Below are 71,685 nucleotides of genomic sequence, written 5' to 3'. Positions count from 1 at the left end.
ACTTTGTGAAATTTGTAGAGACAGAAAGTAGAATGGTGATTGCTACGGGGAGGGGTAGGGAGAGGAATAGGAAGTTGGTGTTCAATGAGTACAGAGTTTTAGTTGGAGAAGACAAGTTTTGGAGGTCTATGGTGGTGACTGTTGCACAACAGTGCAAATATACTTAATGCCACAAAACCGTGCACTTAAAGTGATTAAAAACGTAAATCTTTTGTTCTGTATATCTTTCCAGAATTATAAACCTGTAATCACAGTATAGAAATAGAACATGTTATATAGCTTTAGGTGATGATATTTTACACATTTGCACATATAAAATGCTAAATAAATTAAACATGGAATGAAGATTTGTCCTTAAATATAATTTACAAGAAGACTTTGATATTTGTTTTTCACAAGTGAAGCATTCTTATAAACTGTCATGACCTTTTGGGGGAACCTCTGGAAAAAATGGAGAAACTCTGAAGCTACATTCTCCCTAACCTCTCTTTACAGGGAGCTCCTGCAGCTCCTACATAAATGAGTGGCTGAGATTCTTGATTGCATAGCAGAACTTCTCATCCAAACCCTTTCCCTTTTTAGTGTCTGTGTATCAGTATAAAAGTTCTGTAAACTGTAGTTCCTTATTTTAATCCCAAAGCACAGTAACAATATATTTCATCCTAGCATTGGCAGTTTCTGTGAGTGTTTTGTTTAATTCTTAAAACTCTATCTTTGGAATTCCAAAGAGCCTAAAAAGTAAAATATTTTAAAAAGGGGAAAGAGACAAAGAGAAAGAAACTAAAATCAATAGCCCATTCTGTCACTGTTATTAAACACCAGAATACCTTTCTGTTAATCTAATTAAAATTAGTGACATCATTTAGCATTTATGTCTTGAACAAAAGTTTGGAATCCTGAAAAAGAAATTTAATTTGCTAATAAATATATTTGAGTGGAATTGAAATCCTTATATATTACTTCAAATAAGAACACAAGATGAATTATGATATAGAAAATTCTATCTCTCATTGTCCAAAATCTAATAGTTAAATTGAACTTATCGAATAACATTATTTGCCAGGCATGTGGCTTACATCTAGAATCCCAATACTTTAGGAGGCAAAGGCAGGTGGATTGTTTGAGCTGAGGAGTTGCAGACCAGGTTTGGCAGTACAGTGAAACCCAATCTTGAAAAAAAAAAATAAAGCCAGGTGTGGTGGCTTGCCTGTAGTCCCAGATACTCAGGAGGATGAGGTGGGAGGATCACGTGAGCCTGGGGAAGCTGGGACTGCAGTGCACCATGACTGTGTCACTGCACTCCAGCTTGGGCAACAGACTGAGACCCTATCTCAAAGAAAGAAAGAGAAAGAGAACAAAAGAACAAGAGAAAGAAAGCAAGAAAGCAGGAAGGAAGGAGGGAAGGAAAGAAGGAAGGAAGGAAGGAAGGAAGGAAGGAAGGAGAAAGAAAGGAAGGAAGGAAGGAAAAATAATGTTTTTGGTGCCAATAATCTTTGTGAAATTATACATGGAATTTTGCTTTAATAAAATAGATTTAACTAAGTTGTGACATGATTTAAGTGTACTGACCCTAGCAATCAGAGACCTCCGAATCTGCACAATGACTTGACAGTTACATTTGACAAGAATTGATTCTCCTGTCATACATACAGCATAGTCACAATTTCAGAACTCCAACTTTCCCTGTGCTATTTGTGCACATTGCTTAACATCTCTAAGACTCGATATTTTTACTCTTAAAATACTGCTAATAATAGTACCTAGTTTTTATAACGTGTATCAAAAGCATTATACTTTAAGGCAAATAGTAATTTCTCAGTAAATATTTGCTAATGTGTGTTTTAGTACAAACAGGAAAATTGGATTGTGATATTTATGACACTGTTGATTCTCCTTCTAGAAACATTTAATTGTTTCTAAAACTTGTTTTCAAGTAGAGCAGTATTTTGTGTTCAAATTGAAAATACTATGTGTTCATACATTTTTTTTTAAGTATTCCTTGAATATTTTCATAAAAAAAGTTCCTAAATGAGCTTGAGCAAGGAAGACAGGAGAGATCAGTAAAATAAGGCTTTGTGGCATAGGAGACACTTGGTGGAGAGCTTTCAGCTCAAATAAGATTTGGAAAAAAAAAAAAGAGAGAATTTTTATAACAAACGTAAAGGCAGGATTTATCCTGATGAGCTTGTGAAGAAAATACAGAGTATAACGAAATCCAAAAGAGACTAATCAGTCAAAGTAGTTTTGAAGGAAATATCTCGAAGAGAGAGAACCTAAAATGAAGATCAGGTATGTCATTATTTTAATAATCTACCCATGAGATAGAAAGCACTGGGTTTTTTAATTGATCACAAAGGGAAAATAGTTTCAAGAACCATTCTTTGTTCAGCTTAAAGCAGATTTTACATTTTGAAACAATGACATATTGTGCTAAGTAGATAATATCCACATTCGTGTGTATATGAACAATTCTGTTCTCAATAAAAACACTTTATTCACACAGTGATGATTATCTGCATTTGATTTAGTGCTGAAAGGCCAAAGGGGGACTAATAAAATTTTAGAAATGCAAGCGGCTTAACTGGAAAATCATGATCATATTCAACTCATCATGACTGAAATAAGAAAACAAAGCAAAAAATAAATAAGAAAACAATTGACTACATGAACATTTGCTTCTCTCCTAAGAATCAAAACGCTTAATTTGCTGTGGCTTAAAAGCATCTAGGTCCACAAGCCATGCAAAAGTCTACTGTTTCTGGGAGATAAGAAGAAGCAAAACACATCAGCTTTCAGAGAAGGTTAAGAAACCTCTCACACCCTACTCCACCCCACCTGAGACCAGGCAAAGGATCACTGCTTCTGGGTCACGGATGGAGGAAAAATACTTCTCCATCAGGAGAGGAACAAGGATTGTTTTGGGGCCCAGGATTTTGCACTAATGCAGAGTCGTGCTACTGTGGTAAAGGGTTGGAAAATCTCCATCCAGTGACCACAGACAAAGGTGCATTGTTCCTATGGAAGGAGAAAGAAAAGAGTTAGCCCTTATGGTGGGTTTGAAAACTTTCAATGATATAAATCAAAGGTTTTCTACCACTGAGGTGGGAGGAGGCAAGATATTATTTCTTCCTCAAAAACCAACACAGATAAGGGACAGTTTGACTCCCACTGGAATAAGAGTCGCGAAGTGCTAAAAATATCCCTTCTCTGAGACTCTGATGATGAAACTGGCTCCAAAATAACATGAATCATCCCTCTGCTCCCAACCTCAATTTTCTGCATAGTCACACACACACAAGAAATGATGTTCTACAGTTAGAGAGGAACAAGAAAGTGGAGAGAGACCCTCTCTGTGACATAGGTGGTAAGGACTACCGGAAGGTAACTGTGGAACAGGAGCATTGGCATATGCCCTCCAGAGCCTAAGGCCCCACACAAGGCACATGGTATGGCAGCCTACTGCTGGAGAAATTGAAGTTACATGGTTCACTGAATGTTTCAGACACCACAGCAAAAACCAGCCTTTGTTCCTGCCCACACTAATAGCATGACACAAACCAAAATGAAACAGAAACATAAAACAATCTTGACATAAGTAATTATCTCATGAGCTACTGTTTTTGTACATCTGATGATTTGCATTTTTTAGAAACTGGGAGACACATAAAAGCAAGTTAGAAATTTGAGTTATGAGTTATAATATTTTCAAAAGATAAAAAGTCGACAGAATCAAATTCAGAGATAATTCAGATGTTGGAACTAAATGCAAGTAATTTAAAATAATAATGATCAAAATGTTAAAGGATCTAGTTAAAAAAAAAGACATGCATGGAAAAATGAGGAATTTCAGCAGAGATGGGAACAGTAAAAGGCAAAAGCTAGAAATAAGTGAAAGCTTGAGAACAGAGATGAAGAATTACATCAGCAAGCTGATTAGCAGACTGGTCATCAGAGTTAAGAAAGAAGCAGCTAATTTTATATTAGGCCAACACAAATTATTTGAATGGCAGCACAAAGGGAAGAAAGAGGAAAACAAAATAAACCAATGAACCAAGCAAATAAAATACTCCGGTGAGTCCAAGAATTCTCTGCCAATACGAAATTAACTAAAATACAATTAATTGGAATTCCAGAAGGAGATTAAAAACAGAGTGTGAGAGAAGAAAAATTGGAAAAAGATGACTGAGGACCCCAAGCAACCTCAAAAAGCTCCAAGAAAGATTAATAAAAAATTTAAAGAATGCTAGAATAATCACACTAGTCTAACTGATGAAAACCAACGATTAGCATAAATCTTGAATTCAGTCACAGAAAAATAGGAACATTGTGTACAGAGATAAACAAAAACAAACATTACAGTGAACTGCTTGTCAGCAACTCTACAAGTCACAAACCAATGATACAAAATTTTTAAATAACTAAAAAAAAATCAGTCCCCAATCTTATATCCATTAACTATATAACTAAAATAACAATTAAATGAAGACATTTTCAGATTAACACTGGAAGAGTCCCTTGCTAACAGGTCTGCACTAAAATAAACGTCAAAACGATTTCTTGAGGCAAAAGGAATATGGAAGCAGATGAATGTTGAAACTACTCAAAGAAATAAAGAGTGCCAGGGAAGATATAAAGATATGTAGCCCAATTATTTTACATTGCTCTAAAGATCATGGATTGTCTAAATTTTTTTTAAAAAAAGAGTAACTTCACATCATGGAATTCATAATATTTGAGACTATAGTGCATGACATAAATAGTGTAAAGGAGGGAGGAAACAGAAATATACAATTTAAGGTTTTTATGCCATAGTTGATGTAATATAAACTGTAGGTTACTGTAATAAGCTAGAATAGGTATTGAACTCTCTAGAGAAACAATGAACATTTTTTTTTTTTTGAGACGGAGTCTCGCTGTGTTGCCCAGGCTGGAGTACAGTGGCCGGATCTCAGCTCACCGCAAGCCCCACCTCCCGGGTTTACGCCATTCTCCTGCCTCAGCCTCCCGAGTAGCTGGGACTACAGGCGCCCGCCACCTCGCCCGGCTAGTTTTTTGTATTTTTTAGTAGAGACGGGGTTTCACCGTGTTAGCCAGGATGGTCTCGATCTCCTGACCTCGTGATCCGCCCGTCTCGGCCTCCCAAAGTCCTGTGATTACAGGCTTGAGCCACCGCGCCCGGCAACAATGAACATTTTTAAAAGATTATATGTGCATTAATGTTTTCATAGAACTTCTAGCTTTTATTATTTGTTTTTATTTTATTTATTTATTTATTTATTTATTTATTTATTTATTTATTTATTTTTGAGACGCAGTCTCGACCTGGAGTGCAATGGCGTGATCTCAGCTCACTACAACCTCCGCCTCCCGGATTCCAATGATTCTCCTGCCTCAGCCCCCCGAGTAGCTGGGATTACAGGTGCATAGTGTGTGGATATTTTCTTCCATTCTGTAGGCTGTCTGTTCAATCCCATGATAGTTTCTCATGCTGTGCAGAAGAAGCTATTTAGTTTAAATAAATCCCACTTGTCAGTTTTCATTTTTCTGGCAATTGCTTTTGAGTACTTACCCACAAATTCATTGCGAAGTGCAATGTCCAGAAGAATATTTCCTAGTTTTTCTTCCAGGATTTTTGTAGTCAGAGGATGTAATCTTATGCCAATGGGTCTTATTAATCAAATGACTCCACAGTGAGAATCATTACTCTGAAAAATCAATTTTGTTATAATGATGGAAATTTAAATACTTGAAAGTAAAAACAGATGCCACTTTATTGCTAGAATTCTACAAGGCAAATTGCTATTAGAGAGGCAGAGGAAATATATATATATCTCCAAAATATAATTTGCAGTGAAATAAATAGAAGCACATTATAAATAAACTTACCTGATTTTACAAACTAACCTGTAAAGGGATTTCTACTCATTTTTCTATTGCCTGCATTGAGCTTTCTTCTAGATCCAATTTATAATTTTGTACATCACCAATTTGTCTTCACCAGTGTGTTCTTTCCATAAGCATCTTAAGATTTAATATTTCTTCTTCCAACATATTTTTATCCTCCTGAAATTTTTTACATTCCTGTTGTACTTTTTTCATAGATAGTAACTCCCATTGAATAACTTGATTTTATTTAGTCAAATAGACATATTTTGAAGATACAGCTCCCAGCTGTGTTGTAATATCATCAAACTACATTAATAAAATAATACAGCTTGATAATGAAGGAAGCTTAGAATAATCTCATACAAAACCAGTAACAAAATTTGAAATATATTTACTTGCAATAAAATGTTATCTATAACATACATTCTTTAAATGTTAACCCTTAAATTACTCAGAAATTCAAGAACAAAGTAAAAGCCACCATGAGTCACAATCATATACTCTTTACTATCATCTTTGCCACAGAACTTCTGCACTTGATCTTTCTTTTATTTTTCTGATAATTTGTGTTTGTTCCTCCTTAAATGGCTCCAAGTTAACTCTTATTAGAAAGTTTTGAACCCCCTTCTCTCATCATCATGCCCCAAAATTTGTCAAAAAAAAGTTTCTGAGATATTATATTGAGTTATTGAGGCCAAAGTCAATAAATGGATCTTAGAATAAGACTTTGAAAATAATGTACTACTCTATGCTAGGCATGGTGGCTCATGCCTGTAATTCCAGCACTTTAGGAGGCTGTGGCAGAAAGATCACATTAGGCTGGGAATTTGAGACCAGCCAGAGCAACATAATGATACCATACTCTCAACAACAACAAAACCACATTTAAAAAACTAGCCAGGCATGGTGCCTTATGCTTGCAGCTCCAACTAATTGGGAGACCAAGGCAAAAGGATGGATTGGACTCAGAGTTCATGGCGGTGGTGAATTATGACAAAATTACTTCACTTCTGCCTGGATGAGAGACAAAGACCATATCTCAAAAAAAAACACAAAATAATCATATAAATAAGGATTCTAATGCCATAAGCCTTTTCCTAGGCTGTAAATGTTTTATGCTCATTTGAATTGCATTTTAAAACATAAAGTCCTCCTCAAGATGGCTTGTGGAGGTAACCAAGAAGCCCGCAGTGCCATACAAGCCCTGAGGCATGGACTGGAGCCCTAAAGCAAGTACACACCCTGCCACTGAGCCTGCTGCTCATTTCCTCTGTCTGGCTCCATTTGCAGCACAATTGTTGCACTGAGGCTTGTGCATACCTGGCAAGGCCAAGCTGGATCAAAGAGCAATGAGCCAAATCTGCAAGGGTGTGCCAGGAGCCGGTGGACCAGCACACCAATCTCACTCACTGCCGTTCAGGATACATCATTTCTTCTATCCTAGAGGTAGGGCTTCAGTGCCATCTGCTTTCCTCAGGCCTCTGCTCCAGCAGCCATCAGGTGGCAGGCACTCAGGCTGTGGGAACCTGACCATCCCTGCTTCCTTCAGTGTGTGAGGTTGGTGACTGGTCCAACTGCTACACGCACACCCTTGCCAAGGTGGCAGGCTGTTCTTTGAACCAGCTTGGCCTTGCCTGTCATACACAGGCCCCAGCTACCCACGTACCGCTCTGAGTGAGTTGTCCTGCCTGAGGCCAAATTCTAAGTCTGGAAAGGGCCACAGAAAGCCTAGACCCCTGGATTGCAATCCTGGCTGCTTTCTTCACTTGAATAGAAAGTTCTCCTTCAGATGGCCTGTGGTCTGCTTCTTGACAACAAAGAAGCCCGCAGTGCCATCTGAGCCCTGGGGAATTGACTGGAGCCCTAAAGGCAGCGCACACCCTGCTCCTGAGCCTCCTGCTCCTTTCCTCTATATGGCCCCATTTGTAATACAATTGTTGCACTGAGGTATGTGCATGCCAGGCAAGACCGAGCTGGCTCAAAGAGCAACCAGCCAACTCTGCAAGGGTGTGCCAGGAGCCCATGGACCAGCCACCAACCTCACTCGCTGCTGGTCAAGGTACATAATTTCTTCTACCCTAGTGGCAAGGCCTCAGTGTCATCTGCTTTTCCTCGGGCCTCTGCTCCATCAGCCATCAGGTGGCAGCCACTCAGTCTGTTGGAATCTGGCCATCCCTGCTTCCTTCAGTAGGTGAGGTTGCTGGCTGGTCCACCGGTTCCAGGTGCACCATTGCAGTGGTGGCTGGTTGTTCTTTGAGCCAGCTTGGCCTCACCTGGCATGCAGAGGCCCCAGCTACTGAAATGCTCCTCTGAGTGAGCTTGTCCTGCCTTGGGCCAAATTCTAAGTCTGGTCAAGGCCACTGAAGGCCGAGTCCCCTGGGTGGTAATCCTGGCTGCTTTCTGTTTTGGAACATGAAGTCCTTCTCAAGAAGGCCTGTGGTCTGCCTCTTTAAAACCAGAAGCCCGCAGTGCCATACGAGCCCTGAGGCATGGACTGGAGCCCCAAAGGCACTGCACACCCTGCTCCTAAGCCTGCTGCTCATTTCCTCTATATGGCTCCATTTGTAGCACAGTTATTGCACTGAGGCTTGTGCATGCGGGGCAAGGCCAAGCTGACTCTAAGAGAAACCAGTCACTTCTCCAAGGGTGTGCCAGGAGCTGGTGAACCAGCCACCAACCCCACTGACTGCCGGTCGGGTACATCAGTTCCTCTACCCTAGAGGTAGGGCCCCAGTGTCTTCCGATTTTCCTCAGGCCTCAGCTCCATCAGCCATCAGGTGGCAGACAGTCCAGCTGTTGGAACCTGGCCATCCTTACTTCCTTGAGTGGGTGAGGTAGGTGGCTACTGCAACTGATCCAGGTGCACCCTTGCAGAAGTGACTGGTTGCTCTTTGAGCCAGCTTGGTTTTCCCTGGAATGCACAGACCCCAGGCACCAACATGCTGCTCTGAGTGAGCTGGTCCTGCCTGGGGCCAAATTCTAAGTCTTGCCAGGGCCACAGAAGACCTAGGCCCCTGGGTGGAAATCCTGGCTGCTTTCTGCACTTGAACATAAAGTCTTCCTCAAGATGGCCTGTCATCTGAGCCTTGGCAGGAAAGAAGCCCAGAATGCCATCTGAGCCCTGAGGAATTGAGTGGAGCCCTAAAGGCAGGGCACACCGTGCTCCTGAGCCTGCTGCTCATTTCCTCTATATGGCTCCATTTATAAGACAATTGTCACAATGAGGCTTGTGCATGCAGGACAAGGTCAAGCTGGCTCACGGAGCAACCAACCACCTCTGCAAGGGTGTGCCAGGAGCCCATGGACCAGCCACCAATCTCACTGCCAGTCAGGGTGCATCATTTCTTCTACCCCAGGGGTAAGGCCTCAGTGCCATCTGCTTTTCCTCAGGTCTCTGCTCCATCAGCCATCAGGTGGCAGTCACTCAGGCTGTTGGAATCCGGCCATCCCTGCTTCCTTGAGTGGGTGAGGTTGATGGCTGCTCCACCTGTTCCGGGTGCACCCTTGCAGAGATGGCTGGTGGCCCTTTGAGCCAGCTTGGCCTTGCCTGGCATGCACAGACTGCAGGTACCAAAGTGCTGCTCTGAGAGAGCTTGTCCTGCCTGGGGCCAAATTCTAAGTCTGGCCAGGGCCACAGAAGGCCGAGTTCCTTGGGTGGAAATCCTGGCTGCTTTCTGCACTTGAACATAAAGTCCTCCTCAAGACGTCATGTGGTCTCCCTATTTGCAACCAAGAAGCCCGCAGTGCCATCTGAGCCCTGAGGAATTGACTGGAGCCCTAAAAGCAGTGCACACCCTGCTCCTGAGCCTGCTACTCCTCTCCACTATACGGCTCCATTTGTAAGACAATTGTTGCACTGAGGCTTGTGCATGCCACACAAGGCCAAGCTGGCTCAAAGAGCAACCAGCCACCTCTGCAAGTGTGTGCCAGGAGCCAGTGGACCAGCCACAAACCTCACTCACTGCCGCTCATGGTACATCAGTTCTACCATAGAGGTAGGGCCCCAGTGCCATCTGCTTTTCCTCAGGCTTCTGCTCCATCAGCCATCAGGTGGCAGCCACTCAGGCTGTTGGAAACTGGCCATCCCTGCTTCCTTGAGTGGGTGAGGTTGGCAGCTGCTCCACCTGCTCCAGGTGAGCTTGTCCTGCCTGAGGCCAAACTCTAAGTCTGGTCAGGGCCACAGAAGACCTAGGCCCCTGGGTGGAAATTCTTTCTGATTTCTGCACTTGAATATAATAAAGTCCTCCTCAAGATGGCCTGTGGTCTGCCTCTTGGCAAAGAAGAAGCCCGCAGTGCCATCTGAGCACTGAGGCATTGACTGGAGCCCTAAAGGCAGCTCATACCCTGCTCCTGAGCCTGCTGCTCTTTTCCTCAATATGGCTCCATTTGTAAGACAATTGTTGCACTGAGGCTTGTGCATGCCAGGCAAGGCCAAGCTGGCTCAAAGAGCAACCAGCCACCTCTGCAAGGGTGTGCCAGGAGCAGGTGGACCAGCCACCAACCTCACCCACTGCTGCTCGTGTACCTCATTTCTTCTACCCTAGAGGTAAGGCCTCAGTGCCATCTGCTTTTCCTCAGGCCTTTACTCCGACAGCCATCAAGTGGCAGCCAGTCTGGCTTTTGGGACCTGGCCATCCCTACTTCCTTGAGTGGGTGGGGTTGGCGGCTGGTGCAACTGCTCCTGGCACACCCTTGCAGAGGTGGCTGGTTGCTCTTTGAGCCAGGATGGCCTTGCCTTTCATGCACATGCCCCAGCTGCTCCGAGTGATCTTGTGCTGCCTGGGGCCAACTTTTAAATCTGCCCAGGGCCACAGAAGGCAGAGACCTCAGGCCTCTACTCCATCAGCACCTGCTCCAGGCGCACCCTTGCAGAGTTGGCTGGTTGCTTTTTGAGCCAGCTTGGCCTTGCCTGGCATGCACAGACCACAGACACCGATGTGCTGCTCTGAGTCAGCTTGTCTTGCCTGGGGTCAAATTCTAAGTCTGGCCAGGGCCACGGAATGCCTAGTCCCCTGGATTGCAATCCTGGCTGCTTTCTGCACTTGAACATAAAGTCCTCCTGAAGATGCCCTGTGGTCTGACTCTTGGCAACGAAGAAGCCCGCAGTGCCATCTGAGCCCTGAGGAATTGACTGGAGTCTTAAATACAGCGCACACCCTGCTCCAGAGCTTGCTGCTCCTTTCCTCTATATGGCTCCCTTTGTAAGACAATTGTTGCACTGAGGCTTGTGCATGCCAGGCAAGGCCAAGCTGACTCAAAGAGCAACCAACCACCTCTGCAAGAGTGTGCCAGGAGAAGGTGGACCAGCCACCATCCTCACTCGCTGCCAGACATGGTAAATCCTTTCTTCTATCCTAAACGTAGGGCGACAGTGCCAACTGCTTTTCCTGAGCGCTCTGCTCCATCAGCCATCAGGCGGCAGTCACTCAGGCTGTCGGAACCTGGCCATCCCTGCTTTCTTGAGAGGGCGAAGTTGGTGGCTGAACCACCTGCTCCAGGCGCACCCTTGCAGAAGTGACTGGTTGCTCTTTGCGCCAGCCTGGACTTGCCTGGCATGCACAGGCCCCAGAAACTGACACTGCTCTGTGTAAGCTTGTCCTGCCTGTGGCTAAATTCTAAGTCTGGCCAGGGCCACAGAAGGCCTAGGCCCCTGGGTGGAAATCCTGGCTGCTTTCTGCACTTGAATATAAAGTCCTCCTCAAGACGGCCTGTGGTCTACCTCTTCACAATGAAGAAGCCCGCAGTGCCATCTGAGCCCTGAGGAACTGACTGGAGCCCTAAAGGCAGCACACACCCTGCTCCTGAGCCTGCTGCTCATTTCCTCTATAGGACTCCAGTTGTAAGACAGTTGTTGCACTGAGGCTTGTGCATGCCAGGCAAGGCCAAGCTGGCTTGCAACCAGCCAACTCTGCAAGGGTGTGCCAGGAGCCGGTGGACCAGCCACCAACCTCACTCACTGATGGTCAGTGTACCTCATTTCTTCTACCCTAGAGGTAAGGCCTCAGTGCCACCTACTTTTCCTCAAGCCTCTGCTCTGTCAGCCATCAGGTGGCAGCCAGTCCGACTGTTGGGACCTGGCTATCCCTACTTCCTTGAGTGGGTGAGGTTGGTGGCTGATGCAACTGCTCCAGGTGCAACCTTGCAGAGGTGGCTGGTTGGTCTTTGAGCCAGGATGGCCTTGCCTTGCATGCACGGGTCCCAGCTGCTCCAAGTGATCTTGTCCTTCCTAGGCCCAAATTCTAACTCTGACCAGGGCCACAGAAGGCTGAGTCCCTTGGGTTTAAATCCAAGCGCTTTCTGCGCTTGAACATAAAGTCCTCCTCAAGATGGCCTGTGGTCTCCTCATTTGCAACAAGAAGCCCGCAGTGCCATCTGAGCCCTGAGGAATTGACTGGAGCCTTAAAGGGAGTACACACCCTGCTCCTGAGCCTGCTACTCCTTTCCTCTATATGGCTCCATGTGTAAGACAATTGTTGCACTGAGGCTTGTGTATGCCAGGCAAGGCCAAGCTGGCTCAAAGAGCAACCAGCCAACTGTACAAGGGTGTGCCAGGAGCCGGTGGAGCAGCCACCAACTTCACTCGCTGCCCCTCATGGTACATCAGTTCTACCCTAGAGATAGAGCCCCAGTGCCATCTGCTTTTCCTCAGGCCTCTGCTCCTTCAGCCATCAGGTGGCAGTCACTCAGTCTGTTGGAATCTGGCCATCCCTGCTTCCTTGAGTGGGTGAGGTTGGTGGCTGTTCCTGCTGCTCTGGGCGCACCCTTGCAGAGGTGGCTGGCTGCTCTTTGAGCCAGCTTGGCCTTGCCTGGTATGCAGAGAACGCAGGTACCAAAGTGCTGCTCTCAGTGAGCTTGTCCTGCCTGAGGCCAAATCCTAAGTCTGCCCAGGGCCACAGAAGGCCTAGGCCCCTGGGTGGAAATCCTTTCTGCTTTCTGCACTTGAACATAAAGTCCTCCTCAGGATGGCCTCTGGTCTGCCTCTTGGCAATGAAGAAGCCCGCAGTGCCATCTGAGCCCTGAGGAATTGACTGGAGCCCAAAAGCAGCCCACATGCGGCTCCTGAGCCTGCTGCTCTTTTCCTCAATATGGCTCCATTTGTAAGACAATTGTTGCACTGAGGCTTGTTCATGCCAGGCAAGGCCAACCTGGCTCAAAGAGCAACCAGCCACCTCTTCAAATGTGTGCCAGGAGCCAGTGGACCAGCCACCAACCTCACTTACTGCCGCTCATGGTACATCAGTTCTACCCTAGAGGTAGGGCCCCAGTGCCATCTACTTTTCCTCAGGCCTCTGCTCCACCAGTCATCAGGTGGCAGTCACTCAGTCTGTTGGAATCTGGCCATCTCTGCTTCCTTGAGTGGGTGAGGTTGGTGGCTGCTCCACCTGCTCTGGGCACACCCTTGCAGAGGTGGCTGGTTGCTCTTTGAGGCAGCGTGGCCATGCCTGGCATGCACAGACTCCAGGTATGGACATTCTGCTCTGAGTGAACTTGTCCTGCCTGGGTCCAAATTTTATGCCTGGCCAGGGCAATAGAAATCCTAGGAACTTGGGTGAAAATCCTGGCTGCTTTCTGCACTTGAACATAAAGTCCTCCTCAAGACGGCCTGTGATCTGCCTCTTGGCAATGAAGAAGCCTGCAGTGCCATCTGAGCCCTGAGGAATTGACTGGAGCCCTAAAGGCAGCCCACACCCTACTCCTGAGCCTCCTGCTCCTTTTCTCTGTGTGGCTCCATTTGTAAGACAATTGTTTCACTGAGGCTTGTGCATGCCAGGCAAGGCCAAGCTGGCTCAAAGAGCAACCAGCCAACTCTGCAAGGGTGTGCCAGGAGCCGGTGGATCAGCCACCAACCTCACTTGCTGCCGGTCAAGGTACTTAATTTCTTCTACCCTAGTGGCAAGGCCTCAGTGTCATCTGCTTTTCCTCGGGCCTCTGTTCCATCTGACATCAGGTGGCAGCCACTCAGTCTGTTGGAATCTGGCCATCCCTGCTTCCTTGAGTGGGTGAGGTTGGTGGCTGCTCCACCTGCTCCAGGGGCACCCTTGCAGAGGTGGCTAGTTGCTCTTTGAGACAGCTTGGCCTTGCCTGGCATGCATAGAATGTAGGTACCAAAGTGCTGCTCTGAGTGAACTTGTCCTTCCTGAGGCCAAATTCTAAGTCTGGCCAGGGCCACAGAAGGCCTAGGCCCCTGGGTGGAAATCCTGGCTGCTTTCTGCACTTGAATCTAAAGTCCTCCTCAAGACGGCCTGTGGTCTACCTCTTCACAATGAAGAAGCCTGCAGTGCCATCTGAGCCCTGAGGAACTGACTGGAGCCCTAAAGACAGCGCACACCCTGCTCCTGAGCCTGCTGCTCATTTCCTCTGTATGACTCCATTTGTAAGACAGTTGTTGCACTGAGGCTTGTGCATGCGGGGCAAGGCCAAACTGGCTTGCAACCAGCCAACTCTGCAAGGGTGTGCCAGGAGCCAGTGGACCTGCCTCCAACCTTACTCACTGTCGCTCGTGTACCTCATTTCTTCTACACTAGAGGTAAGGCCTCAGTGCCGTCTGCTTTTCCACAGGCCTCTGCTCCATCAGCAATCAGGTGGCAGCCAGTCCGGCTTTTGGGACCTGGCCATCCCTACTTCCCTGAGTGGGTGAAGTTGTACGCTGGTGCAACTGCTCCAGGTGCACCGTTGCAGAGGTGGCTGGTTGCTCTTTGAGCCACCATGGCCTTGCCTTGCATGAACATGCCCCAGCTGCTCCGAGTGATCTTGTCCTGCCTGGGGCCAAATTTTAAATCTACCCAGGACCACAGAAGGCAGGGTCCTCAGGCCTCTGCTCCATCAGCACCTGCTCCAGGCGCACCCTTGCAGAGGTGGCTGGTTGCTCTTTGAGCCAACTTGGCCTTGCCTGGCATGCACAGACCCCAGGTACCGATGTGCTGCTCTGAGTGAGCTTGTCCTGCCTGTGGCCACATTCAAAGTCTGGCCAGGGCCACAGAATGCCTAGTCCCTGGATTGCAATCCTGGCTGCTTTCTGCACTTGAATATAAAGTCCTCCTCAAGACAGCCCGTGGTCTGCCTCTTGGCAATGAAGAAGCCCGCAGTACCATCTGAGCCCTGAGGAATTGACTGGTGTTTTAAAGGCAGCACACACCCTGCTCCTGAGATTGCTGCTCATTTCCTCTATATGTCTCCATTTGTAAGACAATTATTGCACTGAGGTTTGTGCACGCCGGGCAAGGCCAAGCTGGCTCAAAGAGCAACCAGACACCTCTGCAAGAATGTGCCAGGAGCCGGTGGACCAGCGACCAATCACACTCGCTGCTGGACAGGATATATCATTTCCTCTACCATAGAGTTAGGGCCTCAGTGTCATCTGCTTTTCCTTAGGCCTCTGCCACATCAGCCATCAGGAGACAGCCACTCAGGCTGGGGGAACATGGCCATCCCTGCTTCCTTCAGTGGGTGACATTGAAGGCTGGTCCAACTGCTACAGACGCACCATTGCAGAGATGGCTCGTTCCCCTTTGAACCAGGTTGGCTTTACCTGGCATGCACACACACCAGCTACGGACATGCTGCTCTGAGTGACCTTGTCCTGCCTGGGGCCAAATTTTAAGTCTGGCCAGGGCCACAGAAGGCCAAGTCCCTTGGGTTTCAATCCTGGCTACTTTCTTCACTTGAACATAAAGCACAGGCCACCAACTTCACTCACTACCGCTCATGGTACAGCAGTTCTACCCTAGAGGTAGGGCCCCAGTGCCATCTGCTCAGACCTCTGCTCCTTCAGCCATCAGGGGGCAGCCACTCAGGCTGTTGGAATCTGGCCATCCCTGCTTCCTTGAGCGGGTGAGGTTGGTGGCTGCTCCACCTGCTCCAGGGGCACCCTTGCAGAGGTGGCTGTTTGCTCTTTCAGCCAACTTGGCCTTGCCTGGCATGCACAGACCTCAGGTACCAAAGTGCTGCTCTGAGTGAGCTTGTCCTGCCTGAGGCCAAATTCTAACTCTGGTCAGGGCCACAGAAGGCCTAGGCCCCTGGGTGGAAATCCTTTCTGCTTTGTGCACTTGGATACAAAGTCCTCCACAAGATGGCCTGTGGTCTGCCTCTTGGCAATGAAGAAGCCCACAGTGCCATCTGAGCACTGAGGAATTGACTGGAGCCTAAAGTCAGCGCATACCCTGCTCCTGAGCCTGTTCCTCTTTTTCTCAATATGGCTCCATTTGTAAGACAATTGTAGCACTGAGGCTTGTGCATGCCAGGCAAGGCCAAGCTGGCTCAAAGAGCAACCAGCCACCTCTGCAAGAGTGTGCCAGGAGCAGGTAGACCAGCCACCAACCTCACTCACTGCCACTCCTGTACCTCATTTCTTCTACCCTAGAGGTAAAGCCTCAGTGCCATCTGTTTTTCCTCAAGCCTCTGCTAAATCAGTCATCAGGTGGCAGTCACTCAGGCTGTTGGGATCCGGCCATCCCTACTTCCTTGAGTGGGTGAGGTTGGTGGCTGGTGCAACTACTCCAGGCGCACCCTTGCAGAGGTGGCTGGTTGCTCTTTGAGCCAGCATGGCCTTGCATTGCATGCACATGCCCCAGCTGCTCCAAGTGATCTTGTCCTGCCTGGGGCCAAATTTTAAATCTGCCCAGGGCCACAGAAGGCAGAGTCCTCAAGCCTCTGCTCCATCAGCACCTGCTCTGGGCGCACCGTTGCAGAGGTGGGTGGATGCTCTTCGAGCCAGCTTGGCCTTGCCTGGCATGCACAGACCGCAGGTACCAACGTGCTGCTCTGAGTCAGCTTGTCCTGCCTGTGGCCATATTCACAGTCTGGTCAAGGCCACAGAATTCCTAGTCCCCTGGATTGCTATCCTGGCTGCTTTCTGCACTTGAACATAAAGTCCTCATCAAAATGGCCTGTGGACTGCCTCTTGGCAACAAAGAAGCCCACAGTGCCATCTGAGCCCTGAGGAATTCACTGGAGTCTTAAAGGCAGCACACACCCCACTCTACAGCTTGCTGCTCATTTCCTCTAAATGGCTCCATTTGTAAGACAGTTGTTGCACTGACGCTTGTCTATGTCTGGCAAGGACAATCTGGCTCAAAAGCAACCAGCCAACTCTACAAGGGTGTGCCAGGAGCCTCAGGCCTCTGCTCCATCAGCCATCAGGTGGCAGCCACTCAGTCTGTTGAAATCTGGCCTTCCCTGCTTTCTTGAGTGGGTGCGGTTGGTGGCTGCTCCACCTGCTCCAGGCGCTCCCTTGCAGAGGTGGCTGGTTGCTCTTTGAGCCAGCTTGGACTTCCCTGGCAGGCACAGGCACAAGAATCCAACACTGATCCATGTGAGCTTGTCCTGCATGGGGCCAAATTCTAAGTCTGGCCATCCCTGCTTCCTTCAGTGGGTGAGGTTGAAGGCTGGTCCAACTGCTACAGGAGCTCCATTGCAGAGGTGGCAGGTTGCCCTTTGAGCCAGCTTGGCCTTGCCTGGCATGCACAGAATCGAGGTACCGACATGTTGCTCCGAGTGAGGTTGACCTGCCTTGGGCCAAATTCTAAGTCTGGCCAGGGCCACAGAAGGCCGAGTCTCTTGGGTATAAATCCTGGCTGCTTTCTGCACTTGAACATAAAGTCCTCCTTAAGACGGCCTGTAGTCTGCCTCTTGGCAACAAAGAAGTGCCATCTCAGCCCTGAGGAATTGACTGGAACCCTAAAGGCAGTGCAAACCCCGCTCCTGAGCCTGCTGCTCATTTCCTCTATGTGGCTCCATGTGTAAGACAGTTGTTGCACTGAGGCTTGTGCATGCCAGGCAAGGCCAAGCTGGCTCAAAGGGCAACCACCCACCTCTGCAAGTGTGTGCCAGGAGCCGGTGGACGAGCCACCAATCTCACTCACTGCTGGTCAGGGTACATATATCTTCTACACTAGAGATAAGGCCTCAGTGCCATCCGCTTTTCCTCAGGCCTATGCTACATCAGCCATCAGGAGGCAGCCATTCAGGCTGCAGGAACCTGGCCATCCCTGTTTCCTTCAGTGGATGACGTTGTCGGCTGGTCCAACTGCTACAGGCGCACCATTGCAGTGGTGGTTGTTTGCCCTTTGAGCCAGCTTGGCCTTGCCTGGCATGCACAGACCCCAGCTACTGACATTCTGCTCTGAGTGAGCTAGTCCTGCATGGGGCCAAATTGTAAGTCTGGCCAGGGCCACAGAAAGCCGAGTCCCCTGGGGGGAAATCCTGGCAGCTTTCTTCACTTCAACATAAAGTCCTCCTCAAGAGGGCCTGCGGTCTCCCTATTTGCAATCAAGAAGCTTGCAGTGCCATCTGAGCCCTGAGGAATTGACTGGAGCCCTAAAGGCAGCCCACATCCTGCTCCTGAGCTTGCTACTCGTTTGCTCTATATGGCTCCATTTGTAAGCCAATTGTTGCACTGAGGTTTGTGCATACCAGGCAAGGCCAAGCTGGGTCAAAGAGTAACCAGCCACCTCTGCAAGGCTGTGCCAGGAGACAGTGGATGAGCAACCAACCTCATTCACTGCTGCTCATGATACATCAGTTCTACCCTAGAGGTAGGGCCCCAGTGCCATCTGCTTTTCCTCAGGCCTCTGCTCCATCAGCCATCAGGTGGCAGCCATACAGTCTGTTGGAATCTGGCCATCCCTGCTTCCTTGAGTGAGTGAGGTTGGTGGCTGCTCCACCTGCTCCAGGGGCACCCTTGCAGAGGTGGCTGGTTGCTCTTTGAGCCAACTTGGCCTTGCCTGGCATGCACAGACCTCAGGTACCAAAGTGCTGCTCTGAGTGAGTTTGTCCTGCCTGAGGCCAAATTCTGAGCCTGGCCAGGGCCACAGAAGGCCTAGGGCCCTGGGCGCAAATCCTGGCTGCTTTCTGCACTTGAACATAAAGTCCTCCTCAAGACGGCCTCTGGTCTGCCTCTTGGCAATGAAGAAACCCGCAGTGCCATCTGAGCCCTGAGGAATTGACTGGAGCCTAAAGGCAGCCTACACGTGGCTCCTGAGCCTGCTGCTCTTTTCCTCAATATGACGCCATTTGTAAGACAATTGTAGCACTGAGGCTTGTGCATGCCAGGCAAGGCCAAGCTGGCTCAAAGAGCAACCAGCCACCTCTGCAAGAGTGCCTCTGGAGCAGTTGGAGCAGCCACCAACTTCACTCGCTATCGCTCATGGTACATCAGTTCTACCCTAGAGGTAGGGCCCCAGTGCCATCTACGTTTGCTCAGGCCTCTGCTCCATCAGCCATCAGGTGGCAGCCACTCAGTATGTTGGAATCTGGCCATCCGTGCTTCCTTGAGTGGGTGAGATTGGTGGCTGCTCCACCTGCTCTGAGCGCACCCTTGCAGAGGTGGCTGGCTGCTCTTTGAGCCAGCTTGGCTTTGCCTGGCATGCACAAGCCCCAGAAACAGACACTGCTGCATGTGAGCTTGTCCTGCGTGGGGCCAATTTCTAAGTCTGGCCATCCCTCCTTCCTTAAATGGGTGACGTTGAAGGCTGGTCCAACTGCTACAGGCGCACCCTTGCAGAGGTGGCTGGTTGCTCTTTGAGTCAGCTTGGCCTCGCTTGGCAATGCACAGACCCCAGCTATGGACATTCTGCTCCGAGTGAGCTTGTCCTGCCTTGGGCCAAATTCTAAGTCTGGCTAGGGCCACAGAAGACCGAGTGCCTTGGGTTCAAATCCTGGCTGCTTTCTGCACTTGAACATAAAGTCCTCCTCGAGATGGCCTGTGGTCTCCCTCTTTGCAACCAAGAATCCTGCAGTGCCATCTGAGCCCTGAGGAATGGACTGGAGCCCTCAAGGCAGTGCACACCCCGCTCCTGAGCCTGCTGCTCATTTCCTCTATATGGCTCCATTTGTAAGACAATAATTATACTGAGGCTTGTTCAGGGCAGGCAAGGCCAAGCTGGCTCTAAGAGCAACCAACCACTTCTGCAAGGCTGTGCCAGGAGCCAGTAGACCAGCCACCAACCTCACTCGATGCTGCTCAGGGTACACCATTTCTTCTACCCTAGAGGTAGGGCCCCACTGCCATCTGCTTTTCCTCAGGACTCTGCTCCATCAGCCACCGGGCAGCAGCCACTCAGGCTGTTAGAATCTGGCCATCTCTGCTTCCTTAAGTGGGTGAGGTTGTCAGCTGGTCCAACTGCTACAGGTGCGCCCTTGCAGAGATGGCTGGCTGCTCTTTGAGTCAGCTTGGCCTTGCCTGGCATGCACAGACCCCAGCTACCAACATTCTGCTCCGAGTGAGCTTGTCCTGCCTTGGGCCAAATTCTAAGTCTGGCTAGGGCCACAGAAGACCAAGTGCCTTGGGTTCAAATCCTGGCTGCTTTCTGCACTTGAACATAAAGTGTTCCTCAAGATGGCCTGTGGTCTCCCTATTTGCAACCAAGAAGCCCGCAGTGACATCTGTGCCATGAGGAATTGACTGGAACCCTAAAGGCAGCGCACACCCTGCTCCTGAGCCTCCTGCTCATTTCCTCTATAAGGCTCCATTTGTAAGACAATTGTTGCACTGAGGCTTGTGCATGCCAGGCAAGGCCAAGCTGGCTCAAAGGGCAACCAGCCACCTCTGCAAGGGTGCGCCAGGAGCCGGTGGACCAGCCACCAATCTCACTCGCTGCCGGTCAGGGTACATAACTTCTTCTACCTGAGAAGTAAGGCCTCAGTGCCATCTGCTTTTCCTCGGGCCTCTGCTCCATCAGCCATCAGGCGGCAGCCACTCAGGCTGTTGGAATCTGGCCATCCCTCCTTCCTTCAGTAGGTGAGGTTGGTGGCTGGTCCACTGGTTCCAGGTGCACCCTTGCAGAGGTGGTTGGTTGCCCTTTGAGCCAGCTTGGCCTTGCCTGGCATGCACAGACCCCAGCTACTGACATTCTGCTCTGAGTGAGCTAGTCCTGCATGGGGCCAAATTGTTAAGTCTGGCCAGGGCCACAGAAAGCCGAGTCCCCTGGGGGGAAATCCTGGCAGCTTTCTTCACTTCAACATAAAGTCCTCCTCAAGAGGGCCTGCGGTCTCCCTATTTGCAATCAAGAAGCCTGCAGCGCCATCTGAGCCCTGAGGAATTGACTGGAGCCCTAAAGGCAGCCCACATCCTGCTCCTGAGCTTGCTACTCGTTTGCTCTATATGGCTCCATTTGTAAGCCAATTGTTGCCTGAGGTTTGTGCATACCAGGCAAGGCCAAGCTGGGTCAAAGAGTAACCAGCCACCTCTGCAAGGCTGTGCCAGGAGACAGTGGATGAGCAACCAACCTCATTCACTGCTGCTCATGATACATCAGTTCTACCCTAGAGGTAGGGCCCCAGTGCCATCTGCTTTTCCTCAGGCCTCTGCTCCATCAGCCATCAGGTGGCAGCCACACAGTCTGTTGGAATCTGGCCATCCCTGCTTCCTTGAGTGAGTGAGGTTGGTGGCTGCTCCACCTGCTCCAGGGGCACCCTTGCAGAGGTGGCTGGTTGCTCTTTGAGCCAACTTGGCCTTGCCTGGCATGCACAGACCTCAGGTACCAAAGTGCTGCTCTGAGTGAGTTTGTCCTGCCTGAGGCCAAATTCTGAGCCTGGCCAGGGCCACAGAAGGCCTAGGCCCCTGGGCGCAAATCCTGGCTGCTTTCTGCACTTGAACATAAAGTCCTCCTCAAGACGGCCTCTGGTCTGCCTCTTGGCAATGAAGAAACCCGCAGTGCCATCTGAGCCCTGAGGAATTGACTGGAGCCTAAAGGCAGCCTACACGTGGCTCCTGAGCCTGCTGCTCTTTTCCTCAATATGACGCCATTTGTAAGACAATTGTAGCACTGAGGCTTGTGCATGCCAGGCAAGGCCAAGCTGGCTCAAAGAGCAACCAGCCACCTCTGCAAGAGTGCCTCTGGAGCAGTTGGAGCAGCCACCAACTTCACTCGCTATCGCTCATGGTACATCAGTTCTACCCTAGAGGTAGGGCCCCAGTGCCATCTACGTTTGCTCAGGCCTCTGCTCCATCAGCCATCAGGTGGCAGCCACTCAGTATGTTGGAATCTGGCCATCCGTGCTTCCTTGAGTGGGTGAGATTGGTGGCTGCTCCACCTGCTCTGAGCGCACCCTTGCAGAGGTGGCTGGCTGCTCTTTGAGCCAGCTTGGCTTTGCCTGGCATGCACAAGCCCCAGAAACAGACACTGCTGCATGTGAGCTTGTCCTGCGTGGGGCCAATTTCTAAGTCTGGCCATCCCTCCTTCCTTAAATGGGTGACGTTGAAGGCTGGTCCAACTGCTACAGGCGCACCCTTGCAGAGGTGGCTGGTTGCTCTTTGAGTCAGCTTGGCCTCGCTTGGCAATGCACAGACCCCAGCTATGGACATTCTGCTCCGAGTGAGCTTGTCCTGCCTTGGGCCAAATTCTAAGTCTGGCTAGGGCCACAGAAGACCGAGTGCCTTGGGTTCAAATCCTGGCTGCTTTCTGCACTTGAACATAAAGTCCTCCTCGAGATGGCCTGTGGTCTCCCTCTTTGCAACCAAGAATCCTGCAGTGCCATCTGAGCCCTGAGGAATGGACTGGAGCCCTCAAGGCAGTGCACACCCCGCTCCTGAGCCTGCTGCTCATTTCCTCTATATGGCTCCATTTGTAAGACAATAATTATACTGAGGCTTGTTCAGGGCAGGCAAGGCCAAGCTGGCTCTAAGAGCAACCAACCACTTCTGCAAGGCTGTGCCAGGAGCCAGTAGACCAGCCACCAACCTCACTCGATGCTGCTCAGGGTACACCATTTCTTCTACCCTAGAGGTAGGGCCCCACTGCCATCTGCTTTTCCTCAGGACTCTGCTCCATCAGCCACCGGGCAGCAGCCACTCAGGCTGTTAGAATCTGGCCATCTCTGCTTCCTTAAGTGGGTGAGGTTGTCAGCTGGTCCAACTGCTACAGGTGCGCCCTTGCAGAGATGGCTGGCTGCTCTTTGAGTCAGCTTGGCCTTGCCTGGCATGCACAGACCCCAGCTACCAACATTCTGCTCCGAGTGAGCTTGTCCTGCCTTGGGCCAAATTCTAAGTCTGGCTAGGGCCACAGAAGACCAAGTGCCTTGGGTTCAAATCCTGGCTGCTTTCTGCACTTGAACATAAAGTGTTCCTCAAGATGGCCTGTGGTCTCCCTATTTGCAACCAAGAAGCCCGCAGTGACATCTGTGCCATGAGGAATTGACTGGAACCCTAAAGGCAGCGCACACCCTGCTCCTGAGCCTCCTGCTCATTTCCTCTATAAGGCTCCATTTGTAAGACAATTGTTGCACTGAGGCTTGTGCATGCCAGGCAAGGCCAAGCTGGCTCAAAGGGCAACCAGCCACCTCTGCAAGGGTGCGCCAGGAGCCGGTGGACCAGCCACCAATCTCACTCGCTGCCGGTCAGGGTACATAACTTCTTCTACCTGAGAAGTAAGGCCTCAGTGCCATCTGCTTTTCCTCGGGCCTCTGCTCCATCAGCCATCAGGCGGCAGCCACTCAGGCTGTTGGAATCTGGCCATCCCTCCTTCCTTCAGTAGGTGAGGTTGGTGGCTGGTCCACTGGTTCCAGGTGCACCCTTGCAGAGGTGGTTGGTTGCCCTTTGAGCCAGCTTGGCCTTGCCTGGCATGCACAGACCCCAGCTACTGACATTCTGCTCTGAGTGAGCTAGTCCTGCATGGGGCCAAATTGTTAAGTCTGGCCAGGGCCACAGAAAGCCGAGTCCCCTGGGGGGAAATCCTGGCAGCTTTCTTCACTTCAACATAAAGTCCTCCTCAAGAGGGCCTGCGGTCTCCCTATTTGCAATCAAGAAGCCTGCAGCGCCATCTGAGCCCTGAGGAATTGACTGGAGCCCTAAAGGCAGCCCACATCCTGCTCCTGAGCTTGCTACTCGTTTGCTCTATATGGCTCCATTTGTAAGCCAATTGTTGCACTGAGGTTTGTGCATACCAGGCAAGGCCAAGCTGGGTCAAAGAGTAACCAGCCACCTCTGCAAGGCTGTGCCAGGAGACAGTGGATGAGCAACCAACCTCATTCACTGCTGCTCATGATACATCAGTTCTACCCTAGAGGTAGGGCCCCAGTGCCATCTGCTTTTCCTCAGGCCTCTGCTCCATCAGCCATCAGGTGGCAGCCACACAGTCTGTTGGAATCTGGCCATCCCTGCTTCCTTGAGTGAGTGAGGTTGGTGGCTGCTCCACCTGCTCCAGGGGCACCCTTGCAGAGGTGGCTGGTTGCTCTTTGAGCCAACTTGGCCTTGCCTGGCATGCACAGACCTCAGGTACCAAAGTGCTGCTCTGAGTGAGTTTGTCCTGCCTGAGGCCAAATTCTGAGCCTGGCCAGGGCCACAGAAGGCCTAGGCCCCTGGGCGCAAATCCTGGCTGCTTTCTGCACTTGAACATAAAGTCCTCCTCAAGACGGCCTCTGGTCTGCCTCTTGGCAATGAAGAAACCCGCAGTGCCATCTGAGCCCTGAGGAATTGACTGGAGCCTAAAGGCAGCCTACACGTGGCTCCTGAGCCTGCTGCTCTTTTCCTCAATATGACGCCATTTGTAAGACAATTGTAGCACTGAGGCTTGTGCATGCCAGGCAAGGCCAAGCTGGCTCAAAGAGCAACCAGCCACCTCTGCAAGAGTGCCTCTGGAGCAGTTGGAGCAGCCACCAACTTCACTCGCTATCGCTCATGGTACATCAGTTCTACCCTAGAGGTAGGGCCCCAGTGCCATCTACGTTTGCTCAGGCCTCTGCTCCATCAGCCATCAGGTGGCAGCCACTCAGTATGTTGGAATCTGGCCATCCGTGCTTCCTTGAGTGGGTGAGATTGGTGGCTGCTCCACCTGCTCTGAGCGCACCCTTGCAGAGGTGGCTGGCTGCTCTTTGAGCCAGCTTGGCTTTGCCTGGCATGCACAAGCCCCAGAAACAGACACTGCTGCATGTGAGCTTGTCCTGCGTGGGGCCAATTTCTAAGTCTGGCCATCCCTCCTTCCTTAAATGGGTGACGTTGAAGGCTGGTCCAACTGCTACAGGCGCACCCTTGCAGAGGTGGCTGGTTGCTCTTTGAGTCAGCTTGGCCTCGCTTGGCAATGCACAGACCCCAGCTATGGACATTCTGCTCCGAGTGAGCTTGTCCTGCCTTGGGCCAAATTCTAAGTCTGGCTAGGGCCACAGAAGACCGAGTGCCTTGGGTTCAAATCCTGGCTGCTTTCTGCACTTGAACATAAAGTCCTCCTCGAGATGGCCTGTGGTCTCCCTCTTTGCAACCAAGAATCCTGCAGTGCCATCTGAGCCCTGAGGAATGGACTGGAGCCCTCAAGGCAGTGCACACCCCGCTCCTGAGCCTGCTGCTCATTTCCTCTATATGGCTCCATTTGTAAGACAATAATTATACTGAGGCTTGTTCAGGGCAGGCAAGGCCAAGCTGGCTCTAAGAGCAACCAACCACTTCTGCAAGGCTGTGCCAGGAGCCAGTAGACCAGCCACCAACCTCACTCGATGCTGCTCAGGGTACACCATTTCTTCTACCCTAGAGGTAGGGCCCCACTGCCATCTGCTTTTCCTCAGGACTCTGCTCCATCAGCCACCGGGCAGCAGCCACTCAGGCTGTTAGAATCTGGCCATCTCTGCTTCCTTAAGTGGGTGAGGTTGTCAGCTGGTCCAACTGCTACAGGTGCGCCCTTGCAGAGATGGCTGGCTGCTCTTTGAGTCAGCTTGGCCTTGCCTGGCATGCACAGACCCCAGCTACCAACATTCTGCTCCGAGTGAGCTTGTCCTGCCTTGGGCCAAATTCTAAGTCTGGCTAGGGCCACAGAAGACCAAGTGCCTTGGGTTCAAATCCTGGCTGCTTTCTGCACTTGAACATAAAGTGTTCCTCAAGATGGCCTGTGGTCTCCCTATTTGCAACCAAGAAGCCCGCAGTGACATCTGTGCCATGAGGAATTGACTGGAACCCTAAAGGCAGCGCACACCCTGCTCCTGAGCCTCCTGCTCATTTCCTCTATAAGGCTCCATTTGTAAGACAATTGTTGCACTGAGGCTTGTGCATGCCAGGCAAGGCCAAGCTGGCTCAAAGGGCAACCAGCCACCTCTGCAAGGGTGCGCCAGGAGCCGGTGGACCAGCCACCAATCTCACTCGCTGCCGGTCAGGGTACATAACTTCTTCTACCTGAGAAGTAAGGCCTCAGTGCCATCTGCTTTTCCTCGGGCCTCTGCTCCATCAGCCATCAGGCGGCAGCCACTCAGGCTGTTGGAATCTGGCCATCCCTCCTTCCTTCAGTAGGTGAGGTTGGTGGCTGGTCCACTGGTTCCAGGTGCACCCTTGCAGAGGTGGTTGGTTGCCCTTTGAGCCAGCTTGGCCTTGCCTGGCATGCACAGACCCCAGCTACTGACATTCTGCTCTGAGTGAGCTAGTCCTGCATGGGGCCAAATTGTTAAGTCTGGCCAGGGCCACAGAAAGCCGAGTCCCCTGGGGGGAAATCCTGGCAGCTTTCTTCACTTCAACATAAAGTCCTCCTCAAGAGGGCCTGCGGTCTCCCTATTTGCAATCAAGAAGCCTGCAGCGCCATCTGAGCCCTGAGGAATTGACTGGAGCCCTAAAGGCAGCCCACATCCTGCTCCTGAGCTTGCTACTCGTTTGCTCTATATGGCTCCATTTGTAAGCCAATTGTTGCACTGAGGTTTGTGCATACCAGGCAAGGCCAAGCTGGGTCAAAGAGTAACCAGCCACCTCTGCAAGGCTGTGCCAGGAGACAGTGGATGAGCAACCAACCTCATTCACTGCTGCTCATGATACATCAGTTCTACCCTAGAGGTAGGGCCCCAGTGCCATCTGCTTTTCCTCAGGCCTCTGCTCCATCAGCCATCAGGTGGCAGCCATACAGTCTGTTGGAATCTGGCCATCCCTGCTTCCTTGAGTGAGTGAGGTTGGTGGCTGCTCCACCTGCTCCAGGGGCACCCTTGCAGAGGTGGCTGGTTGCTCTTTGAGCCAACTTGGCCTTGCCTGGCATGCACAGACCTCAGGTACCAAAGTGCTGCTCTGAGTGAGTTTGTCCTGCCTGAGGCCAAATTCTGAGCCTGGCCAGGGCCACAGAAGGCCTAGGCCCCTGGGCGCAAATCCTGGCTGCTTTCTGCACTTGAACATAAAGTCCTCCTCAAGACGGCCTCTGGTCTGCCTCTTGGCAATGAAGAAACCCGCAGTGCCATCTGAGCCCTGAGGAATTGACTGGAGCCTAAAGGCAGCCTACACGTGGCTCCTGAGCCTGCTGCTCTTTTCCTCAATATGACGCCATTTGTAAGACAATTGTAGCACTGAGGCTTGTGCATGCCAGGCAAGGCCAAGCTGGCTCAAAGAGCAACCAGCCACCTCTGCAAGAGTGCCTCTGGAGCAGTTGGAGCAGCCACCAACTTCACTCGCTATCGCTCATGGTACATCAGTTCTACCCTAGAGGTAGGGCCCCAGTGCCATCTACGTTTGCTCAGGCCTCTGCTCCATCAGCCATCAGGTGGCAGCCACTCAGTATGTTGGAATCTGGCCATCCGTGCTTCCTTGAGTGGGTGAGATTGGTGGCTGCTCCACCTGCTCTGAGCGCACCCTTGCAGAGGTGGCTGGCTGCTCTTTGAGTCAGCTTGGCCTTGCCTGGCATGCACAAGCCCCAGAAACAGACACTGCTGCATGTGAGCTTGTCCTGCGTGGGGCCAATTTCTAAGTCTGGCCATCCCTCCTTCCTTAAATGGGTGACGTTGAAGGCTGGTCCAACTGCTACAGGCGCACCATTGCAGAGGTGGTTGGTTGCTCTTTGAGTCAGCTTGGCCTCGCTTGGCAATGCACAGACCCCAGCTATGGACATTCTGTTCCAAGTGAGCTTGTCCTGCCTTGGGCCAAATTCTAAGTCTGGCTAGGGCCACAGAAGACCGAGTGCCTTGGGTTCAAATCCTGGCTGCTTTCTGCACTTGAACATAAAGTCCTCCTCAAGATGGCCTGTGGTCTCCCTATTTGCAACCAAGAAGCCCGCAGTGACATCTGTGCCATGAGGAATTGACTGGAACCCTAAAGGCAGCGCACACCCTGCTCCTGAGCCTCCTGCTCATTTCCTGTATATGGCTCCATGTGTAAGACAATTGTTGCACTGAGGCTTGTGCATGCCAGGCAAGGCCAAACTTGCTGAAAGAGCAACCAGCCACCACTGCAAGGGTGTGCCAGGAGCCGGTGGACCAGCCACCAACCTTACTCGATGCCGCTCATGGTACATCAGTTCTACCCTAGAGGTAGGGCCCCAGTGCCATCTGCTTTTCCTCATGCCTCTGTTCCACCAGACATCAGGTGGCAGTCACTCAGTCTGTTGGAAACTGGCCATCCCTGCTTCCTTGAGTGGGTGAGGTTGGTGGCTGCTACACCTGCTCCAGGGGCACCCTTGCAGAGGTGGCTGGTTGCTCTTTGAGCCAGCTTGGCCTTGTCTTGCATGCACAGACCACAGGTACCAAAGTACTGCTCCTAGTGAGCTTGTCCTGCTTAGCCGCAAATTCTACGTCTGGCCAGGGTAACAGAAGGCCTAGGCCCCTGGGTGGAAATCCTGGCTGCTTTCTGAACTTGAGAAGAAAGTCCTCCTCAAGACAGCCTGTGGTCTCTCTCTTGGCAACAGAGAAGCCCACAGTGCCATATTAGCCCTGAGGAATTGACTGGATCCCAAAAGGCAGTGCACACCCTGCTCCTGAGCCTGCTGCTCCTTTCCTCTATGTGGCTCCATGTGTAAGACAGTTGTTGCACTGAGGCTTGTGCATGCCAGGCAAGGCCAAGCTGGCTCAAAAAGCAACCAACCACCTCTGCAAGGGTGTGCCAGGAGCTGGTGGACCAGCCACCAACCTCACTCTCTGCCACTCATGGTACATCAGTTCTACCCTAGAGGTAGGGCCCCAGTGCCATCTGCTTCTCCTCAGGCCTCAGCTCCATCAGCCATCAGGTGGCAGCCAGTCTGGCTGTTGAAACCATCTCTGCTTCCTTGAGTGGGTGAGGTCAGTGGCTGTTCCACCTGTTCCAGCCACACCTTTGCAGATGTGGCTGCTTGCTCCTGGAGCTAGCTTGTCCTTGCCTGGCATGCATAGACCCCAGCTACCACCATGCTACTCTGAGTGAGCTTGTCCTGCCTCGGGTGAAATTCTAAATCTGGCCAGGGGCACAGAAGGCCGAGTCCACTGGGTGGAACTCCTGCCTGCTTTCTGCACTTGAACATAAAGTCCTCCTCAAGATGGCCTGTGGTCTCCCTCTTTGCAACGAAGAAGCCCACAGTGCCATCTGAGCCCTGAGGAATGGACTGGAACTCTGAAGGCAGCGCACACCCTGCACCTGATCCGGCTGCTGCTTTTCTCTGTGTGGCTCCATTTGAAGCACAGTTGTTGCACTACAGCTTGTGCATGCCAGGCAAGGCCAAGCTGGCTCAAAGAGCAACCAGCCATGTCTGCAGGGATCCGCCAGGAGCAGGTGGACCACTCGTCAACCTGACCCACTCAGGGAAGCCGGGAATGCGTGTTTGTACCATGCATTTCACTGCAAGTACCTTTCTCTGCAGTTGGTGACCTAGGTTTTCTTCTATAGGTTTTTTATGGTTTTAGGTTTTGCATTTAACTCTTTAATCCATCTTAATATAATTTTTGTATTAAGTGTAAGGGAGTGGCTCAGTTTCAGTTTTCTGCATACGGCTAGCCAGTTTTCCCAACACCATTTATTGATAGGGAATCCTTTCCCCATTGCTTGTTTTTGTCAGGTTTGTTAAAGATCAGACAGTTTTAGTTGCATGGTGTCATTTCTGCGGTCTCTGTTCTGTTCCATTGGTCCGTATATTTGGATTGATATGAGTACTACGCTCTTTTGGTTACTGCAGCCTTGTAGAATAGTTTGAAGTCAGGTACTGTGATGCCTCCAACTTTGTGCTTTTTGCTTAGGATTCTCTTGGCTGTGTGGGATCTTTTCTGGTTCCATATGAAATTTAAAGCAGTTTTTCTAATTCTTTGAAGAAAGTCAGTGGTAGCGTGATGGGAATAGCACTGAATCTATAAATTACTTTAGGTGGTATGGCACTCAGGCACAGAAATGTCCTTGAGTAGGGCAATACCATTCAGGACATAGGCATGGACAAAGTCTTCATCACTAGAACACCAAAAGCAATGGCAACCAAAGCCAAAATTGACAAATGGGATCTAATTAAACTACTGTGTCTGCAGAGCAAAAGAAACAATCATCAGAGTGAACAGGCAACCCGCAGGATGAGAGAAATTTATTGCAATCTCTCCATCTGACCAAGGGCTAATATACATAATCTACAAAGAACATAAACAAATTTACAAGAGAAAAACAAAGTACCCCATCAAAAAGTGGGCAAAGATATCAACAGACACTTCCCAAAGAAGACATTTATGCAACCAACAAACATGTGAAGCAAAGCACATCACCACTGGTCGTTAGAGAAATGGAAAGCAAAATCACAATGAGATACAATCTCATGCCAGTTGGAATGGCCATCATTAAAAAATCGGGAAACAGTAGATGTTGGAGAGGATGTGGAGAAAGAGGAACACTTTTACACTGTTGGTGGGAGTATAAATTAGTTCAACAATTGTGGAAGACAGTGTGATGATTCCTCAAGGATCTATATAACTAGAAATAGCATTTGACCCAGCAATCCCATTACTGGGTATATACCCCCAAAAATATAAATCATTCTAATATAAAGACACATGCACACATATGTTTATTGAGGCACTGTTGACAACAGCACAGACTGGAACCAACCCAAATGCCCATCAAGGATAGACTTGATAAAGAAAATGTGGCATATATGCACCATGGTGTACTATGCAGCCACAATAATGGATGAGTTCATATCCTTTGCAGGGACATGGATGAAGCTGGAAACCATCATTTTCAGCAAACTAACACAAAAACAGAAAACCAAACATCACGCCTTCTCACTCATAAGTGGGAGTTGAACAATGGGAACACATGGACACAGGAAGGGGAACACCACACACCAGGGCCTGTCAGGGTGGGGAGCTAGGAGAGGGATAGCATTACCAGAAATTCATAATGTAGATCACGGACTGATGGATGCAGCAAGCCAGCATGGCATGTGTATACCCATAAAACAATCCTGCATGTTCTGCACATACACCACAGAACTTAAAGTATAATTTTAAAAAAAGGAAATTTGCTTTTAAGTAAACTTTTAATCATAGAACTTTAAAAAAAAATCCTTTTGAATCTTTTACTACCACATCATAGCTTGGACAAACTGCTGATATTTTAAAAGTAACACAAACATCAAACAGAAAGAACTAGACTTAGGAACCAAACTCAGGTTTCTGTAGTTAACAGGCAGAATCTTAACACTGGGTCACCAAGACTACTCCTTCAGCCTGGCCTTGGCTAGCAAAAGATGGCCTTGTTATGTAGGTGAGCCCGCTTATGTACAAACAAAAAAAATAAAAATAAAAAATATTTTCTGATAACTGGAATTTTTTTTTTCATTTTTGCAGCCACAGGGCTTTTAGCCAATTCAGATGCCTTGCTCCCCACAATTTGGAACATTCCCTTGGATTTGACCAAGTCAGGAAGAGATGGGAGAAAAGTGAAACAACAACAATAAAACCCCAAACACAAACACACACAAAGAATTGAGCAAAACAAACAAATGCACCATTTATATGATTACTGAGTGTTCTCATGGTAAGGAGAAATTAAAAGTAGCTGGTGGATAATCTTAAATTTTAGTCATTAGAAAAAATTTTAAGACAAAAGTCTAATTCAGTTACTTACCTGGAAATAAGGCTCAGGCTGGTGATCGTTCTCTGCCGTCTTAGAAGCTGAAAAAAACTGACACTTACCTTTCCTGTCAGAAGCAAGCCGAAACTCAGGAAAGGAGGTGCCTGCTCTCCATCGCCATGGAAGCAGGAAAATTTGCCTTCGTTGTTGGAAATGAGTAAAACTTCAGAAAAGGACTTGTACAGCAAAATCAACTTTAGATCTCAACCAAATTTTGGGAGATCAGGAACTCTCTGCAGGGGAGAAGCTCCCCAACCTCAGCAAATTATCCTATTGGTTTGGGCAATAAAGATAGCCCAGGTTGGTATCAATCAATAATGAGATTTATCAAAGGTCAGGACCACCTTTGTAATCTCCTTCTTTTTTTTCTTTTCTTTGAGATGGAGTCTCGCTCAGTCACCCAGGATGGAGTGCAGTGGCACGATCCCAGCTCACTGCAAGCTCCAACTCCCAGGCTCAGGCCATTCTCCTGCCTCAGCCTCCCGAGTAGCTGGGACTACAGGCACCCGCCACCGTGCCCGGCTAGTTTTTTGTATTTTTAGTAGAGACGGGTTTTCATCGTCTTAGCCAGGATGGTCTTGATCTCCTGACCTCGAGATCTGCCCACCTCGGCCTCCCAAAGTGCTGGGATTACAGGCGTGAGCCACCGCGCCCGGCCCTCTTTCTTTTTTTATCTTTATTGCTATAGTTCGTTTGGTCAGGAACTAGGAGTGCAACACTTGCTTTTTTCTGTTTTCCATTTGATTGAAATATTTTTCTCCATTCTTTTATTTTGAGCTTATGTATGGCACTGTATGCAAGATGGGTTTCTTGAAGACAGCATACTCAAATGGGTCTTGGTTCTTTATCCAGCTTGCCCCCGTGTCTTTCAATTGGAGCATTTAGCCCATTTCCATTTAAGGTTAATCATGGTATGTGTGGATTTGATCCTGTCGTCATGCTGTCAGCTGGTTATTTTGCAGACTTGTGTATGTGGTTGGTTTTTGGCATCACTGGACTGTGTACTTCAGTGCGTTTTTGTACTGGATGGTGATGGTTTTTTCTTTCCATATTTAGTGCTTCCTTCAGGAGCTCTTGTAAGATAGATCTGGTGATAATGAATTCCCTTAGCATTTGTTTGTCTGAAAAGGATCTTATTTCTCCTTCACTTATGATGCTTCATTTTGCTGGACATGAAATTCTGGGTTGAAATTTCTTTTCTTTAAGAAGTTGAATATCTTTTCTGGTTTGTCGGGTTTCAGCTGAGAGGTCTGTTAAGTCTGATGGAATTCCCTTTGTAGGTGACCTTGCCTTTCTCCCCAGCTGCCTTTAACATACTTTTTTTTCATTTTGACCTTGGAAAATCTGATGACTGTGTGTCTTGGGGATGATCTTCTCATGACATATCTTACTGAGGTTCTCTGGATTTCCTGAATTTGATTGTTGGCTGTCTGGTTAGGTTGGGGATATTCTCATGAATGATATTCTGAAGTACGTTTTCCAAGTTGGTTCCATTCTCCTCATCCCTTTCAGGTACATTAATTCGTCACAGATTTGGTCATTTATATCATCCCATATTTCTCGGATATTTTGTTCATTGCTTTTCATTCTTTTTTTTCCCCATTCTTGTCTGCCTGTTTTATTTCAGAAAGCCAGTTTTCAAGATCTGAGATTCTTTCCTCTGCTTCGTCTGTTCTGCTGGGTGGTTTTGCACATGAGATGGAGCTGGTGAGACCTCTGCCGTCCTTACTCTGTTTGCCTCTCCCAGGGCTCCAGCTTGGGCACACCTGCTTACAGGGCACTCTCGGGTGCCCACACACACTACAATAATTTTCATAATGCCATCACACACAATCACCATGTGACTGCATTATGAAAATTCTTGTAGTGTGATTTACAGCTCTATCAGGTCAGTTATGTTTTTCTCTGTACTGCCTATTTTGTCTGTCATCTCCTGCAGTGTTGTACAATGATTTTTAGCTTCCTTGTATTGGATGACAACGTACTTCTTTCACTCAGTGAACTTTATTCCTACCCATATCCTGAACTCTGCTTGTATCATTTCAGACATCTCAGCCTCAGCCCAGTTCTGAACACTTGCTGGAGAGCTGATGCGGTCATTTGGAGGGAAGGAGGCATGCTGACTTTCTGAGTTCTCAGTATTCTTGCACAGATCCTTTCTCATCTTTATGGGCTTATCCTCCTTCAGTCGTTGAGGTTGCTGACCTTTGGACAGGATATTTTTCTTTTATTATATCTGATGACCTTGAGGATTTGATTGTGGTGTAAGGCGGACTCAGCCAACTGGTTTTGTTTTTGGAGGATTTTAGGGGGCCAACATGCAGCTCCCAATTCCTGAACTGTGTGCTTTAACTCTGGGGAACGTGTATTGGGCCCCATCTTTGTTCTCTCGCTCCTCCCGGTTTGGAGTCCACTGCACTGAGGGGATCCAAGTGCGGCAGCTGCAGCGGAATGCTAGCGGATGCAGGAGTCCCTGCCTCCCTGAGAGCGTTGACAAGGGGGTGGAGGCAAGACAGCTGGGGTGTGGGCCAGGGGGCCCCTGCTGACTCTGTGTGCTGTTACACTGGAGGCAGTGCTGGTTTGGGGTGGACTGCTGGCCAGTGCACCTCTGGGTGCCTTCTCTGAGCCCCCCCTCCCCCAAAGCAGCAGTGGTCGCTCAGGATATAAGAAGGTCCCTTTTTCTCTGCACAGCATTACCTCAAGGGTGAGATGTTGACAGGGATGGGGTTTTTGGCTCTGTTCCAACCACAGCTTCGTCTTCAGTGGCAGTTGGTGTGGGTTGGGGTGTGTGCTGCACTCCCATGTGCTATCAGGGCAAGTACAGAAAAACCCACCTGTGTAAACACACACAGCAAAGGGATGTGAGAAGTTTCCATATAAAGGGCTGCAGTATGGAGAGGTGATGTGCAGGCTGGTGCATGGCTGTAGGGGCCACCTTGCTGCAGCTCTCCACTAATCAGGCACGGTCCACTGGTACAGAAGCTATGGTGTGTGCACCCGAGAGTGTCCTGTAAGCAGGTGTGGCCTGGCTGGGGTCCTGGGAGAGGCAAGCTGACTAAGGGGTGCTGAGGTCAGACCAGCCCCACCTGATGTGCAAAACTGCCTAGCAGAGATCAGGTCTCAGAGAACTCTCTCAAAAGTGAACCCCAGCACAGCACAACTGCTCTACACAAACATGGCCAGACTTCTTTTTTAAGCAACTCCCCTTTTTAAAGAAGGTAACTCTTAGACCTGATCTGTGCTGGGCAATCTTGCACATGAGACAGGGCTGGTCTGACCGCAGCACTCCTTAAGTGCTGGGATAAAGTGTCTCATAAGAGCAAGCAGAGCTAGAGAGATAGCTGTACCTGCCCTCTGGGCTGCATATCATCTGACTTGTTGCTCTACAACTTTGTCTCCTGGAGGCTCCACCCGAGAGAGACGTAAGTTAGCAGTTACTTAATGTAATCACCCCAGGATGGAGGGTCTGTGCTGTGAGCCCAAGTCAGGGTTCCCTGTCTGGTGATGAACAGTGCAGGGTGTGTTATACCTGTGGGAAATGGACTGGTGTGTTCCTTGGGTCAACTGCAGCTTGTTGGAGGTGTCGATATGGCACTTAGGGTCTTTGCTCCCTTGATATTCTGAGGGAAGCAAGGGCAGTTCCACTGCAGAGGCAGCGGCAGAGAGGATTTCAGTTGCTCCTGGAAGCTCAGTCCAGGGAATTGCCAAGTTGCTACAGGCTTGATAGTTTCAGTGGGGGGGCTGGCTGGAGACCCTGCCAGGGGGGCCTACCCATTGAGGAGATATGGAAATGGGCACCCACATAACAGTCTGGCCACTTTTCTGTGGGGCTGCTGTGGTATGCTGGGGGTCCACTCCAGTCCCCAATGGCCTCCTATTTTCCAATGCCTGAAGGTATCAGCAGTGAAGTCTGCAAAAAGGCAAAGATGATAGCCTGCCCCTTCCTCTGGGAGCTCTGCACCTCGGAGGTATGAACCAGTTGCCAATCTGTACACACCTGTAGGATGTGGCTGGAGGCAAGTTGAGAAGTCCTGAACAGTCAGGAGGAACAGGAACAGGGACTTGCTTAAAAAAGAAGTCTGGTCACATTTTTGTAGAGTGGCTATGCTGTGCTGGGGGTTCACTTCAGCCCCTGGTTGCCTCAGACACTCTGAAACTTGAAGACTGAAATGGCTAAGTTGTCCAAACGGCAAAGATGACAGTCTGGTCCTTCCCCTGGAGCTCTGACTCAGGGAGGTCTGAAACCTCTGTCAGCCAGAGAACAGCAGTGAAGGTGGCTGGAGACCCTGGTTGAAAGCCTGCACCCAGTGTTTACAAATGTGGTCGGAGACTGACTTAAACACGAGTCTGGCCACATTTTTGGAGGGTGGCTGTGCTGCACTGAGACACCACTTCCACCCCTGGTCAGCTTGGGCTCTCCAAAGCCCATGGGCCAGAACGGCTAGGTACCCAAACAGCAAAGGTGGTGGCCCTCCCCTCTCTCTGGGAACTCTGTCCCAGGAAGGTTTCAAATCTCCGTTGGCCAGGGAACACTAGTGGGGGTAGCTAGAGGCCTCAGGTGGGAGGTCCTGTCCAGTGATGAGGAACAGGATCAGGGCCTGCTTACAGAAGCAGTCTGGCCATGATTTGGTAAAGCAGCTGTGCCGTGCCACAGGATCTCTTCTGCCCTTGATGGGTTTGTAGTCTCCAAAGCCCACACACTAGAATGACTAAGTTGTCTGAACAGGAAAGATGGGGGCCTGCCCCATCTTGTCTCTCAGAGTTTATCCTGTGTGATGCAGCTTAATGTTTAGGCTGTTAATTTTGCTGTCAACATTAGAGTTGTTCAGAAAGAATCTCACTGTTATCTTTTAGGTTAGATATATGAGAATTCATTTTTTTCCTGTAAATAAACCTGTTCATGTTTGTTCTCTGTAAAGAAGTCTCTTTCATCTATTTGACATTGATCACAGTCATGTAGGGCAGTAGTCAGTCTAAAACGACATGATAGGATTTCCATTTCCAGTGTTTCCTAGCTGTGTCTTACATCCTGCAGTTCAGAACTGAGCATTCTCAGTGGTCAAAATGCTAAGCTGTCCACTCTACTGAAATACTGATTTTTACTCATGCTTCCTCATTCAATTTTACAGCCTTAAGAAGTTTATCATTATTCTCAGTTGTCAAAATGCTAAGCTGTCCACTGTACTTAAATGCTGACTTTTGTTAATGATCCTCCCTTAATTTTACAGCCTTTAGAAGTTTATCATTCTTTGCTTTCACACTTTGAATTTCCTCCAAAAGTTTCTTTTCCCTTAGCTGGCTCTGCTCTTTTATTTTGTCTACTTTCAGTCTCAGCATGGCAATTTCTTCCTGCAACATGCGATTTTCATGCAAGAGATCTTTTTCTTTCTTATTGGTAAGAGAAACCTAAGTAAACAAAGGGAACTTTTAATTAGCACTCAAGAGAATGACATATCATGATTTCTTCTGAAATTAAAGTATGACATTTATATTTGTATAAGGAAAGAATTCCCATAGTGGATATTTAACTGGAAAAAAGTTGGACAAAACTTCAAATCTAAAAATGTGTAAATTCCAAAAAGTTGAAATACTTATTTAAAGACCATGAAAAATAAGTCACTAGAGGATTTTTAGAATTTCAGAATTGGAAAAGCCTTTCTCTGAATTATAAAAAACACAAATGCATAAAATATAAGATTAATAAGCTTGAGTATATTTTTTAAATTGGGTTTATTCTCTGATATCTAATCTATCAACCACACCATTGTAAGAACCTTAGCTATGCATATATTTGGACAGAAGCAATTTCTTAAAGTTCTTTAAGTTCCTTTTTCTGAAGAAAGTTTTATCAATATACTACTTTTCTAATATTTTTACAGTCAGTTATAAGAATTGCATTTATTCATAACTGTTTAAGCATTGTTCCCTTCCACAATGTACATGTAGGCATCTAAACATTGCACTTCTGTTTTAAAAATCCTGTGTGCTTTCCAAAATACATAAAGTTGTCTTTTAAATAAATACACATATTAAAACATTTGAAAATGACTAAAGAAAATACCTCAGAATTCATTTTCTTTTCAGCCACTTCCATCTGCTCTTGTTTACCAGTCAGAATCTCTTGTGATATTCCAGCATTCTGTTCTTCTGAAACTTGCTTCTGGGTATCATTTTGTTCATCACTAGAAGAAATTTTGATTTTCATGAAATACTGGAGGTGTCCCTAAAATGATCTACAGGGCAACATGGTGCCATCAGATGTCATTCACACAATGCATATCTGCACATTAATCCAAGACAAGGCAAAGGGGTCTCACATCTCTTAACCCAGCTCTCCCCAACCATGATGGCACCAGGGACTGGTTTTGTGGAAGGTAATTTTTCTGTAGACCTGAGTTGGGGGATGGTTGCAGGATGATTCAAGCACATAACATTCATTGTGCATATTATTTCTATTATTACTTATATATAATGAAATAATTACATAGCTCACCATAATGTAGAATCAGTGGGAGCCTCAGCTTGTTTTCCTGCAACTAGATGGTCCCATCTGGGGGTGACAGTAGATGGTGACAGATCATAAAGCATTAGATTCTCATAAGGAGTGAACAACCTAGATACCCTGTGTAAGCAGCTTACAACAGGGTTTGAGTCACACTACTATGACAATCCAATGCCACCACTGATCTGACAGGAAGAGGAGCTCAGGCAGTAATGTGAGTGACAGAGAGTGGCTTTAAACAGATGTAACTTTGCTTGCTCACCTGCCACTAGCCTCCTGCTCTGTGGTCCAGGTCCTAACAGTCCAGGGACTGGTACTGGTCCATGGCCTGGGGATTGGGAAGCCCTGTGTTAACCCATACTTTTTATATTTATTTTTGGGAAACACTTTCCACTTATATTCTTGATTCCTCTGTATTTTATAGACAACTCAGAAATTCCTTTTGGAACAAGACAGGGTCTAATATTGTGTTTTTAACATACAACTTTGAATTAATTTTATCTGTGTATGTGACAGAGATGTGAAAGAAAGTAATCATTAATCACTTTTGATTTTACTTTTATTTCATGCATGTTAAGAATAAAACTGGGAAGTCCTAGGCAGAGCAATTGGGCAAGAGAAATAAAGGACATCCAAATTGGAAAAAAGAAAGTCAAATTATCTCTTCACCAATGATATGATCTTATCCCTAGAAAACCCTAAAGACTCCTACAAAACACTCCTAGACTTGATAAATGAATTCAGTAAAGTCTCAGAGGCTACAAAATGTACAAATACCAATGAGTAGTACCACTATACACTACCTACAACCAAGTTGCGAGTCACGTCATGAACCCAGTCCCTTTGACAATGGCTGCAAAAGAGTAAAATACCTAGGAAAATACGTAACGAAGGAGGTGAGTCAACTATAAAAGGATAACTGGAAAACACCAATGAAGAAAATCAGAGATGACACAAATAAATGAACATACATCCTATGTTCCTGGACTGAAAGCATTGATATTGTGAAAATGATCATAGTGCCCAAAGAAGTCTACAGATCCAATACAATTTCTATCCAAGTACCAATGTCATTCTTCACAGAGTTATTTTAAAAAGCTGCCATTCATGTAGAACCACAAGAGAGCCTGAATAGCAGCACACACACCAAGCAAAAGGAACATACATGTTGGCATCACATGACCTGAAAACTGTAATTATTTTTAATGAGGTAAAAATGCATAAGAATATTACTGTTATTGTACAGAGAAGACAGTGAACAAGAAAAGGAATTTAAAAAGAGAATATCACTACCATATACATATATTAACTGACAAAGAGACTAAAATCTCCTACTGGAGTTTATGTTAGGACTTGAACAAAAGCTTCTAGAAATACCAATAACAGAAACAAGGCAATTAATTTTAAGGAATAAATTATGCAAAGAAATATGTATTTTAAAAAATGTAAATAGATCTTCCTGAGAGCTATTATTAACCAATTCATCGTGACCACAATTTTAAAATGAGGTCTAAAATTCTGGAATACAAAATAGTTTCATTTTGAACATAGTTAATTGAAGGCTACTTTTAAACAGAAAATGTTAGTTAAAGTTGAGTACAACTTAGGAAAGAAATGACCTGTACCAATGGTAACAAGAAGCCACCCAGAGCCAGTTTGAAATCTAATCAACCAATCAATGACCACTGGTCTTGCTCACCAACCAATACAGATGTGAGCAGCTTGCTTCTGAAATACAGCCAAGCAGCAGCACCTGCTCCATCAGAATAGCCAGTGCCGGAGCAGTATTCCTCTTACTATAGGAAGCAAAAAATTTCCAACTCTCTCATTTTATTTCAAATACCAAAGGTTCATAATCCCTTGAAAAGAATTTGTAAGTTCATTAAATGTGCCACCCCAATTTTTTTTTTTTTTAAAGCAGGTGGCCAGGTGCAGTGGCTCATGCCTGTAATCCTAGCACTTTGAAGGGCCAAAGTGGGTGGATCACCTGAGGTAAAGAGTTCGAGACCAGCCTGCCCAACAAGGTGAAATTAGTAGTCTCTACTAAAAATACACAAATTAGCCAGGTGTGGTGGCATGGCGCTGTAATCCCAGCTCCTCAGGAGACTAAGGCAGGAGAAATACATGAACCCAGGAGGCGGAGGGTGTAGTGAACTGAGACCCCACCACTGCACTCCAGCCTGGGTGATAGAGTGAGACTCTATCTCAAAAATCAAATCAAATAAAATACTAGTAAAGTTTGCAATTCCTCTGACTCAGTTTACCATAATTACAATTATGATTACAAATAAAAGAATAAATAATGAATAACCACAATATTGGGCTTTTCTCCCTAAATAAAAAAATTAATATAAAGAATGTAGCTTATTATAAAAAGCCAAAACAATTATTAAAATGCATATAATTACCAGACAAAACTAATAGAATGACCCATGTCAAAATTTTAAAGTGAGAATCAATCAAACAACATACCCAGGATAAACTCCATTCACTCATTTAATAACGATTTATTTTTTTTTTTTTTTTTTTTTTTTTTTGAGACGGAGTCTTGTTCTGTCATCCAGGCTGGAGTGCAGTGGCCGGATCTCAGCTCACTGCAGCCTCCGCCTCCCGGGTTCACGCCATTCTCCTGCCTCAGCCTCCCGAGTAGCTGGGACTACAGGCGCCCGCCACCTCGCCCGGCTAGTTTTTTGTATTTTTTAGTAGAGACGGGGTTTCACCGTGTTAGCCAGGATGGTCTCGATCTCCTGACCTTGTGATCCGCCCGCCTCGGCCTCCCAAAGTGCTGGGATTACAGGCTTGAGCCACCGCGCCCGGCTAATAACGATTTATTAGGTAGCTACATCCAATACGCTAGGCCTTTTTCTAGGCAGTGAGGATACAGTAGTGAAAAATAAAATCCTTATTCATGAGAGTGAGATAAACACACAATAACAACAGACAGAGAAGACAAAAGATACAGTATGTTAGAGGAGAAAAACTAAAGCAGGAAAATGAAACATTTATGTGTTTGATGGGGAGGGTGGTAGGAAAGTTGGGATGGTCAGAAAAGTCTCTGCTGAGAAAGGGGATTTCTTTCTTTCTAATACAAAAAACCTTTTATTTGTATATCAAAGACTCTAAGAAATGATGATATAAGGTTAAGAGTGTTGATGTCAAGATACAAATGGATTTGAAGTTAGAGATGATAAATCACTTTGTTTCATTGAACCTTCCCTTGGTTACATTAGAGAGCCTCCCTGGTACACTCCCAGTTGAATCTTAAGCATGATGCATCTGGGTAGTACATGGTTCTTCCTCAGAAAGTGGTTGTTCCATAATGTGTTTCTTTTTACCCTTTTTCTACTTCTTAGCAGAAAGGAGGTTTTAAATAAAGAACTGAAGGAATGGAAAGAGTAAGCTAGGAGGATATCCGTGGAAAAAGCATTCCGGACACAGGGAACTGCCAAGTACAGAGGTGTGCTTGGAGTCTTTAAGCACTAGGGGTAGAGAAGGGATGGCAAGAAGTTCAGTGTGGCTAAAGCAGAGCAAGGGAGATAATTAGGAGGAAATTTGATACATACTCAGAGTGAAATGGGAGGCAATCAGAAGGGCTGGGGCACAGGACTGACACAATTTGACTTATATTTTAGGTACATCCACTGAGTTAAGAATTGATGAAAAGAGAAGTTTTTAAAAGCCAGGACTATCAATTACCAGTCTATGACACTCATGTAGACTGCAGATGAGGGTGGCTCAGATGTAGAAGATATGACTGGCTTCTGGACATATTCTTCAGATAGACCTGACAAGATTTACTGAGAGAATAGATGTAAGGTGTCAGAGATGGAGAGAGAGATGAGTCAAGAATGACAACGAGATTTTTGGCAGAGCAACTGGAAGAGTTGCCCTTAACCAAAGTAGGAAAGAATACATGAGGGGTAGATTTCAGAAAGGCCATTAGAAGCCCAATTTTGGGTCTGACAAGTGTGTGATACCCAATAGCTAACCAAATAGAGATATCAAGTAGGCAGGCTCATATGGAAATCTGGAATTAGGGAGAGAGATCTGAGCCAGAGACATACATTTGGAAATCACTAGCATATACACGGTAGAAAAAGTCACGAGGGGCTGGGTGCAGTGGCTCATACTTGCAACCCCAACACTTTGTGAGGCCAAGGCAGAGAGATCACCTGAGGTCAGGAGTTTGAGACCAGGCTGGCCAACATAGGGAAATGCTGTCTCTACTAAAAATACAAAAATTAGCCGAGCATGGTGGCACGAACCTGTAATGCCAGCTACTCAGGAGGCTGAGGCAGGAGAATCACTTGAACCCAGGAGGTGGAGGTTGCAGTGAGCCGAGATCACACCACTGAACTCCAGCCTGGGTGACAGAGTGAAACTCTGTCTCAAAAAAAGAAAAAGTCATGAGAGAGAAGATTGAGGACTGAGCCCTCGGAAAAAACAATGTCCAAATGGAGAAAGATGAGGAGGAGCAAGCAAAAGAGGCCATGATGAATGGATTAGAAAGGCAGGAGGAAAAGCCTGAGGGACTGAGGTCCTGAAAGCCAAGTTGAAGACGCTGTTAGAGAGGAGATGTCCTCCATTGGCTCAAATTCTGCTAACAGATTAAATAAAATGAAGTGTACGAAAAATGCCTAGATTTATTACAGAAAAAAATTAGTGATAATCTTGAGGAAAAACAACGTTGGAGGAGTACTGAAACTGAAGACTTACTGGTGTGAGATCAAGAGTGAATGAAAAGAAAATTGAGTTCATGAGTGTAGACATGTTCTTTTAAGGACATCATACTTAGAAGTCATGGCTGAGAATGTTGTTATTTTCTTCCACAGTCATGGAAAATAATAGACAATTAATTTCAAATTTTATATAACAGGTGAAGTCTTCAAATTTTACATAACAATTATATATTTTAGAAGTTATAAAATTATACACATGTGGCATTAAAAATGCCAGACTGAGGTGTTAAATTCTTAAAAGTATAGAACTAAAAGTCACCTTAAACAATTCTAGATTCCATAAGCTGAATATCACTTTGTTCATGCTTATACATAAAGACCAAGAAACACTAAACGTTTCAAGGAGAGTATTTCTGGCTTGATAAAAATCAGCCAATTCTAGAACAGTTGATACTCATCAAATATACAAAGTAATTGATCACAGTAAACTACTGAGTTCTATTAACAGGAATAAAGTGGCAGAAATGCAGAAAATAGTCTTATGTTATAAATGAAATTTAAAAAATTATATGAAGTCACTGTGGAAAAATGTGGTGTGGTGAATACTGAAATATATCCTTTTCTAAAAGGAAGGATAATGTCACACATGCCGGACACTTTTATGAATAAGAGTTACTGCATTAGTAGCACCTTCCTTTTAGCACAAGGTCAGCACATTAGCACCTGTGGGCCAAATCCCACTGCCTGCTTTTGTAAGTCAAGTATCTTGGAACCCAGCCACGCTTATTCACTCTACAGTTCACAGAGTCAATTAGCTGGGTGTGATGTTGCACACCTGTGGTCCCAGCTAGCAGAGAGGCTGAGGTCAGAGGATCACTAGAGCCCAGAAAGTGGAGGCTGCAGTGAGCCATGATCACAAAACCGCACTCCAGCCTGGGCAACAGAGACCCTGTCTCAAAAATATATATACAGTCTGCAAAGCCTAAAATATTTACTAACTGACTCTTTGCAGAAAAATCTGACCAAATTCTGGTTTAGTAGATGAAAGATCCTTTGATACATTTTAATAAAAGTTTTACCCAACATACTGAAATGTTTATATTAAATATAGATCCCCATACAATCCCTTGGCAATATTCAGATTGAAGATCCAATATTTCAGCACTCAGGCACTGACAACAAAAATTTAATAACTAGCAATCAAGGTACAGTGTCAATGGAGCATGCAGCTTCCATTTGCAACACAGCAGATATTACAAGAATTCTAACAAAATTATCTTAAGATGTGTTATCAAAGTAAAGGTTTTAAATACATTTTAATTGTGAAATAATCCGTATACTCTAGATCTAACCTCATTTGTAAAAAATGGTTCCATACTACATTATTTTCTGGGAATGAAAATTGAGCTATTTCCTATTGGTAAGGATTTACTTTTAATAATGATAAATTCCTACTGATAAGGATCCATCTTTTGATATAATGATGCTGTAATAAATGTTCTTATATGTAAGTATATACGTAACTAATCTATACAAGTATCCTTAACATACATATATATCCTTACTATGTTATATATGTGTGTGTGAATATGCTACTCAATTAATGTTCGAAATGCATTTACCAACAGTGTACGACATGTCTTTTTCAATGAGACCATTTCCTTTGCAGCAACACAGATGGAGCTGGCGGCCACTATTCTAAGCAAACTAATGCAGAAACAGAAAATCAAATGCCACATATTCTTACTCATTTAGTGGAAACTAAACAATGAGAACTCATGGACACAAAGAGGAGAATAACAGGCAAAAGGGTCTACTTGAGGGTGGAGCATGGCTGGAGGGAGACGACCAAAAAACTACCTTTTGGATATTTTGCTTATTATGTGGCTGATGAAATAATCTGTAGCCCAAACTTCCATGATACAGTTTACCTATATAACAAACTGCACATGTACCTCTGAAGCTAAAATAAAAGTTCACTAAAATGTAAAGAAATTCCTTTCCCCTCACATTTGCCAATACTCGTTATTTTTCAAATAAATTAATGACTGGAAAAAATGGTAACTCATTTTTTGCTGATTTTCATTTTTCTGATTACCAGGCAAGGCTGAATATCCTAGGAAAAATATAAAATTTTTAATCATGAATATTAGCCCAAATTAGGATTAGTTTGACAGCATATGGCTGTCTCCTATTAAATGTTGTCATAGGCTTACCTGTGATACTCTTCATTCTCAGTGTCAGGAAATTGCTGACTTTCAGGTGTTCTGCTCTTGCTTTGTGGAATTAATCCATCATCACCATTGCCAGCAGCGGCATCATTAGTCAGGTTTTCTGGTAATCCCATATTATTACTTCCGTGCTTCTTCATGTCTTCTTCAGCCTTGAGTGGAAGTTTGATATTAAGGATATTCACTTTATTGAATAAAAAGAACCTTTTTGATTGATTTTATCAATTGACTCAGTTTGTCATTATTGTAGTCATTAAAAATATTTCACACTTAAGTTTGATCATATATACAGAACAATTACCCTCTAATTTTAAGATGTAATTATCATATCATTGTAAAGTTTGCTTCATTTCTGCTTGACTGAATAAAACAGAAGTTTTCAAAATTCAAAAAGGGTCCTCCTTCATTTTGTGCTTTTATTCCCAATGACTCTTCAGAATCTTATATATGTATTTATCCCATTTGACTCGTGGGAACACACAAATAAAAAGACAAAGATGCAAAATGTGTCTTCTTCTGTCTTTACCACCTAGATCTCACATTAAGCAGTCAGATTTAGAGGATGAGACACTTTGGGGCTTCAGGAATAGAAAGGAAGATTGCCCTTTTCTGCACTGAGATATTCTTCTCCCCCACTGCCTTTGATCATTTTTTTTCATTTGGTCCCTGGGATATCAAAAACATGATGGTTCTCACTGAAACATGGGAACCAAAGTTCGCCACAACACAAGGAGCAGAGTGAAACTGCTGAGGTACAAGCGTGGATGCCCAGAAAATAAGATGTTCCCCAAATTTCACATTCAATAGCCGTACAATTTTCTAGCTGGAAGATACACAGAATAAGAAATTATCTTCTTTAGCCGCATTAACTATTGATAATCAGACTAAAACCAAGAAAGATAAAATGATTGATCCAAAGCTCCTAAAGTCGCATGACCTAGCACTTTACGGCACCATTCAGGATTATTCCATAATAATGAAAGAATATCTCTGGGGTTTGTATCTCTTTAAAACTCAATCTACAGAATTCTTTCTGAGTTAAATATTAAATTTTTCACTGATGATTTATGCTACTTACATGATAGGATCATGTGTGCCTATACTTACAACACTTTATTAAACAACATAATGTAAAAATCTAATTCAACAGAAACATTTGAATATAATGGTATACCTCTCTCTCACAATCCTTTTTTATATCTGGTTCTTGAGACATTTCCTGCAAATGCAAAAATAGAAGGTTAATTTGCTTGTTGTATTTCTGTGATGTTTCCTCTTTTGGAATGCATGTTTTAAAAATAATTTTATTTTAAGTAATCAAGTATAGACAATGAAAAATTAGAAAATAATTAAAATTAAAATTTAACTGTTAAAATAAATAATTAAAATTAAAAATTAACTTTTTAATCTACGTTCAGCTACTGCCACATCACTGGCTTCTGACTAACATGAGAAAAATAATTCACCTTAGCCAACGGGAGAAGATAAACATGAACCAGCAAACTTAACTTTGTCACCATTTGTTTGGACTCCACTTAATTTATTACGTGTTAAATCTGCCAAAAATGCATCAGCGGATGATTTGTAGTGTTGCAAAGTCTTCCTCACTTGAAAAGAGTTTACCTCACCAAACCCTAACCAGTGAGCCTCTACAGATTACTAACTGGATTGTAGGCATGCTTTCAGTTATTAGGAGCTGAAATCAACACCAAACAGAAAGAAATGCAAATTCTTAAATTTTAATTGAAATTATATGTCATAATATGATAGTGTTATGTATCTAGTTTATCTGCTTAAGTCCAGTTCTAATATATTCTAATGTGTACTAATGACAGTGGATAAAAATTTTAATAATCTGTACTGATTTTCTGCAACTGCAGTAAGTTCAAATGTTATTGTGTTTCTGCACTAACACCAAAGGTCCCATTCTGCAAGATACGATTCTTGTAATAGGCATTTGGGTTGCTTTTATGACCTGGTTCCCTCCCTGAAGAGAAACGCTGAGGTCAATGAGAGATCACAAGGCAGAATATATCTTTCACCTTGCTATCAGTGACTGCAATATAAAACTGCAGATTTTCAATCACTGGCCATGATTACTCTTCAACCACGAATCCAGCTCAGGGACCATCAGTGTTACATTGTTCATAATTCTATTGCTTAATAATATAATCCAATAATTGATGTTACTTTCTTTATCATGTCAGGGTGTTGTAAGAATAAAAGAACAAAGTTCTGGAATTTCTTTTGCCTCTATTCCAAAAGGAAAGATTACCTATAAGCTAATCAAAAAGGCAGATAAGAATATTTTAAATAAGAATATTGCAAAGTAAGAGTATTTTAAAGTTTATAGTGGTTATGCTTTTTATGTTAAGTTTCAAATGCTAACTTAGAATCTATTGATTCTTCTGTTAATGAGGTTGCTGAATTTATTAAATTTTATGAATCTATTAAAAAGTTCTTAGAAAAAAGAATCTATTCATCCTCAAAACCTAGTCTGAAAGATAATTTCATTTGGACTACCTAATATTATTAAAGCAAAGAAAACAACATTAAATCAAACATTTAAATGTAAAATTTTCCATGCCTCTGGCTGGCTATTTTCACTGCCTTTAAGCCTTTGTGATTCTTCCTCTGATGTCAGCTTTAAGTCTTGTTCTGTTGAGAAATCCATATATTCAGTTAAAATGAACCACTTAGAACAGTTAAAAACTATTGCCTTTATAAAAATAGATTTAAGACAACATTTTATTTTATCTCATAAATTGAGTGTTTAGTGTTTTATGAAATAGTTACTTAGGAAATCACTCTCTAAGACTTCAACAAACCACTTGGGGAGACGCCTGATGAGATTCACTCACAAATTCATCCACCCAACATAAATGAACAAAACCACCAGAAACACAATTTTAAAATACAGTAGAAACATATAAGGTAACACAGAATGTTGTTCTCCACTTCCTAATCATGAAGCAGTAAATGTAATGAAAAGGAAATTTAGTTTTAAAGAGAAACAAGTTTTTCTGCACTTAACTACTCTGACTCTAAGGATAGTAACAGGCAGGGCCCAGGTAAGGTTGTGTTGACCCTGTCCAAGAAGCCAGAGCCCACAGGTATGGGTCCAGACATCCCAGAGCAAGGTTCAGAAAACAAATTCCTTTACCGTCTCCCCTTCCCCTCAGCATTTACTCATAGCTATTTGTACAAATGTATATATTTTGCAAGTTCTTCTTTTCCTTCAATGTAGTTGCAAAGTCACAAGCTATGCTGAGGTTGCAAAACTGTCACTATATGATTAACTGCCTTTGTTCTGCTTCTGTAAGCTTGCCTTTATAAGCCAGGCTCTGTCTTTGTTCAGGACTCAGCATTTGGATGCAAATCCACTGAACCGGTGTGCACCTAAATAAAATCCTCCTGTTTCACCCACTGGGTCTCTCCTGCCTCCTGTTTTCTGCAACAATAGTACCTTATAAATGATTTCCAAAACTACTACTGACACCTGTATTAGTGCACAATGTCTTCCTAATATCTAAAATGTTTCCCTCTACTATTCTGACAAATTTATTTTCTTTTCTTTTTTTTTTCTTCTTCTTCTTCTTCTTTTTTTTTTTTTTTTTTTTTGAGCCAGGGTCTTTCTCTGTCACCAGGCTGGAGTGCAGTGGCACAATCTCAGCTCACTGCAACCTCTGACTCCCTGGTTCAAGCGATTCTCCTGTCTCAGTCTCCCAAGAAGCTGGGATTACAGGCATGCACCATCATGCCCAGCTATTTTTCATATTTGTAGTAGAGATGATGTTTCATGATTGGCCAGGATGTTCCTGATCTTTTGACCTTGTGATCCACCTCCTCCAGCCCCCCAAAATGCTGGGATTACAGTTGTGAGACACAACAACTGGCCTTATTTTCATCTTTTAAAACAATGATATGTGAAGTCTTCCTTGATTCTGCATGTCTTTCCCCAGATAAAAAGGTACCTCCTTCTTGAGGCTGCCTTCTGACTTCACTGATTTTTCTACTGCATCTTTACACCTGAACTCTATGTTATTCCCCCACATATCTGTCCCCTCTGCTCCAAGACTGCAGAGAAGAGTCTTGCACATCATCTTTGTAAAAACAGTCTTTATTTTACTGAGAAATTTCTTATTGAGTCCTGCTACATACATGCTACGCATTAGGGTTTAAAAACAATGAAAATAAAGCATATCAGGGATGGCTTTTCTAGAACACATGCCCAAGCACAGACTGAAATATTGAGGCTAGCCAGATTAAAAGTGGAAGAGGGAAGGAAAGGGTAACAGCATTCCACACAGCAGCAAGAGCAGGAGTGAGGCCTGAAAGAGTGAACGAGTGAGTAGGACATTACCAGCAGCTCAGTAATGCCAGAGAAAGGGCGCACAGGGAAAAGGGCTAAAGATGGAGAGTGGGGCAGAAGTCAGATTATGAAACCTGATGTGTAATTTTAAGATGCTTGGACATTAATGTTCAAGAGTGATCCCTGGTCCTATCTGCATTTAGAAAAATATCATTTTAATGCCAAAACCAATATTCCTAGTGAGCCAATAGTCATTAAGACAAGGAGACAGATAGCTCTTGTGGACACAGCTGAGATGTTACTATGTAGCAAATTCTCAATAATTCTCATGAGCACTTGGAAAGTCAATTCTATAATAATTCAAAGAAATTATAATCAATCACTTAATATTTGGTTTGGGAAGGTGCTTTCTAAAGTTATAGTGCATACGAATATAATTCATAGTTGTGAATTCAGAGATGTGACAATAAAGCAATGAAACTACACTGTGTTTGAGTCAGTAATCTTCAGATTTCTATCTCGTCTTCCTACCCGGTTTGTAAATTCTAAGTATAATCTTGGTACTCACTCTCAAGTTTATGTTAAATACTAGCCTATAAAAAAACACTCTTTCTCTTACTTCTTTTTGTTATTTATATGTTGCTGTTATTAAAGGAAGAACACAAAAATGTCCCACTGAAGGGATTCTATTTGGTTGCAGGCTACAAGAGGGGAAAAACAGAAAGCATATTTTGCAGAAAATAGTATTTCAGAAATCAGAACTATGACATGAAGTCAAGCAGGGCACTCTAGGACTGAATTTGCTGTGCTTCTTTAATACACTCCTTGCTCTCTTTCTTTTCTGGCAGCTGTGACTCACACAGGTCATGGAGACTATCATTCCCTAAGAGGAACTCAATTCTGATATTCATCTTTATCTATTAAGTTCACCTATCCCAATTCTGTGTTCTGTGGATGCTGACTTTCGGTCACTGATGGTGATACACATGGACAGTTTCATCAACTTTCAGATTCTTTGATCTTTGATAAGTCTTGTTAGTGAGAGTCAAAGTAGTAGGATGTGAGTTATAAATGCTGGTTATCCAATTACCTACTCAAAATATACTACATGAAAATTCCATTAAACATGCATAGGAAAAAAATTGTCATTCCTGCTGACCTGCAGCTCTTTGCTCTTCTGTATTCACCAGAAAATTTCCTACTCCTTCCTCATGTCCAGGTTAAATACTAGTGTATGACCTGGAAACCTGTAAATCATCTGACATTTCTCTCGGTCCCCCAAGCCTTTCTCATTCAATTATCACTAAATCATATGGACTATACCTCTCTTCTGCCTCTGCTTTATATTCCCACTGCCACTGGGAACATAAACTTTACCAAATGGCTTCTATTTAAAAGAAAACTGTCAACTACTAATGTTAGTTCTTACATGAAAAACATAAGCAAAACAAATAAAAAGGGATAACACCATAAAAACAAAGACCAACATATTAAAATGAGTAACTGAGATTCCTAACTTTATGCCACCATGGATGGGTGAAAACCTTATAATACATTGATACTAGTCCAAGGACGTGTGACGAAAACTATAGCTGACTATTGCAAAGGCTTCCTTTGTCTCCTGGTTTCTTTCCATGGTAACCTTCCACCAATCCCAGGAAACTATAGGCCACAGTCCAAATTAAATCTGCCTTATGGTTTGTAAATAAAGTTTTAAAGGAGCTCAGTCATGCCTGTTTGCTTACATAGAATCATGGTGGCTTTCACTCTACAACAGCAGACAACAGCAGGGGTAAGTAGTTATGACAGAGACCACATAGTCTAAAACATTTCCCACCTGGTCCTTTACAGGAAAAGCTTGCTAACCCATTTTACACCATAACCAGAATGCCTTAATACTCACATTTAATCTTGTGACTCCCCTGCTCGCATGTCTCCAATGAGCCCCTGCAGCAAACATTGTCGAATCCCTACCAATAGCCATTCCTTATTCTTTCTTGCAGAAGAAACACAAGTCTATTGGGATGTTTATTATCCCAATCTCCCTCCTCAGCCTTAGAAAGGGAAACGTTAATTCTAAGCTAATCACGTATTTGCATTCCCAGTGCCTGGTTTGGGAATGAGCAGGTAGTGTAACACAGCCAATGAAATGTTACAGGAAGCCCCTTGTGTACTTCTAAGTTTTCTCCCTGTTTAGAAAACACAGGTGAAGAAAAGAAGCCCTCGAGATGTTGTGTTGTGAGAACAAGATGTTTGGAGCTGTTGCAGATTACCCAACCATGAAAGGAGACATGAATAAAACACTGTCGACAGCACAGAAAGAGGGACAAGAGTGATCCCTAGGATATCACTGAACAAACAAAACAACTCTGGTTCCTACTGTTTTCACCACTGCTCATCAGTATTTGCAGTCCAAAGCATTCTACCTGGTAAACTTCCCATGGCCCACAGGATAAAATCTACTCATTTCTGTAGTATTAAAAAGTCTGTCATAAACTTGCCTTACCTAAGTATTCACCTCATTCCCAACCTCTGGTATCTCACACTTTTGGTGCTAGCAGAACTGAACTGCTCAGAAACCCTGCAAAGTTCACTCAAGCATCTTGTCTTTTGCACTTGCTGCCCTTCCTGCCAAACAGGCAATCTCCTTAGATGTTCCTTCTGGCCAACACACAATCTTGTTGCATGTTCCTTCTGTCAAACATTATTCTTCTGCTTCTTTACCTAGAAAACTTCTTCTCACTCTGCATGCTTCCCTTGAATCATACCTACTTTTTTTTTTTTTTTTTACCAAAACTTTCCTTCCTCATCACTTATGTCTGGCACATAATCAATATATAATAAATTATAAGCTTCCAGTGAGCATCTAGCATACAGTAAGAACTGAATAAAGTAGTAAAATAAAAAAATAATGACAATGATAATAACAAACTCCTGTCTGTGTTTTTAATGTGTTCTATTGCATTAGAAAAATGCTTAGTATCTAAAAGACATTCAATAGTTATTTGTTAAGTGAAGTGAAAACATAAATGGAAATATTTTCTTTGTAAATTTTATTGAAAAAGCACAGAAATGAAATAGAGACAGCTCTATTATGAGCACCTTAAGGATCAAAACTACATCTGCTCCATCTTTATCTCCTGCAACTTATAAAACCAAACTTATAAAAGTTCTTTGATAAATTGATGGCTAAATTAAAGGTGTTCTCATATCGTTTGGGTTATACAATGTATTAGGTGTCCACAACCAGGTAGCATACTAGCATTTTTGTTATTGTGAAACATTTTTCTAATTTTATTATAATCTCCTGAGCCTAGAGTTGAGAAATTTGTATATTTATTATGACAATCTTTTGGCAAATGGTAGCAGAGCATTTGTTCTAACAAAATTGCTGTTATCATGACAACTAACCAGCAGGTAGAAGAGCACATCTTCCTCCAACAAAGTAAATGTGTCTCTTTCCAACTTCAAATGAGGAGGAATGAAGTCAGTAATAGTGAGACCTTGTTGGGACAAGCATATGTAACATAACTTTGCTCCAGCATTCTTTTGAGATCAAAAGTTCCTTACTTTTACTTTTTTATCTATGGTAGGACCACCCAGAGCAGGGGTCCTCAACTCCCATGCTACAGACCGGTAGCAGTCCATGGATTATTATGAACCCATGGATTATTATGAACCACACCACACAGGAAGAGGTGAGCAGTAAGCAAACCAGGGAAGCTTCACCTGTACTTACAGCCAACCAATAATAATGGCTCATATTATTGCCTGAACTCTGCCCCTTCCTAGATCAGTGATAGCACTAGATACTCATTGGAGCATGAACCGTGTTGTGAACTGCCCACCCGAGGGATCTAGGTTGTGTGCTTCATATGAGAATCTAATGCCTGATGATCTGTCACTGTCTCATGTTGCCCCCAGATGAGACCATCTAGTTGCAGAAAAACAACCTCAGATCTTCCACAGATTCTACATGATGGTAAGTTGTATAATTATTTCATTATATATTACAATATAATAATAATATAAATAAAGTAGCACAATAAATGTAACATGACTGAATAATCCTGAAACTATCCCCACCTTCCCCCAGCCCATAGAAAGACTGTCTTCCACAAAACTGGTCCCTGGTACCAAAAAGATCAGGGACAACTGACCTAAAGTAATTCACTATCACAAGGGTTACCTGGATTGCTGTTTTCAGAAGAGATTTTTAGCATCTGTTTTTCTTCGTAGTCAGAAAGTAATTGGCAAATTCTATGTATAAAAATGTAATAAACCAAATTACTATTTTAATACTGATGTAAAACACTTACCAAATGTAAAATTCTTAGAGTATTTCAAACAATATCATAATATCAGAACTTAACAGTATTATCCCATCCACTTATGAGTACATTCTACAAACTTCTCTTGAAGCTTCTAAGTAAAGAAGACAAAAATGTAGGGTGAAATGCTCATAAATCGAGAGCAGTGTGACCCAGTAAATTAGCTTGCATTAGCATGACATAATAGAAAGCGTTCCAACTCTGCTTAAGTCCTAGCTCCATAATGAACAGCTGCTATTTGTTCTTGGATGACTTGCTTATCTTCTTCAACAAAGTGAGGACTTTGCTACCTTCTTTCACTAGGTTGTTACAAAGATTTAACAAGATAACATTTTTTAAATGCTCAGAGAAATAGTAAAGCAAAGAAATAATCTGTTCCTAAACATTATAACTAAAATTATCTTGGAATCCAAAATAAAACCCAATGCATATTTTGTTCATAGGTTCTAATATGCAAATGTTATAGTTTTCAGCAAATGTTATTAAGTCTTAATTTTGCTTCTTAGTTTTCCTGCTCCTTAGGGCTTATAATTCTGGGCATCTCAACTACGTCTTAGTTTGTGACTAAATTTACTCATAAATATCTCATTAAAGTAGATAATGTGAGTGTCCACTATTACGGAGTTGACCAATCACACCAAGGGCAGAAAAACCAATGGATGTTAAGACCTGGCTTGGACCAGTGATCCTTCTGTACTGACTCCAACTCTGAGCCAGCAGATGTTTCTTAGGATAATGGTTTATATTGATGTTCAATTCCACCTGACATGGAGACCAAAACTCTACCTATATGTTTTTTAGTTTCCATGAAGAAGTTGTAAGTTGACATTCCCTAATTTTTGACATACACACTAACAACATATTTTGCACCAAACACATTATTCAGCTCTGAATCACCTCATAGACCATCTTACATGACTATTTTTTTAGTACAAATCACAATTTCAATATTTTGGTGGCACCCAGTTTTTGCTTTGATTCACACTGTTTCCTTAGAGCTAGTCAGCAAATAGTCAAATGACCTTCCAGTGACTGACCAAACTATGGAATGCTTCAAAAATTTGTGCTGCTTCCTTATGCAGAAGCCATGCTAATTTTCTCTGTATTGTTCCCATTTTAGGATATGTGCTGCGGAAGCAAGCACAAAGCCCTATTTTTACACATGATTAGTGATGAGTCATGCACAGGGCTTGGTTCTGTTAAGTCCAACTAACCTACTTGAGATTCTGAGAATTCTCTTCAATGGCTCCCTGTGAGGTAGAATTTGAAGATATTTTAAAATCTTGAGTTACAGATGAAAGTAGCTTGGACGATTTTCATTATCATGTAAAACAGATCACTCAAGGGCCGACCACAACTGGGAGCCACTGCTTGGAGAAGGTTCATATGGGACTTTCTACTGCCTAAGGTTCTATAGAGAATATAAAGGTGCCTCATAGTACAGATCTGATAGCAAAGAAGAAGAAACAAACACTGATCTCTTTCTGTCACATTATTTGAACCCCTCTGACCCTTTAGAACAAGCCCAATTAATATCTGCCAGAGAAAAGACCAACAACGGCCTCAAAGGATTTTGTACCATGAAGGTCTCAGCTAATTCTTGGCTAAGATATGGTTTCCACATTAGGTTCTGAATATGGGGGCAAGTGTCATTTTGCTCACTTTGTCTGCAGATCAAGTCAGGATGCCCAGCTGCCAGAGCAGGGTGCTGGTGCTTTGGGAACAATGGCTGAGCATAGAAGCATAGATATGGGAACTTAAAGACTTGAGGGATCTGAATCAGTAAGGGCATCTTGGCGTCAAATGTCAACCATTACCAGGCAACAGGACCAGTTTGAGTGGCAACAACGCAGCAACAGAAACAAGGGAAACATCAGAATGACTGGAATGTCCTTTTTATTCTCCTCCTTCTGACTTGATAAAAGGGACTGTCTTCCTTGGATTTAGTGAATCCCTTCAGTTATTGAAAAATTCAAGGAGTATGTAGGAAATAGTCTCCAGAAGACAGTACAAGGTTTTCTGTTAAGCTGGACATTTCAAGACTCAAATAACTAATCAGAAAAATGAAAGATATGACACTGTTTTTTAATCCCATCAATAGGTGTTATACTGTATCCATTGGTACTTCTAAATCGTCTTGCTTTTTTTTTTGATTTCTTGCTGATGCAGGGGACTAACTGACTGCCACTCTAAAACTAGCTGAACCGCACTATGACATCTCACCTGATATGTAAGATGCTATTGTTATAATTATTTTAAACCTCAATTTAGCATTAACTCGCCTTTTAATGTAAACACTTACACATTATGATGACTAGAAACAGCATAGTCTCTGGCCGTCTGTCCAGATAGATCTTTAGAAGAGACATCAATATTTTGCTCAAGTAGAAGGCTGACTATACTTGCTGATCCACAACGTACAGCAAGTATGAGAGCATTTCTAAAATGACAGAGATAATTTCTCCCTTAGGAACTGTAATAAACTTATTTTAAAAGCTAATTTGATATACTTTATCAACTTAACATCTTACCTGTCCATACAGAATTAAAGATTTACATGCACTAAAACACACAAGCACTTGGGTGCTTAAGTGTTCATCTTTGTAAAATACCAACAAGGTTTAAAAGAAGGGACAACAAGGAAACCTCTTATCTCGGTGAGGTATTGGAAAGTAGAAGACATTAATTTAAAGTCTTTCAATGGGCAAAAAACAATGCTAGGGCCACTTATCTGAAGTGGACAAAGTTATAAGTGAAAATTTCCTTACAGCTTCCCTAGACTGATATGCTGTAATAGAAAATCAGCTAGAGGGTAAGATAAGTAAGACCTCTCTGCTTGCTGAAAGCAGTAATATTAATAATAATGGTAAGAATAGTCATAGGAGTTTCAGTTAATGATGCCAATAAGCATGTGCTAGGCACTGAATTAAATGCCATATATATCTTCCTTACTTATGCACAATCAATTTGAAGGATATATTCTCCTACTTTTCATATATGACAACACATTTGGTGGTAAATAAGATTCCCAAGGTCACACACTTACCAAATAAGAAAGCTAGGGATTAAACCCAGTCTTGTGTGAATTCAAAGCCTAGCTCTTTTCTCTTTATCACCCACTTATGGCTTGCCTTCATTAAAGGAAAAGTGTATCCACTTAAAACTATCTTCACTCCCTCTCTCCATACCAATTAAAAATAAAACCATCAAAATACACTGGAAATAAAAAAGGAAAAGCTGTTGGACCCACAGTATGTGGGAATAGCAATTAATTGTCAAGTAGGGATAAGCTAACATTAATATTCTTCAAACAAGGCAACTTAAAGCAGAGTCATTGAATAGAAAAAAGGATTTTCAACTCCTATTTATGTTTCATGCAGCATATTTAGCAGAAAAGCATATAAGACACAGAGGTTAAAAACTACTAGAAAAGGTTAAGAAGTTCAATACTGGGTCATAAAGTTAACTAAAAGCTAAAGTTCACATTTCATAAAATTAACATGAAATCCCTTTAACTAACATAATCTCATCTAACCAAAAACATCATACAACAAATAACATCAGTCAATACAATAAGAGAAGATGAATCCTACTAAAACTGTTCTTCATGTTGCCCAGTCCAAATAATTGTTTTTCTACTTAACTGATTTGTGTTGATACTCATCACTATGTCCCAATAAGTATAATTTAATCTTACTAATTTATTATTTATGACTTGAGTGACTGCTATCAATCTCGAACAACACACAGATTAAAAGAAATAACTATACCTTCCACATCTGTCACGTGCACTTAAATTAGCTTTTTTCTTGATTAAAAATTTCACCACTTGCTGTTTTTGTCCATGTACGCCAAGCAAAAGTGGTGTGAGGCCATGCTGTAAAACAATATAAAACAAAAACAATATGTAATTCAAAAAATTACCTATTTCTCAGCTGAACTGGAAACTTTATATAAGATCCCGTGGACTTACACTCATAGAAAGTAAATCAAATGTAGCTGCTTCCATCTTACTCTTCTGTGCTTTCCCACATGCTGCTGCTTCCCTTGGAAACACCCCTTCGCTGCCTGACCACATCAACTCTGATCATCTCAAAAACTCACTTTCAACATTTACTGCTTCCAAGACTCTTTGCTTCTAACCCAGCATTTGGCATGGCACTTTTGGAGGACGATTTTTTTTCCATTTAAACAAAGAGCTTCTTGAGGGCAGGGGATGTATCTTTTATCTCTATATTATCCAACCCTAAGACAAAATTCTTGTGTATAAAGCAAGAATTTGAATGTAAAATATTTCTTTAGTTTCACATGTTTTACCAAAAGTTCAAGCTCCAATGTGCAATAAAAATTGCTATTAATACTCCTACTGCCCATTTGAAGAATTTTTCCATTCATTCATTTAAAATCTATTTGTATTTACTTTTTCCAGATTGTTAACTAAATCATCAGTTCATAGGATTACTGAAACTAACAGAATTCCCGTCTGTATTCTTAATAACTCCATGGTTTTTAGTGTTTAAACCTGCCATCTTGATTATGTCAAAGCTCTGCAAACATAAGAGACATAATGGATAGTCCACAATACAGCTTCAGTTGATTAAAAAAAAGGTTTAGAATTTGCTACAATTCTAATTGAGAAAACTCTGCTCTTAACAATGACTTACTGACCTAAGCACTTGAATAAGTGAACAAAGAGACACAAAATCCTGAGAGGGCCATTCTCTACTTAATGAAAGACTACTCACTGCAAATTTCTAAAGACCTTCTGAATGGCAGGGAATAACTGAAGGTATAAAGGAAAAGGTATTATTCCGTAAGCTGATAGTGCCAATAATATTCATTTTAATGTCTCATCCACATATAAAAGTCAGACTTGGCCAGGAATGGTGGCTCACACCTGTAATCCTAGCATTTTGGGAGGCTGAGGTGGGTGATTCACTTGAGCCCAGGAGTTCAAGGTCAGCCGGAAAAGCATGGCATTAACCTCATCTCTACTAAAAAACAAAAAAAAACAAAAAACAAAAACAAAAAAAACACACTGAGATTGGAGAACCACCTGAGCTTGGGGAGGTCAAGGCTGTGGTAAGCTGTGATCACACCACTGAACTACAGCCTGGGGAACAGATTGAGACCCCATCTCAAAAACAAACCAAAAAAAAAGTTAGATTAATGTTATTGGAAAGGAAAGATTGAAAGGAATTAGCACATATGCAACTCCAACTCTTCTGGAAATATCTTAAGTTTCTGAGACATAAGAATTTACATATTACACTTATGTATTCATGGTTCTTAAGCAGAAGTGTATCCAGATTTTGAGAAATTTGTTGTTGTTGTTGTTGTTAGAGACAGGGTCTCATTATGTTGACCAGGCTAGACTCGAACTCCTGAGCTCAAGCAATCCTCCCACCTCAGACTCCCCAGCAGCTGGGACTACAGCCCTGCAACACCACGTCTGGCTTCAAGGAAACATTTTTAAATGTACATATTAGACTTACTCTATCAAAACCTTCAGGGGAAAGCCTAGACTTGTGGATTATTTAAAAATTTTCCTGAGGTAACTGGAATGCACAACTCTAGCTGGAATCTAGTACAATAGATGATTACTTCAGTCTCAGCGCTCATCCACATAACCAATTCCCTTTATCATTTGAGGATTTGGCCAAAAAGAGGAAAGAGTAGGAGAGAGACTCATTTGCTGAAAACATCACATAATTTTCCCCGGTAAGAGTAGAACAAGGTCTAGTAAACTCAAAATCCAACCTGATCTTGCTCCTTATAAGCCCCTTATCACCCACCTTCCCATCAAGATATTCTAGAGTTGAAAGCAGAGTTGAGACTCCAATTGGCCATTTTTACCAGAATAGGACACTAAGTCAGTTAATTACTTGTTGTTCCCTCTGCTCAAGTGTTTCCCACTACATTACCACCTATTCACTGCCTATCTGGATCCTCAGAGGCTTCCTGAAATTGATCTCTAAGCAGTTTACAACCCACTAACTCCCTCTCCCAAACTGAAAACTGTCATTCTCTAAAATTGAAAAGAACCTTGTCTCACCATACAAAGGAAACAAATGAATGATCAACAGCAACACACACACACACGTGCAGAGACACACACACACACAGAAAACCTCTTCATGGTCTTTCCCTCCATTACCCAATTTCCAAATTGGCCTTGATATTTCTGATTGCTGTCTTTTTCCCTTTCCGCTTCTGCCTCATGTGCAATCAGAAATATCTTAAGACGTGTCACTGAGAAAAAGACTTGTCACTGAGAAATCCATCACCTCATATCTATTACTGTTTTTTTTTGTTTTTTTGTTTTTTTTTGGAACTTGCCAAAGGGGCAGGATTACTATTCACTGAACTCTGTTTGAGTTTTCTTGGAGTTTTAATGTAAAACCTATTTCCAGGGCAAATTTTGTCATTTTACATTTATTAGGGGAAAAAAAAACCTGGCATGAAAAAAAAACAAAGTATTACCTTATACAAATTCAGTGTTTTTAAAAAAAACATAAACCACAAGAGCATTAAAAAAAAAAACTGTACCCTCGAATGCTTCTTTAAAAGTAACAATATTTAAAATAAAGTCTTAGATAATTAACTCATTTCAAACTATTTTCATTCAGGTTATGCTTGAGCTTCCAAATATAGAAAACTGGCCCTTACCCAGGTCAATGTTAAAATGAATGCATTTCAGTATTTTGAAGATGAAATTGGTAGACCCATACCTTGTTTTTTGATTCAATATCAGCACCGTATAAGAGCAGTGCTTTCGCCATTAATTTATCTTCATTGTAGATAGCATAGTGTAGAGCAGTATTTCCATACTCATCTGGAATATTTGGATCAGTGCCATGTTCCAGCAACATTAATGCACATTCATCTTCTTGGCATTGTACAGCCTGTCAGTATTAGACCAAAAATAAATTATAAGTCCTGAGAATTAAAAGTAACATTCCACAGCTTTCACCAACTAGTTCCATTTAAATGAGAAAACTCATTTTTATGCTATGTATTGAAATCAAAGCCATCTCATGCTGATATAGTTGACTACTGCATACCTTGATCAGAGCTGTCCTCTTTTTGTTGTCAAGGACATCAAGTTGGCATCGTCTGTCCAGCAGGAGTTGTACTATTTCTGAATTCCCATTGGCAGAGGCCAGATGTAGAGCAGTCCTATGAGAGTGAGAAGACTTTTTAGGAAATTGTAGTGCACTATCTACAGCTACATCAATGATTCATGCAATAGCAAACACAGAAAGCCTGCTATTACTCTGCCTTCAAAACAAACTTAATTTCCCTTTGAAGAAAGCACACTACTTATTACCTCATGACTCACTGTATGAATGAAAGAGCAGCCTATTTGAATAGGAAGACCAGAGCCCTTGAATGGCATTCAACGTGGGCTGGAATCCTACTTGAAGCTCTGATGCTTCCCAGCTGTTGCTTACCTATTTTGGCTCTCAATTTCCTCATCAATAAAATGGGAATGAAAAGAGTCGATTTCTCAGAGGAAACCACAGTAATGCTTAAATAAGACTCTACATGAAAGATATAGAATAGTTCCTAACACAAATAACAGCTCAGTAATTGTAAGATATTATAATTTTTACTAATACCACTAAAGACAACATTTGAATTCAATGAGATGATACAATTATACCTACACTTTCAGGTATGTTTTAAAGATTACAGGTAACGATGTATTTTAGTGATTCTAAGATGATCATTGTCTCTATGTTTCACCATTTCTCACACTGAAATACCACTTATAATTCATGATTTACTATAACTATAATTGGCAGCATTTAAATAATTCTCTTATTGAGACATACAATAATGGGGCATCATACAATCCCTGGTGCCTTACATTAAGTAGAATATGTTACAATATAACACGTCTGGGGCAGTTCCAGTCAGATGACTAGCATTTAGATAAATTTTAGTTCTTAAAAGAAGTATGGAATAAGAGGGCTGAGGTGAAAACACAAACAAATTTCTAAAATAATCTATTTCTTACTTTGGTTTTCAAAAACTTTAAGCCAAAGAAAGCTTGAAATTCAAATGAATGGCATGGGCTCATTTTTCTCAATACTTAGATTTATACAATGTATGTACATTAGATATTTCCAATCATTCATATTAGGATTTAAGACTGTTATAATTCTTATCCTTTTAAAATGAATTTATGAAACTATTTGTGGAGCTTTTTTTCAACGTTTACTTTCAGGGGTACAGGTGCAGGATGTGCAGGTTTGTTACATAGGTAAAAACGTGTCAAGGGGGTTGGTTGTACAAATTATTTCACTACCCAGGTGTTAAGCCCAGTACCCATTAGTTCTATTTCCTGCTTCTTTCCCTCCTCCCACCATTCACCCTCTGATAGGCCCCAGTGTGTGTCGCTTTCCTCTAGATGTCCGTGCGTTCTCATCATTTAGCTCCCACCTATAAGTGAGACCATGCGGTACTTGGTTTTCTGTTCCTGTATTAGTTTGCTAAGGATAATGGCCTTCAACACCATCCATGTCCCTGCAAAGGACATGCTCTCGTTCTTTCTTTTATGACTGCATAGTATTCCATGCTGTTTGTGTGCCACATTTTAGTTCTTAAAAGTACTAAAACAGTCTTTACCCAAGACTTATACATTTTCAGAAGGGTAGTTGAGGGTTATCTTTTACTATTGTCTACCTTCAGAAATGCTTTTGTTTGAAAGGAGGGAAGAAAAGTTTCAATTGAGATTACCTCCTAATGCCCTAATTTTAAATCTCTCAACTTGCTCAGGCCCAGCAGGTAAATATGAAGTTTTCAAAGACGGAAGGATCCTGGGAGATGGTAGAATATGCCTTCCACATAATAGGTGTCTGGCTTATGTTTGATGACTAAACGGATTGAAAGAATGCATAAACACAGCTTGGGAGTTCAATATTTTTAAAGAATGCTCCTGTTGAGTAGAGCAATACATTTACAATAGTAATGGTCATTTATATTTGCTATTTTAGTTTTCATAAATATATAACTAAAATAAAATAATTAATTCATACCTTTTACACATGTTTATATATATAATGAAAAGATAATTTTATAATAAAATGTATATACAATAAAATCTACAGGAACAGGTAAACAGAAACCCTCTACTTTTCAACAGGGTAAAAGTTCACAGAAGATAGCTATCCACAGGAATAAAAATAAATAATAAAATGTGAGAAATTATTTGTATCTATGCAAGTAGCATATTTCTTCTCTTCCCAAGGATTATTTCATTACTAGTGAAATTTAACTAAAACTTTTCAGATATTCATTGCAGAAATCACAGATAAGAGAAAGGGAAGAACTTCACTTACAAATCCCCAGAAATAAGTTTGATTATGTTTTCTACACGTTTTCAGGTAACACAAGAGCAGATTCTGTTTGTGTAGGTGTATAACAAACTGATTTTTTCCTCACTTGATATAGCAAAGCACATCTTTGCACAACATATCTCTGTATCTACTGACACCTTCAATGGTTACATGTTATTCCATCCTATGGATGCACTGAAAGTTTTTCATAAAATCTTTATGTGAGCTCTTCTCAATACACTGCTATTTTAAGCAATACTAAGAAAAACATATGTGTCTATTTCATATAGATATTTCAGTATAATAGAGTTGATAGGTAAAAGGCATACACATTTTTAACATGTGGTTCTTATCATCGAAGTGTGTTAGAAAAGTTGCAGCAGCTTAAACTTTCAGCAACTACATAAATACCACTGTTCTTCACCCTCACAAACTTGGTGGATAGAAGACAGTATTTCATTCCTTTATTTATTTATTTTTATTATTAATTAATTTATTTATTTTTGAGATGAAGTCTCATTCCATGATCCAGGCGGGAGTGTAGTGGTGCAATCTCAGTTCACTGCAACCTCCACCTCCCTGGTTCAAGCAATTCTCCTGCCTCAGCCTCCTGAGTAGCTGGGATTGCAGGTGCATGCCACCATGCCTGGCTAACTTTTTGTATTTTTTAGTAGAGACGGGGTTTCACCATGCTGGCCAGGCTAGTCTCAAATTCTTGACCTCGTTATCCACCTGCCTTGGCCTCCCAAAGTGCTGGGATTACAGGCGTGAGCCACCGCGGCCGGCCTTTCATTCCTCTTCTAACTTCAATAGATAACAGTATTTCATTCCTCTTCTAACTTAAATTCCTTCTCTTACCAGGAACACTACGTTTTCCTATGTGCACAGGTCACTGGTAGATATGCAAAAAAGTACCTTGCCCAATCTTAAATTGAGCTTATTTTATTATATCTGCATATATATGCTTGGTTCAGTGGCTCAGGCTTGTAATCTCAGCACTTTGGGAGGCTGAGGCGGGTAGATCACAAGGATAGGAGTTCAAGACCAACCTGGCCAAGATGGTGAAATTCTGCCTCTATTGAAAATACAAAAAATTAGCCGGGTGTGGTGGCGGGCACCTGTAATCCTAGCTACTCAATAGGCTGAGGCAGAGAATTGCTCGAACCCGGGAGGCGGAGGTTGTAGTGAGCTGATATTGCGCCACTGAACTCCAGCCTGGGCAACAGAGTGAGATTCTGTCCCAGAAAAATAAATAAATAAATAAATAGTTGCATATATAAATAGGCTTTTGTGTTTTCTTCTGGTATTTTTCTCCTTTTGTATATTTAAAAATTTTAATCTATACTCCAGGAACTTACTTTTGTGACATAAAAATCTAGCTAGTTTTCTCCAAACAGCATGCATTTCATTTATTAATGATTAATCTTGCTTTATCAATATGAAGCATCGCCATTATCAAGTGCTAAATTCTTACATATATTTGGGTATTTCTGGATTTCCTATTCTGTTCTATTCATTGATACTTTTTCAGTTGTTAGTAAACAATTTGTGGAAATAGCACATTCACATTTTGATATCTGGAAAAGCAAGTCTTTTTCCATTCTGTTACAAAAATTTAACTTATTACAGCAATAAAATACAGGATGTACAGTGTAAAAATGTTAAAACTTTGCTATTTTTATTTGGCTTACGTAAAAGTGATAAACACAGAAAAAGCTCACATCTTAAGAAAAACGAATCTTCCTATTCAAGGACACAAACCATCTTCCCATTTCAGTTTCCTTGTAAGGTTCCTCAGGTAAAGGACATATTTACATAGGGTACATTGATATCAAATCCATATTGGATTTTATTTGAAAAATATTTAGCCCAGAAGTTGATATATTATGGGACTTAGTTCTCAATATACACCTTTCTATAATGTATAGAACATTGTTTTAAAATGTGTACATTAAAAATAATCTGCTGCATCGACTTGATTTTGCGAGTTAAGTCACTTTCATACAGTCTATTAGTGTTCTATAAGGGAAATTATAATCGGATAGGAAATCAGCTAAAGTTTTGTTTCTGTGTTGTTGTTCATAAAGGGCCTGTGCCCTGACCTCTCTGAGGTTTCCACACCCAGGGTGGTGTGGGGCCTGCGGAGGAACAGAAAGCCAGAACCCCGATCCCTCCAGGAGGGTATGCCCCCATCATCATCCCCCCACGTCCCGCCTCCTCCCAGCCCAGGCCCGGTTACCTCTTTTGTTTGTCCGTCTTGTTCACGTCAGTGTCCCTGAGCATGACGATGAGATCCTTTCTGGGGACTTTACCCCACCAGGCAGCTCTGTGGAGCTTGTCCAGATCTTCTCCACGGACGTGGTACCTGGGCTCCATGAAGGCGCTGTCGTCGTAGTCTTCCCAAGCTTCCACGTTGCTCTCCCCGCGCCCCTTGCAGCTGGGGACGTGGTACCTGGGCTCCATGAAGGCGCTGTCATCGTAGTCTTCCCAAGCTTCCACGTTGCTCTCCCCGCGCCCCTTGCAGCTGGGGACGTGGTACCTGGGCTCCATGAAGGCACTGTCGTGGTAGTCTTCCCAAGCTTCCACGTTGCTCTCCCCGCGCCCCTTGCAGCGGGGGACGTGGTACCTGGGCTCCATGAAGGCGCTGTCGTCGTAGTCTTCCCAAGCTTCCACGTTGCTCTCCCCGCGCCCCTTGCAGCTGGGGACGTGGTACCTGGGCTCCATGAAGGCGCTGTCGTCGTAGTCTTCCCAAGCTTCCACCTTGCTCTCCCCGCGCCCCTTGCAGCGGGGGAAGCAGTGGCAGCACCACTTGGCCATCTTGCTCCTAAGTGTCTTCATAGCAGAGGCATGGTGGTCCCCAGAAGTGCCCACGTTGCTCTTGCCGCTCCTCCTGCAGCAGGGGAAGCAGTGGCAGCACCACTTGGCCATCTTGCTTCTAAGTGTCTTCATAGCGGAGTCGTCCTGGTCTCCAGAAGCACCCACGTTGCTCTTGCCGCTCGCCCTGCAGCAGGGGAAGCAGTGGTGGCACCACTTGCCCATCTTGCTCCTGAGACCAAATGGCTTCTTCACAGCGGAGGCAGCGGGTATTGAAGAAACCTCAGCCACCATCTGCTTTGAACAGCCAGGGGAGGCCGGTAGTCGCGAGCACATCGCGTCTACCAACCAGTTTCACCAACTAGCAGGAAATTCTGGGTTTCCGATCTGTTTGAAGAGAAAGGTCAATCCCAGCCAAAACCTGCCAACCCCAGCAGGGGAGCCCGGCCCACCCCACCCGGGAAAACCCACACCCAGCCGGGGAAAGCCCACGCCCACCCGGGGTGATCCCACGCCCCCCCCCCCAGGAAGGGCCAACCCCCGCCCCGCCCCGCCCAAAGGAAACACCCAACCCAGCCAAGGGAATGCCAAGCCCAGCAGCGAAAAGGTCAAGCCCAGCAAAAGAACGCGATGGAGGAAACGTCAATCCAAGCGAGAAACACCGGGCAAAGCGATTAACGCCGAGCCAAGCGAGGAACGCCAAGCCAAGCCAGGAACGCAGAGCCAGGCCTAGCCGTTACAGGCTAGCCAAGCCGTTGCGCGGGCGCGCGGGCGCGCGGGCGGTGTGCGCGCCTCAGGCGGTGTCATTGCACGTGGCACAGACAGTGGCCAATGTGTGCAACCTGCGCATAAGTCTTGGTGCCACGAATATCAGTGACAGCCTTGCGTTCCCAGCAAACTTCGTGGGAACTGGCCGAGCCTTCAGGCTGTGGAGGAGAGGCCTCTGGTTGGAAAAAGCCTCTTGAAGCAGGACAGGGGCTAGAGCGCCTGGAACTGGAGGATGCTGACAGGCTCCTCTGAGGAAAGCCCGCAAGACACTTGTGGCAGTGCTGTTGCCGGTGGTCACGGCTGCCGCTCAGAGCTCGGACTTCTTTCTTATATTTGTTTTGGTTTTATTTTGCTACTATTTTCTACTTTCTTGATGTGATAGCTGAAATTTTATTTGAGAAATTTCTACTTTTCCGTCATACACATTTAGTGAAACACATTTTCTGCCAGCACTGGCTTTACCTGTGTTGAATCAAGTGTGATATGTCGTATTTTTATTCAGTTTAATATATTTAATAGTTTCCCTTGAGACTTTTCCCTTAGGAGTGTGCTTGCTGTTTAGCGCTATTCACAATAGCAAAGACATGGAATCAATCCAAATGTCCATCAATGATAGACTGGATGAAGAAAATGTGGTACACATACAACATGGAATACTATGCAGCCATAAAAAAAGAATGAGATCATGTCCTTTGCAGGGACATGGATGGAACAGGAAGCCATTATCCTCAGGAAACTAATGCAGAAACAGAAAGCGAAACACCTAATGTTCTCACTTATAGGTAGGACCTGAACAATGAGAACACATGGACACAGGGAAGGAAACAACACACAATGGGGCCCCTGGATGGGGGCGGGAGAGGGAGAGCATCAGGAAAAATAGTTAATGCATGCTGGGTGTAATGCCAAGGCAATGGGTTGATATGTATAGCAAACCACCATGGCACAAATTTACCTGTGTAACAAACCTGCACATCCTGCACATGTACCCCAGAACTTAAAATAAAATAAATAAAAATATAAAAAAGAAAAAACCAACAAAACTGTGTGCTGTTTATCTTTCAAGTATTTAAGATTTTGCTGTTATCTTACTTTTTTATTTTTAATTGGATGCCATTTTGGCTGGAGGATACATTCTACATGATTTCAGTTCTTTTAAAACTCTAATGTTTGTTAAAATGCAGGACACAGACCATCTTTGTTTATGTTCTGTGGGTACCTAAATGTTCTGCTGTATTCTGATGCTAGGGGGTGGAGGAGCAGGGGTTTTTGTTGTTTCATTTTGTTTTGTTTTTTTTGAGGCAGAGTCTCGCTCATTTTGCCCAGGGTGGAATGCAATGGCCTGATCTCGGCTCACTGTAACCTTCGCCTCCCGGGTTCAAGCGATTCTCCTGCCTCAACCTCCCCAGTAGCTGGGATTACAAGCACCCGCCACCACACCCGGCTAATTCTAGTATTTTTATTTTTATTTATTTATTTATTTATTTTTTTTTGAGACGGAGTCATGCTCTGTCGCCCAGGCTGGAGTGCAGTGGCCGGATCTCAGCTCACTGCAAGCTCCGCCTCCCGGGTACACGCCATTCTCCTGCCTCAGCCTCCCAAGTAGCTGGGACTACAGGCGCCCGCCACTTCGCCCGGCTACTTTTTTGTATTTTTTAGTAGAGACAGGGTTTCACTGTGTTAGCCAGGATGGTCTCGATCTCCTGACCTCATGATCTGCCCGTCTCGGCCTCCCAAAGTGCTGGGATTTAGGCTTGAGCCACCACGCCCAGCCAATTCTAGTATTTTTAGTAGAGGCAGGGTTTTGCCATATTGGCCAGGCTGGTCTCCAACTCCTGACCTCAGGTGATCCACCCGCCTTGGCCTCCCAAAGTGGTGGGATTACAGGCATGAGCCTCTGCACCCAGCCAACGGTGGAGTACTTTATAAATGCCAGTGAGCGGCAGCCACCAACATCAGTAGCTGCTGACGCTGCTAGCGGCTGGGGCGGCCAGCGGCCAGAGCCGGGACCCAGGCTTCCTGCCACCTGTGCCTGCGGCTCACACCTGGAAGCTGTCCTCCCACAGCCTACGGGGGGGGGGGGGGGGGCACAGCAAAGCTGGTATTTATGTTTGAAGGAAGGAAAAAAATCGAACAAGTAACCCAGCACTGTTCTTTCCAGATCCATCCCGCTGGCCCTCTTGTTTCCCACGTTTTTGAAAACTGGCCACTCTGACCTCAGATCCCTAAATCGCAGCCACTGAGACCTGGCTCTCAGAAGCCAAAGCCCTGGCACTTTCCAGGCTGAGCAGGAGGAGGTGAAGGCAGGCTGGAGGCTGGTCCAGGACAGCTGAGGGCTGACCATGGGGGGTTGTGCAGAGGCCACCACTGGGGCCGCTACACGTGACATGGGATTTGGGCCATTGGGTAGAAGGCATGGAGATGGGGCACTGCCGGCGGAGCCACGGAGGAAAGAGAACACTCTCCAAATTGTCTTCCAGGGTTTCCGTGAGCATTTTATTAACTCAGAATCTGTCAGGAATAATACTAGGGAGTTACCTTTCCCTGAAGATGGCTCTTGTCAGAGTAGTGAGATAGGCGTGGGGGGGGGCGGGGGGGGGGGAGGAAGAGGAATGTGAGGCTCAGTTAATACATATTAAGGTCAGCAACGGTGTGCCGCTGGCAGGAGCAGAGCGAGCCTGGAGATTTGGGTGGCTGCAGTTGGTAAGTGGTTGCAATCCAGAGAGTGGGACTGAGGTCCTCCCTTGTCATGTTAGCATCCCGTTTCCTGGGCGTGGCTCTGACATCCTGCAGGTGGTCATTTCACTCATGGAGGCTTTGTCTCTCTTCCATCACCCCAGACTCAGCTTCACACTCCAGGGCTGCACACCACCAGCCACCGTCATGTTAACCCCTTCCCAGGTCAATGTGTCCCTCACCTGGAGCCCGATCTGCTGGACAGCCTGGGACCGTCCATTTTTGGAGTGGTGGGCAACCTGGTGGCCATCGTGCTGCTGTGCAAGTCACGCGAGGAGCAGAAGGAGACCGCCTTCTACACACTGGTATGCGGCTGGCCGCCACCGACCTGTTGTTCACTTTGCTGGTGAGCCAGGTGACCATCGCCACGTACATGAAGGGTGGGTGACCTGGGGCCAGCCCCTGTGCCAGTACAGCATGTTCATCCTGCTCTTCTTCAGCCAGCCCGGCCTCAGCATCATCTGCACCCTGATATCTATACAGGTAATTTGTGTTCGACATTCTCAGAGGAGTTTCATAAGCTTTATGTTTTATCTGGGTTATAAACAGAGTCCTCAAATGCGTAAAAAAGAAATCATACCAGGATTGAATTCCAGCAGGAATAAGTTTATTTTACCTATTCAAAATGAAAATACTTTCGTTTTGTTTGATAATGTTTTTGTTAAAGATATGTTTTTGAAAAAAAGTTAGGTAAATATTTAATAATGTCCCCTTTTCTATCCCAAGAAGTAATTTCATAGTTTATTTAAATTTTTTAACAAAAATGTAGCATAGAGTTTTTTAAAAAAATAATTGCATATTTTAACTCAATATATCCAAAATACTGTATCAACATGTAATCAATGTAAAAATTACTAGAGATAGTTTGCATTCTTTTTTCATATGAAACCTTTGAAATCCATTGTGTATTTTACATTTTAGTATGTCTCAACTAACTCAAATGTGAAATTTTCATCGAGAATATCTGAACTGTATTTAGATTAATAAAAACTGCAGTTAAAAAATTCAACACAGATTTAGTAGGGGGGCCGTGCAGCCAGCTTGCAAATCAGATCTCTGCTGAGCGGCCAGGCAGCCAACCCCCGAGGAGCGGCCTGCTGGCATCCCCAGCGCCCAGGAGTTGAGGATGTCCTACAAACCCATCACGCCTGCCCCCAGCAGCACCCCAGGCTCCAGCACCCCTGGGCTGGGCACCCCGGTCCCTACAGGAAGTGTCCCGTCGCCGTTGGGCTCAGTGCCAGGAGCTGCTGTCCCTTTCAGACCGCTATTTAACGACTTTGGACCGCCTCCGTCGGCTGCATGCAGGCCATGAAACCACCTGGCGCCCAGGGCTCCCAGAGCACCCACAGGGAACTGCTGTCGGTCACAGGGGAGATGGGCAAAGGGATCCGGACCACCTTTGCTGGGAGCAAGACCACCACGGAGCACCTGAAGAGAGAGATCATCCATCCCTAGTCAGAGTGCCTGGCAGAGACAGGGCGGAACCCACACACTTAACAGGAAGCTCCTAAGCCTCCGTGTCTGGACTTTTCCTGGCCACTCCAGAGCACCTGCTTCTCCCTGGCCCTCATCCCTAGCTGCACTAACCATCCTGGGCTTCCTGTCCTGTGTCCCTTGATGGTGCCCTCAGGAACCAAGGGGCGGCTCTCACTCCAGGTGGCAGCACTAACGATCCTCCCTTCCCCCCACCCCACTCTGCCAACGCAACAAGAGTTAGCAGCGAGGTCCCCGTGAGTCCCACCCATGACCTGCCCACAGTGTTGCCCACTGGAACTTTCTGCGGCCCCCACCACTCAGCCCTTCCCAGCACTTCTCCCACATGCCCCGAGCCTCCTTCTCCCTCAGCACGGGCTCAGGCCTCAGGTCTGACACTTCCCTGCCTTGTGTCTTTTGCTAAATATGACCTTTCTCCATTAATAAAAGATGATTTGGAGTTGCGCTCTCTAAAAAAAAGTTTAATATAAAAGAGAAATAAAGGGAAATTTAGCAAAGGAATATATAGATGAATATTTAAGTACTCAGAGATGACATTACTACCAGACATAATGAGATCATCAGATATTTCATTTACTTATGATTAATATGTTTGCATTTACCTTTTAATTTAATTTTATTTATGTATTTATTTTTATTATACTTTAATTTCTAGGGTACATGTGCACAACGTGCAGGTTTGTTACATATGTTTACATGTGCCCTGTTGGTTTGCTGCACCTATTAACTCATCATTTACATTAAGTATTTCTCCCAAGGCTATCCCTCCTCCCGGCCCCCCACCCCATGACAGGCCGTGGTGTATGGTGTATCATGTTCCCTGCCCTGTGTCCAAGTGTTCTCATTGTTT

The 71,685-nt window shown here is 44.5% G+C and overlaps 1 protein-coding gene, 1 long non-coding RNA gene, 1 other non-coding gene and 1 pseudogene across 4 annotated transcripts in view; 1 reads left to right on the top strand and 3 right to left on the bottom strand.

The window, feature by feature from the left end:
* Window positions 1-8,258, bottom strand: part of LOC139358547 (uncharacterized) — a 10,940-nt gene extending 2,682 nt beyond the window's left edge. The window contains exons 1-2 of one of the 2 annotated variants that reach the window (XR_011613694.1): window positions 7,926-8,258; window positions 5,570-5,705 (exon numbers count right to left, since the gene is read on the bottom strand). This is a non-coding gene — a long non-coding RNA (uncharacterized lncRNA). Of the gene's footprint in view, window positions 1-5,569; window positions 7,078-7,925 lie in introns of those variants that run through there. The other variant, XR_011613693.1, reaches the window with a different exon arrangement.
* A 25,238-nt stretch (window positions 8,259-33,496) lies between these two features.
* Window positions 33,497-66,278, bottom strand: LOC139358555 (POTE ankyrin domain family member G-like). Its single transcript, XM_071079794.1, has 11 exons — window positions 65,263-66,278; window positions 60,744-60,858; window positions 60,411-60,584; window positions 57,450-57,556; window positions 55,982-56,119; window positions 53,538-53,608; window positions 47,624-47,694; window positions 46,211-46,255; window positions 45,022-45,188; window positions 37,686-37,806; window positions 33,497-37,030 (listed from the first exon to the last, which is right to left on the bottom strand). Exons 1-11 carry the CDS (start codon window positions 66,171-66,173, stop codon window positions 36,827-36,829), a joined length of 2,124 nt encoding a protein of 707 aa, XP_070935895.1. The 5' UTR covers window positions 66,174-66,278; the 3' UTR covers window positions 33,497-36,826.
* Window positions 54,717-54,823, bottom strand: LOC139358981 (U6 spliceosomal RNA). The gene has a single exon (XR_011614481.1). It is a non-coding gene; the product is annotated as a U6 spliceosomal RNA (small nuclear RNA).
* A 4,145-nt stretch (window positions 66,279-70,423) lies between the features above and the next one.
* Window positions 70,424-71,443, top strand: LOC139358545 (cyclin-dependent kinase 2-associated protein 2 pseudogene; annotated as a pseudogene).
* The last annotated feature ends 242 nt before the right edge of the window (window positions 71,444-71,685 follow it).

The sequence above is a fragment of the Macaca nemestrina genome, chromosome 15 (genome assembly GCF_043159975.1).
Source record: "Macaca nemestrina isolate mMacNem1 chromosome 15, mMacNem.hap1, whole genome shotgun sequence".
Classification (NCBI taxonomy): Eukaryota; Metazoa; Chordata; class Mammalia; order Primates; family Cercopithecidae; genus Macaca; species Macaca nemestrina.
The sequence above is the reverse complement of the archived record's forward strand: the minus strand, read 5'-3'. Positions and strand labels throughout refer to the sequence as shown.

Coding starts and splice junctions, on each gene's coding strand:
- LOC139358555 (XM_071079794.1), bottom strand. CDS start 66,173: ATGTGCTCGCGACTACCGGCCTCCCCTGGCTGTTCAAAGCAGATGGTG. Junction 60,859..65,262: donor AAGACGGACAAACAAAAGAG/GTAACCGGGCCT, acceptor TCACTCTCATAG/GACTGCTCTACATCTGGCCT. Junction 57,557..60,410: donor ATATTGAATCAAAAAACAAG/GTATGGGTCTAC, acceptor ATTGTTTTACAG/CATGGCCTCACACCACTTTT.